The 72,089-nt window shown below is 32.9% G+C and overlaps 1 protein-coding gene across 2 annotated transcripts; it reads left to right on the plus strand.

Annotated features, from left to right (window-relative positions):
* The first annotated feature begins 3,014 nt into the window (after positions 1 to 3,014).
* LOC149547202 (dynamin-related protein 4C-like) lies at positions 3,015 to 26,323 on the plus strand. Of its 2 annotated transcripts, XR_016353846.1 has the most exons (4): positions 3,015 to 3,223; positions 20,880 to 22,861; positions 23,143 to 24,679; positions 25,921 to 26,323. XR_016353846.1 is itself a non-coding variant. In XM_089791547.1 (3 exons), exons 2-3 carry the CDS (start codon positions 20,881 to 20,883, stop codon positions 26,016 to 26,018), a joined length of 2,079 nt encoding a protein of 692 aa, XP_089647673.1. In that variant the 5' UTR covers positions 3,017 to 3,223; position 20,880; the 3' UTR covers positions 26,019 to 26,323. The 2 variants fall into 2 exon arrangements, 1 of the variants encoding a protein (XP_089647673.1); XM_089791547.1 differs by lacking the exon at positions 23,143 to 24,679 and having other exon boundaries at positions 3,017 to 3,223.
* The last annotated feature ends 45,766 nt before the right edge of the window (positions 26,324 to 72,089 follow it).

Below are 72,089 nucleotides of genomic sequence, written 5' to 3' on the forward strand. Positions count from 1 at the left end.
ATTTTGACATTGGCCCAAAAATCATCGGTTATGAAGAAAGAATTTTAAGGGACAAAAATAGAGGATGTGAATAAGAAGTTGGCTTTAGGTATTGGAATTGTAAAACTTTACAAACATTGATTTTAATTTTGATTGTTCAAAGGTGCTAAGGTTTCTCTTCTTTATACTTCTATGAAATGTAAAAGCTTTCCTAAACTATAACCAAATAGTTAATTTTTCCAATTTTACTCTCAGTATCTAAAGAAATTAATAAAAAAGGTGGAAGTTATAGCTAAATTATCATTCATAGTTCATCATATAAATAGTTCAATGTTCCCATAATTTGCAGTTCAAAAGAAGTAGGTGAGACCTCTTGTAGATGGCATAGAGGATTACTTTTCTTGAAATGATCTTTACCTCTTTTAAGTGCTAATATAGCAGGAAACTTGTTTTTCTCAATGCAAACACAAAAGAAATGAGGAGCGGAGTAGGGAAATGAGACTCATATAAGAATCAATAGTTGTTATATCCCTTTTGCAATTTTGAATCCAAATCCTTTTCCATTTTTTAAACTAGCTCTTTGTTTTGACCAATATACACAATTTTGGATGAAGAAATGACAAAGGGAAGCAATAGATTATTTAATGAAAATGAGATAGATAAATGCAAATTTATTTATAAGCTAGACTACTTATTTTGTGAATGTGTTTCTTTGATGGTTCATTGGTTGCCAGACTATTGAGTACAAGAGACATTGCTAATTATTGCATATTAATCAAATTTTACTAAGTGGGCACAAAATTTATATCTTTTGATTGATTGAAAACTAAAAATCATCACTAACAAGTACATATCACACTCATTATAATTCCAAACCATTCATATTAGTCAAAAATGTATAACAAATAAATCTTCCATTTTCTAGTTTTGTATAATCTTGACCTTATACCATGTAATCAATTGCACTCATTATACACTTGTACAGTACATCCTAACATATTGAGGGTTGGAAATAGTAATGTGAGTAGAGAGGAATACTGCTTGTATATTAGCAACAATGATGGTCATGGAACCCTAGCTGGCAATTGACATTGACATCCACTGTGAATAGATAGAAGCAATAATGATGGTTGTGAAACCCTAGCCATGTGAATGGACAAGAATTTTTCCCAAAAACAAGTTGTAAAATACCTATTCAAGCTATGAAAGAAAACAATGTAGAGGTGATATATGGAGTGCATACCTGTTTAGGGGCAAAAACAGAATGCTTCCCAAAATGTGTCAAAATGTCAATGTGAAAGAACCTCCAAGCAAATGATTTAAGGCAAACATCAAGGTAAAAGGTAAATGTACTCAATGGTCTCATAAAAATCAATGGTCTTAAAAAACACACTCACCTCAATTAGCTTTCATGTGTGCAGACTTCCAAACCTCCCACCCACAATACCCAAACAATGAAATGATCTCAATTTTTGAACTTTGTTTTGTTTATGAGCTTGATTTGGTCAAAATTTGGATCAAATCGGGCTCAAAACATAAAAAGCCAAATTTGGTCTAAATTTTGAACAAATCGGGCTCATAATTTTTTTTTTTTAACAAGGTAGAAAAGGCCTTGGTTGAAATTAAAGGTCAAAAATTGACCTCAAATGTATTAGTGCTTTGCAATATTAGTCCAAAGATTGTATGTTCTAAATTTATTTTTCACTTTTCTTATTATTAAGTTTTTAAAGATAGTTGCCATCTATCATTGGAAAATTATTTTTTTGGAATGATCATTGGGAAATAAGGTTTTTGGAATGATATGTGTTATGCAAATTTCATCCTAAGTGATTCTTCATCTGAATATAGGTGCTATCATTTGCATCTTTCTCATGTTTGTGCTCTCATATTTATAAGACAGTGCCAATTCTTTGGTAAATTTGTGATAAATATATACATTTTAATATTGTGACATTGAACAAATAAAATTTGTAACTAAGTTATTATGATTGTGATATTATTTTGTAGGTCAAGTCAAACTAATTCCATTATTGTTTTGAGTTTTTATTTGTTGATCTTAGCATGTACTACCTCTACACTTTTGAAACACTCACAACTACAACATATGTTGAATTTTCACATTTTTAGGAAGAATTAAATAAAAATAAATTGACTTAAAATTTACAACCTTATCCATAGTTCTTAAAAGGAAATTTTATAAGTAAATATTTTGATTCAAACTTTAATGAATATTTTGTGTTGCATGTATCACAAGAATTAGTATTATTTTGCATTTGTAACATTGTGGTAAATACATTCAATTTTAGTTTTTATCGAGTTTCTTAATAAATTTTTTAGATTCATATGCCAAATTATTTTCAAATTTTATATTGTCTTTCCTTAGAAGATTAAATGATATTTTTTGTTTCATTTATCATTTATTATGTTATATACTAGTAAAAATTTTGACATATATCTAATCAAATACAAAAATGTAAGAAAATTTATAAACTTAAGATTGTTAAACATATTTATAAAATCAAATCACTTATAGACTCATTATTGCATACTTTTCTAATGTCAAATAAAATTAGATACAAAACTTGTTAACATTTATTTTTATAAATAACACTCATCATTTAATAAAAAATAAAATCTATTTATGCACATCTATTTAAAGTTTAATTTATATTGTTATTTTCGAAAGAATTTCAACTTTGTTAGGAGGAAAGAAGCTTACCCATAGTTGTGATATTTCTCCCAAATATTGGGTTAGTTAACTGGATCAAAGTTAAAATCAAAGTTAAATTCTATGACAGACGTCATTGAAATTGCAGTGTTTCCCACATTATAAAGTTGGGTGGAAACCTCAGTTCTACTTTTTGAAAGAGGCGTTAAAAGCAAGCATTAAAGCATGAATAATGAAAGTAGCGAGAATATTGAGAGAAGCGTTCAAAACAAGCATCAACATTGCTTTAGATGTCCCCGCCTCACTTTAATCTCACATGGTGCTCATTATTATATTCTTCTTAGATCGTATACTTTACTTTAATCTGAGATGCTCCTCGTCATTATATTCTTCTTGCACCGCATACAAATGAATGTAGTCCGAACCAGAACAAACCAAATTCAGGATAGTTGTTGCATTTTATCTGTGCATCCCATAATTGCGGTTTTCACGGTACTCTCGTTCAACCATCTGAGCAAACATTTGGCGGTGCTATGCGAGCTTCACGCCAAGGATTTCAGCGCAGCAGTCATCAAGGTACACTACTCGTAACTAAATTTGCCTGTGAGTAGAGTTATGTTTCTGGTTGCAAATTATGTTTAATGTCACATTGCATTTATACTTCGCTCTCTTTCCTCGCTTCAAAGCAATCCTTCTCTTGAGGCCTCATGGCTTAAATTAGGGGAGGCATATTAGTCTCTGTCCATTTTATATTCTTATATCTTCTAACGGTATATTAGATTTGCATGAGTTTTTTTTATTCTTTAGAATTTAAGTTTCTTTTGAACATCAATGGAATTCTTTGTAGTGATGGTCAAACATCTAAGGGTCACAAAGTGGTTATTTCAAAGTATCATCAGATACTCCCTTAAAAATGTACAAATAGTCATTTAATCAAAAAATTAGTTTTGCACTAAAATGTTTAATACTTACGAGCAAATGTTCTAATAGATGTAGACAAATCTCCCAATACTAGTGCACAAAAGGACCAATTGCCAACCAAAATGACTAAAAAATGATTGACTATTAGTACATGTTTGATAATTTTTGAGGCTCCTTTGGGATTAGTAACTAGGGATTCATGTGCACAAAAACATAATGATTAGCCCCATATTAGTTTATGAGTGTTCTTCCCCTAATCAATACTCACGATTTTTTTAAGAGTCTTAGAATAGAAAGTGACCCTCAATCTCTCCTAAGCCAAAAGTTGGTCAAGACTTTGACTATACCCAAAACCAATTTAAATTTTTAATATAATTGTAGACTCTCTCTTCAATATTAGTGATTGGCCTAAGGAAAGAAGTAATTAAAGTTTTTGTCAAACTACCCTTTTACTAAGGAATGGAGTAATTAAGTACAAACATGTGTGTATGTGTGTGCATGCACACATACACATACACATGTACATAGGGAAACACTGCCCCTTAATTTATAAGTTTATTTTCTTATTGTTTTAGAATAGAATTCTAAATTATGAAAAAATATAATCATAATTTTTTTTATTTTTATTTTTGTATTAAGTATAGAAGGATAAAAAAAGTACAAAAAATGAATGGAATCAGTTCAGAGGAGGCCAAGCCTCACCAAAAGACGAAAGGAATTACATTTCAACCAAGCAAAAGAGAGAAGAGAAAGAGGGGCAAATAATGGAGAACATCAACATAAGTATCCATCCATGTTGTGCAACCTAGATTTCCTTCCATCCAAACTAGGTTTTTTTGATCTTGAATCTGTTTCAGCATATAAATCATGTCACTAGTGAAGCTTTGAGGTGTTCTCTTGATCTCCTTTCTAATGGCTTGAATGGTATGATTAAAGAGCTTGACATTATCCAAATGTGTCCATCCTTAAGCTCGTTTGCAAAGAAGGTAGCATATCCATCCTTAAGAAGCCTTTTGAACTTGGACTTATTGGTTCTCATCGTGATTTGGACCTATGAAATTTTTTTAAAACAAGTGAGACTTCGAAAAGACTCAGTAAGCAGCCTAGGTTTATTTTGGAACCTTTCTTTATTTCTGCATTTCCAAATTTTCCATAAAATGTTAGCTGAGAGAATATTCCAAAATATGTTAACATCCTTTTTAGCATTGCAGATAAAACCAGTAATAATCTCAAAAATAGTAAAGGAAGTAGGAATAGAGATACCAAACATAAGCCAAATTTCTTTAGGAAAAGTGCATTCAAATAAAATATGCCTACCTATTTCAGGGACCCTGCAAATGTTGCAGTAATCAACAGTAAAGAAATAGTTCCTAATAGGAAGCTTGTTAAGAATAAGCAACCATTTAAAACATTTGATTTTTGGATCAATAGAGCTTTTCCATAGATAATCAAACTTTTTCATCCAAGCATGTTTGTCTAAATCAGTATACCAAATCTTATTAATATGACTTAAGATGTCTTCATTATGATTAATAACTTTGTATATATCTTTAGCTTTGATATTAAGAAGAGCAATACCACTAGGCCATTTAATTTTCTAATAATTGTCGGAATCAACATAACATATAGTAGGGATATTTTTACTAGCTTCAGCAATCATATTGTAAGTCCTCTTATGAACATCTGGAAGGTTAAATTTGGCTTTTAACTCCTCCCACTTAATAAGAGAATCTTTCTCAAATATATCAACAAACTGTTTGATACCATTATTAGCCCAAATTTTGGCAGAACAACATTGAGTAAGAGCAAGGGGTTTATTTCCTAGATTAAGGTTCCACCAAATGGACCTTTCACCATGAAGGGTATTTTTACCAAAAAAATCCTTATTGGTGATAAGCTGCCTAACATAGTCCCAGGCTTTCCAAATAGACTTAAAAATAGTAGAGCCTTGAACTATGGTAGGGAACTCACCACAAATAAGGTCAGCAAGGGGGAGGTTCTTCCAAAACTTAGCCTTTTTAGGATAACCTCTTCCAATATTATTACGGATCAAAACCTTCCAAGGTTCCTCACCCTCCAAAGTATGAAAGATCCATTTGGAGGCCAAAGCTATGCCACTTAACTTAAGGTCCTTAAGACCTAGACCCCCAAGCAGCTTGTCAGTGTGGCACCAAGTCTAGTTTACGGAGTGAGTTTTTTTATTACCTTTTCCATCATACCAAAAATAATTTCTAATGGCTTTCTAAATTTCAAGAACTTGATAATCATTAAACATCCAGGTAGAGGCATAGTAAATATTATAGGAAGAAAGGATTTTTTGACACACTTGAATTCTGCCTACAAGCAAAAGGGATCTATTGTGCCATTTGTTAAGCTTGTTGTGGATTTTATCCTTGACCCATTTCCACATTTCTTTTAATGAAGGGTCAACTGAAAAGGGAATACCAAGGTACTTAATGATCTTCGAGGGGCTACCCCATTGAAAACCAAATTTCTCAAACCAAATTGGGGGGTGGGTATTCCACCCAAGACAAATAGATTTAGACTGGGATAATCGAGCTCCAGATATTTTGCAAAAGAAGTTGAGTTTGCTAATCATAGCATCAAAGTTTGACTCAGAGGCTTCAAAGAAGATGGCAGTATCATCAGCAAACTGACAGTTAATAAGGTCATTATTATTTGGGAGAGTGATACCTTTAACAATAGGGGAAAGGGTATTGTCTCTAAGAATATAATAAAGAGCCTCAGAGGAGATAAAAAATAGGGCCAGAGCTAGGGGACATCCTTGTCTAATCGATCTACCTAGGGGGAAGGGAGCTGATAGGGATCCATTGACATCAACCTGGGCATAAGCATCTTTGAGGAGCATTTTAACAACATTACAGAAAAGGGGGGAAATCCGAAAGCATCCAACATCATGATAATGAAGTTCCACTCAATTCTTTCATAGGCCTTTTCAAAATCTAAAAGGAACATAGCAGCATCTTGATTAGTATGATTAGCCCAGTTAAGAGCTTCCCAGCTAGTAATCAAATTTTCTAGAATAAACCTTCCTTTAACAAATCCAGATTGAGAGTGGCAAATGAACTTAGGAAGAATCTTCTCCAGCCTATGAGCCATAACCTTGGCAAGAATTTTATAGGAAAGATTTAGCAGGGTTATGGGACGCAAATTTTTAATGAGGGATTTATCCCCTTCTTTGGGGATAAGTTTAATAATGCTAGAATTAATGTTCCTACCCAATGTACCAATATCAATAGCTTCATTGTAAAAATCAACAAGAGCATTGCATATCCATTTGCTATTAGCCTTATAGAATTCAACAGGGAGCCCATCTGGACCAGGGGCCTTATCGTTCTTAAAAGAATTAATGGAAAGCTCAATTTCTTCAATAGTTAAGGGTTGCTCAAGGAGAGAGGCATCATTATTTGAGATCCTATTGGGGATAAGGCCTCTACACTGGTCACGAAGAATATTAGCTTCTTGCGAATCCTCAGAAGTGAAAAGATTAGCATAAAAGTGGGAAAATTCATTTTTAATGGAGTCTGCATCAGTGTTCATCTCATTATTAATTAATAATTGATCAATATTTTCCTTAGCATGCTTTTGTTTAATCAGATTAAAGAAAAACTTACTACCTCTATCCCCAAACTGGAGCCAGTGGGTTTTGGATTTAATCTTCGCCCCCATGGTCTTAAGTTGTTGATGCTTTTGGAGAGCATGTTTAGCATTAGCCAACTGAAGACAAAGATGGGGATCATCAACTTTATTTTGAATATCCATCTCAGCAGAATAGAGATTGCTATTTAACCAAGACTCGGTAGATCTAAAATCTTTGGCTTTCTTTTGACCCACAATCATGAGTAATTTTTGCCAAGAAGCCACATTCATCTTCCATCTATCGATGTGAGAGAGGGAGGGGTATTGCAAATTATTAATAAGCCTTATTATGGAAATAGCAGCAAGGATATCTTCATCTTTCAGAAGATTGGTGTTAAGCAAAAATTTATGGTAATCTTGTTTATTATAGGCCTGGAAGGAGCCAAGGCTAATAGAGATAGAGAAAGGATGATGGTCTGAAAGGGTAGAAGGGAAGATATTCACATTTCTATTATGCTCATTAGGAAGAATAGAGAAGAAGTTACTACTGAGATAAAAATGATCAAGCCTGGAATAGATCCTGGCTTGACCTTTTTGAAAGTTACACCACGTGAACCAGAGGCCTGAGTTAGAGTTTTTGTTTCCACTTAAAGGATCAAACAAGGATTTAGAGATCTTGAAGTTATACCAAGCCTTTCTTTCTTGTTCTTTCCAGGAGAAAAGAAGACCTCCCATTTTGTCCTCTTGGTTTTAAATCATATTAAAATCACCTCCAAAGACCCATGGTATATCAGGCAAAAAACTAAGCCAAGACCAGAAAGAAGCTCTTTCAGAATAATCATTAGAAGCATAAATAGCACATATACCAAAATTGCCTATTATTGATTTCCAAAATTAACCAAAGAGCTCTATTACAGGGAGAGATGCCATGGCATTTAATCCAAGGACCCCATTTTGGGCTAAGTAATATAACCACACCTCCTCTTCCATGAGGGTGGTTAGTGTGAAATTTCACCGCATCCTTCCAGATAAAATTAAGGTTGGATTCCAAACAAAATCCAATGGCTTTAACCTCTTGTAACATAATTAAATCTAAATTCTTCATACCACTAATAAAGTTTCTAACAACATATTTCCTATCGGGACATTCAAGTCCTCTGATATTCCATGTGATGCAATTCATTGAGAAAGATTTTTGGTAATGGTCGCTTCCAACTCCATGTTATCTTCCAAAGATGGAGTGTTAAAGGAATCAGCTTTACTATAAACTTTATTACTTATACCTTTGTTTTTGGAGCCAGGTGGTCTCCCTTTCTTCTTTGAAATGGGGATATCCTCACTTTTCGATAAGAGAGGGGAGATATTTTCCAGCATTGAAAGTTGGTTTTTAGCCCTAGTGGAAGTAGCTGGTATAACTTCCACATAATAATCATCAAAAATTTCCTAGAATCTTTTGACAGGGGGTTTCATCATAGAGAGGGAATTTAAAGCTAGAGATTCAGAGGTAGGAGGCTTGATAGACTCCTGCACATGAACAACTCTATTGTCTATAGAAGGAGGGCAACCTGGCTCCTTAGGAGGAGCATTGTTTTTACCTGACCGATTCTTCCTTTTCTTAGTAACAGTTTGAAACCCATCTGTATCCACAATGCAAGTAACAGAAGAAACATGCAAAGATGGGGATGGCTTAGTGATAGAGGGGGAAGAATGTGAATTAACAACTGGAGGAGGTGATGAGGTGGGATTCACGGTAGTGGAGTCGATGATAATGGGGGCGGAAGGGGTATTCGAGGGAACATCCGAAGTTTTAGGGTTTTGAGGAGGTTTATTCTTAATAATTGGGCACTCTCTTCTAAGATGCCCCTCTTTTTTGCAGAGGAAACATGCATTTAGTCCTCCCAAATTTTCAACGGGGCAAGAAAAAACTTCATCGATAATGCAAATGGTGACCTCTTTAGGAATATCATTGCCAGGTTTTAGAGCTAGAAGAATTTTGGCGTCTAGGTGAGGAACCAGTCTTGATGAATTATCCATGCGCAGGAATCTGCCTAGGGGTTCCACAAGTTGTGGGATGAATTTCCAAAGAAAAGGAGGAATGTTTTTTATAATGACCCATTTGGGGGCCGAAAGAGCAATAATTTCTTCAAGATTAGCTTCAGCACTCCAAGCCAAAGCTCGAAAAGTGGTATTACCCACATTCCATAACTCTTTTTTAAGAACCGCCAATTGAGAATCAGGGTTTTTGAAAAACAAGACAAATAGACCTCTTTGAATTTGATGGCAAAAAGAGATTTGGTAGCCAAGCTTAAGATTCCAAAAATTATAAAACCAGTCATCTAAAAATTTCCTTGCAGGAACTTTGTCTAATTCAATCACAGAGAAAAAGATGGCGGTATTTCTTAGACGTTCTTTTTCATTCTTAATCTCAGTCAACATTTCATGGTTAGGAAAAATATGAAACACAGAAGGGTCCCCAGGCTGCTTATCGTTCGCGAAGACTTCAGCATGGGGAGATTTGGTAAAACAAGCACCAAAGCCCACCGTAGGAGCCGAGCTTGAAACCGCCTCAAGGAAGGATTTAGGTTTACTACTGGCGGTTTTATTGCCACTAGTAGCATTGCTACCATTATTATTAGTGACTTTCGAACTAATTGTGGCATTAAAGGCAACATTCAGCACAGAAGAAATAAATGTAGAATTAAAACCAGATTCTTTGGGAGAGGAATGTTCACACCTTGGGCCATCCTTACTTGATAGCGAATGCTCAACCTTTCCTTCCATTTCTGCTACCTTACCATCTCCCCAATCACTGAGAAAGTAGGTGCCGCCAGCCAGCTTCTCCGTTTGATCTTGGTCAGACATATAGAGGAGTATTGGGATTCGTTCCCTCAAGATTTATCGGCATTCATTTTGAAGGGAAACAACAGGAACTATTAGGAAAAGCATACACTCGGCTATGAAACACACACTGCCAAAATTCGTCGTCTTCCTGCCAAAATTCGCACTAGTTCAGAATGCCGTCTTCCAGAATTATTTTTAGATTTAATGAATTAAAATTTAAAAGAGTGTTTTAAGGAAGGGAGGTAGGGAGAGAAACTAACCTCTAGGATAGTTCTTAGGTGAGTATTAAGTGATTCAAGATTATGATATATAAAAATTATGTACTAGGTTTTCTTTCAATTGGATCTCTACAAATTTTACCATATAAACAAATCATAAATATCATCATAATTTCTACCATAAAAAAGAGAACCACACATAATTATGACAAAAATTTTCAAATCCCTATAATTGAATTTAATCTAAGCAATTTTCATCCTTATGATATTCCATATATTTTCTCACAAATCCTTATATCATTAGATGTAATTGGTTCTCTCCTTCCACCTAATGATAATAATATGAGTAATATATGATTATAATTTTAATTGTGGTATAATTTCTTCTCCTAATTAATAATGATGGCATATGAACAAGATATTTATAATTATCACATTATTTTAAATCTCTATACAATATGTCTTATTGTGATCATGAATGTTTTCAACTAAAAGAAACAAAGGTGGACCATTTGATTGTACAAGTACTTAGTGATGCCTTTTCTTGCTATTTATCTTAACATTTTCTTTATCTTCTTTATCTCAAATTTTATTTTTTTAATGATTCCTATGAATTTATCTTTTTTCATATTATTTAATAAGATTTAAAATGAAATAGGTCTATGGTCTATTTAAATTGGAAAGAGCTTCTTTTGGTATGTACTAGTTCACATGGTCTAGTATGACCCCAATCCCACATGTACCATAGGACATGCCAAAGTAGAAGTTTATAAATAGTGCTCTATTGTGTAGATTTGTACAATATATATTTTTAAAAATGAAACATAAATGAGAATTATATTAATTTATAGAAATTAAGTTTTTTAAAAAGAAACCATAAAATAAATATTCAAAATATACTAAAATATAAATAATAGGTAGATCATGGAAAAAATGAAGAAGAGAGAATTAAAATAATACCCCCACTAAAAGAAATCTAATAAAAAATTGTTAATAGGTATATGTGCGATCGAAATAGGTATGTAGACTTGAATGATGAAGTGCCCACCATCAAATGTTGTGCAAGCTGCCACACAGTACATTGCCCTTTCGGGATGGCAAGTTTTATTTTCTTACTTAATTTTTAATTTTAAATACATCTATTATAAAGTATTTCATCTAAATGCTAATAAGTTTTTATTTTAATATTTAAAATTAAATATATTTTGTTAATAAGCATTAAAAAAATTATAATATCATTGATAAGTAGGAGGTATCTTTTTACCACAAGTTAAATTTTAATATTCTAATAACAAATTTAAAGCAAATTGAAGTTTTTAGTAATATACTAAAATAAAAATGTTGTCTCTTAATTTGCTTCTTAAATTGAAATTGAAATTGATTTAATGACGCTTAATGTTGTCTTTTAATTTAAACTTAGGAAGAACATTTTCATTTTAATATTTAAATTGGCTATTGAATAAATTTTTATTTTTAATTAAATTTGTCATATAATATTAAGAAATATTATAATCCTTTTTTACAAATTACAATTTTGTAATATCTTTTTCAATTTATCTATTGAGTGATTGAATTTTAATATAATTTTAAATGTTATTTTTTATAATATAATAGTTATTTTTAATATTTTATTTTATAAATATTTACAAGATTCTTTTATGAAAATCTATGTATAATTGAATTCTAAATTGTATTTATTAAATATATAAACCTAACTTTGCTCTATAATTTTTAAAACCTTATTGTATAAATTTATGTTTTAATATTATATAATAATGAATTTAAGTGAGAAACAAAAACTTATTATCAAATAGATTCTTAAATTAAATATTTTTAAAAAAGTATAACCTTTCTTAATTCTTGTAATAAAATTATAGACAATCATTTTAGTTCATTTCTTCTGATGGTGTTTCTTATTTATTCCAAATATACATACAAATATAGATAACATATTAATTTATTATTAAAAAAATGGGACTAAATTTGAACTGGCATTTTTTTAGGAAGTGATCTAAAACAAAAATATGATATAAAGATAAAAGATAAAAGAAAAAGAAAGAAATATTTAAAATGTAATATAGATAATAAATAAATGTATCCAATTGAACAATAATAAGTTTGGTTTTAATGGTTAGTAGAGCGCACTTGCAAAGTAGTAGTGGGGTGGTCTTAAATTTCACTCACCTACTTGAGCTTAACACATAATAATAATAATAATAATAATACACAATCTAGACTTCAACCTATTTTAACTACAAAGAAAGTGTTGTCATTATAATTATTTTTATTTCCACTTTCTTTCTAATCAAATTGTTAATAGCAATTTTTGTTTTTTAAATATAACTTTTACTTATATTTAAAATTTTATATCTTTATAAAATTTACATTATACTTTAAATATTTTTTAATTTTAAATTAGATTAGATTTATAAATATCGTCATTTAAAAAATAAATTATATTTTATATAAGTATTTCTATATCCTTTTAAAGTTTAAATTTTCAAAAAGAATAAATTAATAATTGTGAAAATGTTGTCACTACAATTATTTTTGTTTCTTCTTTTTCTCCAATCAAATTGTTAATAGCAATTTTTCTTTCTAAAATATAAATTTTTCTTATAATTAACATTTTATATCTGTAGACAATTTAAATTTTACTTTCCCCCCCCTTAAGTTGGATTATATTTATAAATCTAGTCATTTAAAAAAATCATATTATATTTTATATAAGTATTTATATATCCTTTTGTTATTCAATTAAAATTGAAACAAGAGTTGTTTATCTTTTATTGATTTCAATGACTTATTATTATTAAATTAGATTAGATTTATACATTTAAAATTACTTTTAATACTTATCATTTTTTATACATTTTAGTCAAATAAAAGTATATTTATTCATCCTATTTCTTTAAAGAATAAGATTTTTTTAGATAAAAGGTTCGATGACTTGTACTTCTATTAAACTAGATAGAGTTACAAATGTGATTACAAACTATAATAGTGAGTAAAGAGGGCATCCAAAAAGATGACCAAAAAACCAATCCACCCTCACACATTCTCAATCTAGATGACCAAAATGGGGAGAGAAAATAAAACATTGGTTATAAGATAAACACCCAAAACATATTGCATAAAAGAGACCAAAAAGAAGAGTGACTACAATGCAAAACTACCTTAGGATCTCCCATGGTTTGTTAACAATCAATTTACATAGATTGAGGGCTTGATAGACCATATCTACCAACCCACTCTTCCAAAGAAAAAGTGCATGATTAAGAGGAGTGTTACATAGAAAGAAATTGGAATAAGCCAAAACACATGAAGAAAATTAGGAAATAGCTGCACCAAAAACCCCACCATCATGAAAAAAGAGACACCTCCCAACCAATACACGGTCTAGTTTGGAATAGGCAAAAAGCTAAAGAAGAGATGGTATATCAAGAATGTGAAGCTCCTCATCTTAACTCAAATTTGAACCAAAATTGGTCAATCAATCAGCCAAATCATTACCCTCCCTATAGAAATGACCAATCAAAGCATTTGAAAACCTAGGAAGCAATCTCCATACCTCTCCCAAGAGATATTGAAGGTCCTAATACAATAGAGAAGTTCTAGATAGGGTTGATGTGATCAATTGTGAGTCCCTAATTTCAATGAAGATATGAGAAATACCTAGTTGTACAACCAATCTTTCCACTTCCAAAAGAGCTCTAACTTCATCCTAATTAGTAGAACCATCAGGACCTCTTGAAGAAAATTCTTTGAACACTACATCGTTACTATTCCTAATGACTCCATTGATCCTCAACCTTCCTAGATTACCCTTTGAGGCACCATTAAAGTTCAACTTGAAAAAATCATCCCTGGCAGGAGACCACTTAACTTCCTTCCGTATATCCTCTTTGGTCTTTTTCCCTACTAAAACCCCCTTACACATGATAGAAACCTTCTTCCACCTATTCATAACCTCATTATCATAATTGGATAACAGTGAAGAAAGAGTCCTTGTCCTATGTGTATAAGAAAATTCCCAATTTGAAACCAAACTTTATCGATTGATGATACTTCCATCCAGAAAATTCCTTTGTTGTGCTCCCATCACAAACCCTAGGCAATTAGAATTGGAATAATTATCCTTAATTTTGAGAAGAAAGAACCCTAATTTGGGAGAGGCCAACCCATGAGAAGTTTAGACAACGAGTCAAGAAGAGGTCCTTGCCACCCCAACTTTTGAAAAGCTATTGACTAGCAAAACTGAGCAAAATCATAGTGTAATAAAACATGATCAACCTCTATCCTATGAGAATTACAAAATAAACAAGGAAAATTATCAGAAATACCCAATTTTGTAAGTCTATCTGAAGTGAGGATTCTTTTATTCAAAGCCAACCATAAAAAATCTCCCCCGATAGGAAGTACAATAGAGTATCAAGTCTAATTTTACAATCTATCATGTCTTCCACCAAAGATTGGTAACCATATTTGAAAAAGTACCTCCCACTACTATGTTTAGTCTAGATTAGCCTATCATTCTTATCACTCCCATAAATCCTTCTAGATTGAAATTTAGATCTTAAGTATACCATTTCCACATTGTGAATTTGGAAATAAGAGAAATCCTTCCAAACAAAACACTGCATACCATTAACTAAGGTAGAGGTAAAATAATGAGACACCTTTGAACCCCAAAAAAGGTTCCAAAATCTCATGAGCCCTTGAAAAAAGTTCTTGAAAAAAGAGGAGGAAAAACATTCCAAGATTAGTTTAGAAGGAAACCCTCTCACCTAAATTCACCTCCCAACAAAAATGAGGCAGAATAAAACTTCTGGACTTCACCAAGAAATTCCACATTTCTTATCTAGATTGAGGATTTGACATAGAAAAGATTTTGCATGGATCATTAGAGTCAAGGTAAATTTAATTATGAGGATCTTAACCCATATAGCATCTGGGCATTCATAGGCCTTCTAGGCCAGCTTAGCACCATGGGCCAAATTCTTCTTAAGAGGATTATGAAGACTTGCACGACTAGACTCTTTAGAGAAAGATAAGTTATCCCAAGAGATAAGCGGGATCTTCTTGCTACTATCCATATTCCCAGACCAAGTAAATTTAGTAAGACATTGAACTTCAAGCAAACAATGAAAGCCGTAGGTGCCAATAAAATAGAATCACATGATTAGGAATAGTAATCAACACTAATGTGTTGATAAGGATCCTACCAACCAATGATAACCAACAAGCCTTCCATGAAGAAATTCACTCTTTGGTTGTTGATAAGATATCAGACCAGTAAGAAGATTTATGGTGCTCATGGAAAAAAAGAAATACACAAGTACTTGCAAGGAGTGTGTGCTGCTAAGAATCCAAAACAATGATGAATTGATCTCTTAACTAAATCTCTCATTTTTAAAAAGAATTTTTTTTTTGCTCCTCAAAGTTAAGTTTTTGACCAAATGACTCACAATATGAATATAATGTATTATTGATAACCATAAACTCTCTCAAAGATCCCTCCCCAAAGAGAACAGAATCATCTACAAAGAGGTTATGTGTTAAGGAAAAGTGGGAGATATGAAATGAAAATCCCTTCCACAAACCAACAGAATGATATAAATCTTCTCAAACCTTCAACAAGTAGAATACACAAAGGAGATAAAGAGTCACTTTTCTTAAGACCCAAGGAAGTAGAGAAGAAGCCATAAGGAGATCCATTAATAAGCATGGAGAACTTGGCTCCAATAACACAAGACATCACCCACTTGACCCACCCTTTATGAAAACCAAATCTAAGAAACATCAACCTCAAGAAATGTAAACTAACCCTATCATGTGCCTTTATAATATCTAATTTAAGAACCATAGTAGGACATCACTAAAGATGAATAGAATAAAGGACTTCATCAGCCACCATTGCATCCTCCATGGATTCCCTTCCAGGAACAAATCCACCTTGTTGGTTAGAAATGATAAGTGAAAAAATCTTGGCCAAACAAGATGCAATGGATTTTGTACAAAAAGTATAAATATTATTACACAGAGAAATTGGTTGGAAGTCCATAAAAGAGAGAGAGAGGATTAACTTTCTTTAGAATAAGGGTAATAAAAGTAGCATTGAATTACCTCAACATGTTATAGTGGATCATAGATTCCTCAATAGAAAGGAGAACATAATTCCCCATAAAGTCCCATTATTTCTAACAAAAAAGAGGAGTTGTCCCACCTACATCCAAAGTCTTATTAGGTGCCATGTCAAAAACAACCTATCAAATTTCCTTAAGGGAAAAGGGGTTGAATGGATTTTCATTATGCTGATACATAACTAGTTTAGGAATGCAATCAAGAATATCATGATGAGATTGAGTATAATACCCAACCCCATCCTTTAGTAAACATTCAAAAAAGGAGATTGCTTCCTTACGAATATCTTTCTCTTAATCCAATATATCCCCCAAAGAATCTATAATCTGAGAATTTGAACTTTTATGCCTTTGGAGTTTTGTATAAGCATGGATAAATCTGGTATTCCTATTACCTTCAGCCAACCAAAACACTCTATAATGTTGTCTCCAATACATTTCCCCCTCAATAATTCCATCTCCAACTTCTCCTATTGTTCCTTTTGAATTTCATATACATTACGGGTTAAACCATTTAAAGTTATAAACTCATTCTATTGTTGCAAAAAATTCTCTTTCTCTTGGAAGATGTTAATAGAGGTGGAGATATTCCAAGCCTAAATAGACCTATTTAAGTATCCCAATTTATTTGCTAGATGAAACATCCTAGAGCCCTCTATAAAAGGACATTCCTTCAACCATTTCACAAGAAGAGAGTAGAAGTCCTTATTAGAAAACCACATTGGTTCAATCTTAAAATATGACCTAGGCCTAGGGATGATCGGGCAAACTTCACAAACATATGAATCAGAGAATGGTCTGAACCTAAGAAGCGTAAGATAGAAGAGGAGTGACAACCCATCTCCAACACCCAAACTGAATTGAGAAGAAATCTATCCAAATGAACCCCCAAAAAATTACATCCCTTCTATCTATTTGACCTAGTCACCATTAGCAGGTTTACAATTCAAAAGAACATTACCATCAATGAAATTCAAAATATCATGTGTGACTTTCAGTGAAGGCATCATATCACCCACTTGATCGTCAATCCCAAAAGAAGCATAAAAGTCACCTCCCAAAATAACCTTAGAATCTTCGAACTCAAGAAGAAGCCGAGATAAAAAAAATCCACAATCTTTTCTTCCCCAATACTAAAGTTGGGGCATAAACATTAACTAAGTAAAAATGTAAGTAGAACTGCAAAACATAAAGCACCATCCAGTTAGGAGAATAATGTAATAACCTAAAGCTGACAACAAGAGGATTTCTAAATCACTTCCAAACCTCCACATGCACCCGCCAATGGAGAAAAAGAGTAACACAAACCTTTCCAGACCTTAAAAACCTTGTAACCCCTTCATTTGACAGTTTAGTTTCCTGCATTAAAACAATATCAACATGGGGTTGTAAATATCTGGTCTTCTAATATTCCATGACAAAAGCCTCATTGTTGGGTTGTAAATATCTGGTCTTCTAATATTCCACGACAAAAGCCTCATTGTTGCCTTAGAGATCCTGGTGCTCCCCTTCCCAAATGTTTTGTAATTAAGGTTGTTGCCTCTTCCTTGGGATTTTTGCCAAAATCAAGAGTACGTTGAACCCCAACTACAATTTCCTCAGATGTTTAACGAGACTAAGAGGGTCTCCCTCGAGGTGATAGAGCATGCCAAGTGGGAGGCAATAGTTTCAAGAAAACGAGGAACATCCATCCTCATACCTGAAGCAATTTCAAATTAGACTCCTTCCTCATTAGCGATACCGCGTTTAATTTCCTCATCTGCCACGTTATAAATAAGATTATCAACAAACTGCTCCAAATAATCCACATTAAGTCCTCTATATAAAAGGTTTTAAATGTCACCCTTCAAAAGTTTAACATTAGCCACTGTTCGTTCAAAATCATCTGAAGGGTTAGTAGGTTCTCCAACAACCCCAAGTTGTTGATCTACACAAAGAGGAGGCATTAGATTTTTATCGATGTCATGAGGAGCAGAAACATCAATAGCTCCAGGTTGCGGAACCCAGCTAATTGTAGGAAGAGCCTCCTGATCCAACAATTATTATTCTAGAATATTAGAATGAGGCATCGCTGACTGTACCACTCCAGTTTCTGAAATTGGAGGACCCAACAGTGAATCCATACCCTCCCCTGCCCTTGCCAATCCTAAGAAACCTAATTGCGAACATCCAAATCCACCAAAGATGATTCCCTGAACTGAATATTATTTTTTGTGTTTGGAAAAACTGTCAAATTATTTGTTAAATCAATCATCCTACCATCTGTGGGAATCCCAAACTGAGGATACTAGTTTAAATGACATCCATTGTTGGGAGAATTTACGGTATTATCCTTAGGAGAAAAAGAACCCATATTAGATCTTGCACTCCACTCAGGAGGTGACAACTAGTCAACAAAAACCCTTTCATCCTTGATACAAATATGCTAGTACTGGGAGGTAAGGTAACCCAACCTGAGTTGTCTTTCCTTAATCTTGACTGAATCGTCAATTCGAATCTCTTGATGAAAATCACCATAGGAGGATTTGAGAATGAGATATTTCGGCCACATCTTGTTATAGTCCATAAGAAACCCTACCCAATCCCCTTTGATCTATTTTTATGGGTTTCCTCCATGATTTCCTACGAAATCTGATGCTTTTGTCAGAACCTTGAAACCCCTGATTGTAAAAAGGACGATCAATCCTCCGTTTTCAAAAAGAAGGATTATATTTCCTCTATCCCCCTTATCACCATGAAAGAGTTGAAGTGAATCAGTGATAGTCAGATCGATCTCGCCATGAAGAATCGTTAAAAGACCTCCAAGCTTGGTCCACCCATCTTTTATTTTTTGGAAAACCCATTGTAGGCAATCGCCATTGCAACCCTTATTCAAATGATATAATTTCTTCTTGAAGTCACGAAGAGGGATGTCACGTTCAACTTCATCGCACCGCCTCCGTCAACCCTGAATAGTCAGAACAGAAACCGATCCCTGACCTGCATGAACATACTGCAAAAATTCTCCGCCCTTACCATGTTGAAAATCACCTCTCTGTGCCATATAATAATCACATAATGATTTACTAGCATTGATTTAGGGGTGTTCCCCATGACTCTTTTCAATTTGATTTTCTAGCATGTGGGCCAATGCTATTACCATGTTTTCTCAATCTTAAGTTGTGCATCTTCATGGTAATCAACAGTCATGGTTTCTTTCGCAATTAATTGTTCTCCTCAAGGTGAGGGGCAAAATGGTGAAGTCAGTGCAGCAATGCTTAGAGTGGGATAACACATCACATTATCCCTTTATGAAAAATAAACATTGCAAGGTAAAATTTGTCTTTCTACAAAATACTGATGGGGTTTTTAATGTCAGTACTGGTGGGCCTGTTGGCTACAAGCTTTCTTCTAATTGGTGGTGGGATAACACATGATATTATCCTTGTCCATTTCACTATTCCCTTTATACATAGGTATGAGATAGAAAAGTCAACCAGGTTCAACCACATGACTTCAAGCACTTTTAAGCATGTGGATGAGCTATTACTATATTTTTCAATCTTAAGGTCTGTATATTCATGTTAATCAATGATTCCAATTTCTTTTTCTATTTCACATTTTTATTCAAGGTGGTATGTGAAATGATGAAATCAGTGGGTCAATACCAAGGGTGCAATAACACGTTATGTTATGTCATGTTTCATTGTTTCATACAGTTTCATATGAATGACATGTATATTTGTAATTTTCAGTGTATTTTTAAATAATTTTCTACATATATAACTGTCCCGCCATCTCCTGCAGTCCCCATTCCTGAAATTCGGGGGAACATAGTTGAAAAGAGAATGTCCCAAAATGGCAGATGAATTCCTGTTTCCCTTTTGTATTTTTTTCTGACCTTAGTTGGCTTGTTTCAAACTACCAAACTTGAACTTCATGAAATTTCTCTGCAAAGCCAAAGTTTCTGGTTTAATTGTTTTAAGAACAAATATAATCAGAATGTATTTTCAAGAAGAAATGAGTTTTTCAATATTTTTTATACTTGTTTAGTTGCCCAATAATATAGTAACCAATGGCTGTTGTTTAACATTATAAAAAATTAAGGTTTTGCAAAACCTAATCTAACAAATCTAACAAGGAGGTTCATTCCTTTTAGATATCGAGAGCCTTGCATTCAACAAGATAAATATGTGAATTTTACAGATCGCACAAAAGCCTACTTTTAATTTGAAATGAAAACTACCGATAATAAGTGACCAATGAAAGGTGTCCAGCTTGCAGAAAATAAAAAACTGCAAGCCTTGAAACGCAAGAAAAAAGATCCTCACTGTGCATATGCCAAATTGCTTGTTTCAAATCGTTTCGTGACATTTACTGTTCTCTTATTTAAGCATTTCCCTGTGTTTCTTAATACCAAATATTGTATTATGTTTGTTGTTTGTATTTCAATACACCATAATGGAAATAATTGTAGCAGATTTTAAATCAAATGTTTTCTTATAAATTTTCTATTTGTTATGCACGCAGAATGACTAACCCATCGGTTGAAGAGCGAGGCATGAAGGCCGTTGTGCTTGACAATCCAAGTAATAAGCAAGGGGAAACCCGAACTCTTCCTGAGAGTTACAATGAACATATTCGTCCACTCCTAGACGCAGTTGACACTCTGCGTGATCTAGGAGTAATGAAAGAAGGTATTAATCTTCCGAGTATTGTTGTCGTTGGAGATCAATCATCAGGGAAGTCAAGTGTTCTTGAATCTCTCGCAGGCATTAGTCTTCCAAAAGGTCAGGGAATTTGTACGCGAGTGCCCCTCATTATGAGATTGCATAACTGCGAACCAAGGGAATCACGAATAAGCGTTGAATACAGCGGAAAGAAACAGATCATTTTTAATGAATCAGGCATTACGGAAACACTCAATTCCGTTACAGAGGAGATTGCTGGAAAGGGAAAGAGTATCAAAGACACCCCAATAACGCTTAATGTACGGAAGCCCAATGCTCCAGATCTCACCATGGTAGATCTTCCAGGAATCACAAGGGTGCCTGTGCATGGACAGCCCCAGGACATCTACGAGCAAGTATCAAGCATCATAAAGCGATACATAACTCCCAAGGAGAGCATAATATTGAATGTATTATCTGCTGCTGTGGATTTCTCCACGTGTGAGTCGATAAGAATGTCCCAACAAGTAGATGAAAAGGGTGAGAGAACATTGGCTGTAGTAACCAAGGTAGACAAAGCCCCCGAGGGTGTGCTTGAGAAAGTCACGGATAATGCAGTAAATATGCGTCTTGGGTATGTCTGTGTGAGAAACAGTGTAGGGAATGAAACTATTTCTGTAGCCAGGAAAAAAGAACGTGAACTCTTCACGACAGATCCCAACCTTTCTAAAATTGACAAGAATATGGTTGGAATCCCTGTATTGGCCGAAAAGCTTATGCGCATTCAAGAAATGACTATCAGAAAAAGCTTGCCGGATATAATCAGAGAAATTGACGCTGCACTCTCGAATAGGCAATCAGAACTGAATTCTTTGCCTCCCAGTGTTTCATCAAACTTTGCAGAAGCCATGACAGAGTTCACGAGAGTCGTGGGTTCCATCAAAGGTATGTTGAAGAAGCTTATTGTACAGGGGGATATTGAGCTGTTTCCTGACGAGCGTGACATGCATTGCATTGCCTGCCTCCGTAGAATGTTTGAGAGCTATTCACGAGATCTATCAATTGCAATTACAGAAAACACAGATAGATTTCTGGTTGAAGAAGTAAAATTAATAGATGAAGCTCAGGGGGTTAGTCTTTCAAACTTCCTGCCCCATTCCGTTCTAGCCATTCTCCTGGAAAGACGGATCACATCTGTTTCAAAGAAGAGCACAGATTTAGCCATAAAAGCTTGCCAGTATATAGACAAGATTGTACGTCGTGTCATTGATATGCAAACACAATACTATCCAAACCTTCATTCAGCCGCACGCAGAGCTTTTCAAAATCTCATTGATAGGAAAAGGGAGGAATGCATACGCTTTGTGCGGGATTACCTCGATATGCTAAAGACAATTATCTTTACCTTAAATCCAGTTTATTTGGAGTCCCAGCGAAACTGGGAGGGACGAAAGAAACTGTTTATTGAGGCAATAAAGAAGAGTCTAGTTACTGTTAAACTTGATGGGATTGGAGATGTCAATCTGAAAAGTGTGCCAAGAGGTAGTAATCAGCTGGATGCTGCATTCGACATGAAGACGAGAGCCATGGAATATTGGAGTGTGGTAAAGATTAGACTGGCTGATGAGATTCCTCTTCATCTTCGCTTTACTTTTCATAAAATGGTTGAAGATGATATTGAGAACCTGCTTGTTAAGGAGATCGTAGGAAGTGGCGGGTCAGAAAAGATGAGAGATATTCTTGAAGAAAGCCCAAAAACAGCCACGAAGAGGAGGGACCTCCTTAAGAGGATTGCTATGTTGAGAGAATCGAAATCTGCATTTTCGAAAGTCGTTGGTAATGGTAAGCTTGGAGAAGAATAGAATAGCTTCTGCTTGACATTTCTGAAAATATTTTGTTTTTGTAATCAGGCAAATAGTGTTTTTGGGTTATTGTATTGAATAAAAATCACACTTGTTAGATCTCTCTATATATATACGACTCTAATGTACTTATTCCATCCCAATCTGTTTGTTTTTGTTAGATGATCTGGTGAAATTCTGTGTTTTCAATCCATGAACTGTTTTGGGGCATGAAATTTCTCTTTAGAAATTATGTTGGAAATTAAACGTCAACGCCTGCAGGTTGTCCTACAGCCCCATGCCCATCTACCCTGTCAGGTCACCGCAGGCATCCATGGTCGGCAGGCATTTATTTTTGGTAGGTAAGTTTTGAAATTTCAACGTTGAGAGGGAAATAAAGATATGGAAAAAAGGAATGTTTTCTACATTCATTTAGTAGAGTAAGCAGATCAAGCAGATCAGAGAGAAGTTGCATCAAGGCAATGGTGAGCCCACTCTTTACATCAAGGTAGTAGATGGTAATGTATTGATTGTTGTCTTATATGTAGATGACTTGATTTTTACTGGTAATAACAAAGCTCTAATTGGTGAGTTTAAAGAGACCATGAAAAGTGAATTTGAAATGACAGACTTAGGTCTCTTGAAATACTTTCTAGGCATAGAAGTAAAACAAATGCATGATGGCATCTTCATCTCTAAGGAAAAGTATGCAGGGTAGATCTTGGAGAGATTTAAAAAGTAGAATAGTAAGGCAGCCCCCACACCAACACCAGTAGGTCTGAAGTTGAGCAAAGAAAACACCAGCAAGAGAGTGGATCCAACACTATACAAGAGTATGGTTGGAAGTCTAATGTATTTGACTGCAACTCGACCAGACCTAATGCATGCAGTAAGTTTGATTTCTAGATTTATGAAAACACCAAAAGATTCCCATTGGCAAGCGGAAAAAATGATCCTAAGGTATGTGAAAGGTACCAAGGGATTTGAGATTTTTTATAATGCAAATGATGATTTCAAGTTGGTTGGTTACACGAATAGTGATTGGGCTGGAAGTATAGATGATAGGAAGAGCACTTCCGGATACATGTTTCATATGAGATCAGGTGCAATTTCATGGGCATCCAAGAAGCAACCTATTGTTGCTCAATCTACAGCAGAGGCTGAATACATTACAGCAAATGCAACAGCATGTCAAGCAATTTGGCTAAGGAAGATCTTGACAGATTTGAATGAAAGGCAAGAGGATGGAACCACAATGTATTGTGACAACATCTCATCAATTGCATTGTCCAAGAATCCAGTCTTCCATGGGAGAAGCAAGCATATTGAGATCAGATATCACTTCATCAGAGAGTTGGTGGAGAATGGGGATATCAAAATGGATTTTTGTAAGTTTGAGCAGCAGCTAGCAGACATTTTCACAAAGCCATTAGGCATTGAAACTTTTGTACACTTAAGAGAGAGTCTTGGTGTAGTTGATTTGGATCAGTTGTGATCCTTGTTTGTTTTTCTCGAGACAAAGGGGGAGCGTTGGAAATTAAACGTCAATGCTTGCAGGTTGTCCTCGAGCCCCATGCCCATCTAGCCTGTCAGGTCATCGCAGGCATCCATGGTCGGCAGGCAATTATTTTTGGTAGGTAAGTTTTGAAATTTGAACGTTGAGAGGGAAAGAAAGATATGAAAAAAAGGAATGTTTTCTACATTCATTCAGTAGAGTAAGCAGATCAAGCAGATCAGAGAGAAGTTGCAGAGCTGAGTAGAGAAGGAAGAAAGAAAGAAGTTTGTGCCTGCAGTTGCATGTGTTTCCCTTGTTCACTCAGTAAGTTTTTTGTTGTTTGAATTTTTCCTGTTGAAGTAGTGATTGCTCCAGACACCATTGTATGCAGCCATTAGAGTTGCAGGTTTAAAAGTTTATTGAAGTTTGAAGTATTATCAGTTTAGGGTTATTTTAGGTTTTTCTGGTTGAAGCCGAATGCTCCCAAATTTTGTAATAGTTTAAATCTCAGTTGAATAGAAAAGAAAGTAGGCATACTTGAATCTATTGTTCTTCCTCTTCTATTCATTGCATTTGAGAAACTTGGTTGAAAGGTTAAAGCTTGGCTCTTTGGTTTTATTTGTGAAAGCATTCATGTTCTAGATTGTTTTTAAGTTATAAATTTTATTAGTTGGAGCCAACCTTACTCGGCATCCATTGTCTTCTTTGAGTGCCGAGCTAACTCGACATCTATTGCATTTTTCTTTGTGTGCCGAGCTCACTCAACACTTGTTCCCTGTCACTCAGCACCTTCAACTGCCAAGCAAGTGCTGAGCATAACTGGCACTCGACACCTTCATGTGCTGAGTAAAACTGACACTCGGCACCTTCCTATGCCGAGCATTTTTTTTAAGTGCTGAGTAAAGTTTTTTTTTGGAGTTAGGGTTGTGAGTATTAAATTTAATTTTTAATATATGTCTCACAAATTACACTCAATAGGCTCTTTGAGCACTGCGATTGTGATTGTTTATAATGAAATAAGTTTAATTTATAAAGTGAATAAAACGAATCAAATAATCTTGTGACAACGAGTATTAGATTAGTTTGTTGGTTTTTGCTCGATGATCGACTAATGGGAGTACTGTTATTTCAAGAATTGTTTTACAGTCAATTGGCTCTTTGCACACTGGGTTGTGCTTGTTTAAACCAATAAAATAATCTGGTTACAATGAATGCGAGACTGTAGAGAGTTCTAAGCGTCACCACTATGGGATTTTTTTTTCGCTTCAGTCGTTATGTGAAATGAAAATTCATATACAGTGACGAAACAAAATGAAAAATCTCTTTTGAAGTCTAGCTTGTATTAGAATAAGAAAATTTCTATATTTTCAAATAAGTCTCCAATAAGCGAAAATGTGACTTCAAATTATTTATATTTTATTTTGGCTCTATATACTGTCTTTTTTAAATGTTTATTTAAAGATCATTTTTTTCCATTTATTTTAGAGTTTAAATAGGGCGCATTTGTTTAATAATCATTATGTAACATTGGATGCATAAACAATAATAATGAGTCTCTCTTGCAGTGGCCGAGATGGTATTTCACCCATATAACAAGTTGGACAGAGAAATGCGTTGGATGGAAGGTCCATTCGGCTGGATAGCATGGGTAGAAAGAAAATGAGATGCACAGGGTGTGATGGCGATTCAATAATAACACATGCTGTCATTACATCATTTTGTCTAATGTTGTCTTGGATAGATATGCTGTCACTACATCATTTTGTGTAACGTTGTTTTCTATAAGTAGATGCAAAAGATATAATGTAAGTTATTTAATATAATCGATAGACAGATATGATGTCTATGAATATATGAATGCAAGTATTGTAAGTTATATTTATTCTATATAGCTGATAGGCAGCTTTGTACCAAGTAAAATAAATAATGTTTGGTTAAATATGTTTTTTATGTAATATGTTTGATTTAGTTGTGTCATTTTGATTTCTTGTTACACTCAGAATACAAATGCTTTTTGTAAAGAGGCATATGATATAGGCGGTCCTCCTCTTTTTTGTGTATCTTTCAAAAATGAAGGCAGATCAAAGAATTCCAGTTTGATGAAAACGGTTTACAGACCATGACATTGAATACCGTATCCTTCTCTTCCAATTACCTTTCTAAAATGAAAGTGAGTGACATGTTTTGATTCAATTTGATGTTGCATATTTTTAAAAATATGAAAAGATATAATGATATTTATAAAAGAAAATGTTGGGATTAGTTTAATCCACAAGAAATACGGATAGACAATCTGATTGCAAAAAATTAATAATGCCAAATCCTTTATCTGCACACGAGAACAAGCAATAATCACTTTTAATCCCAGCATTGATCACAGATGTATATTATTATTTACTATCAATGACACTACAGTATAAGAATATAAATCTTTAAAATAAATAAAAATTGGAAAACAAAATTTTAAATTAAAATTAGCAATTTCTAGATTTCTTCATGAACATCGCACACAGATAGACAATCTGATTGCAACAAATTAATAATGCCACATCCTTTATATGCACACAAGAACAAGCGATAATAAATTTTAATCCCAATATCTGAATTCTCACAAATTGGCTTATATTACATGCTATCATTCTTATGATCGACTGTAGTCAACCAAACAAAGGCATTGTACTTATAATTATTATAATTATTGGTCAAATTATGTTGACACCCTATATGTTGTGTAACAGAACAACAAAATTTACTCAAAAGCAATTTGAAATCAGACAAGGAGTCTAGTGTCTATACTAAAAATATAGAGAGTCAAAAGATATTCGCGCTCACAAGTATTGAGAGAATGTTCTGCCACCAGATTTGAACTTCTGTCAGCTCATTTAAAGAGTACCAAACTGAATTTATAGTGTGGTTTTAATTCAGATGGCAGAAGCATAAACGTGGCATATACTGTAGATAAATGGAATTAATTTACTGTGCAAAATATCGAGATGTGCACTTTTCATGGTGTAAGACAGCTGAATAATAAACATTGTTTAGACATGCTCGGATATCATTTATGGTGTCAGCTATCTCCTTCTCAAGCATCCGGCAATGTCGGAAACTCAGAAAATTCTGATGCAAGTCTCCTAAGGAAAAGGGTTATAAAATTCTGATGCAAGTCTCCTAAGGAAAAGGGTTATGCTGATAGTCTTATGGATTATTGAGAATTTGTTTGAGTATATATATTTTTATTTAACATTATCTATTATATTGCTTTTCACATTCAACATATAAACATTTTGTTTGAAGAGTCATCTGATCTAGGTGATTCTCTTCCTTTTTCTGTATAATTTGGGTCACTTTTCATTTTGAATTATCTTTCAAAAGTTAAAGCAGGTTGAATACAAATCTTGTCTATTGATTTTATTCTGGTAATGGCTGTAAATGCGAGGGCTTATCTCTCAATCACACTGATATCAACCATTATTGTTTGTAGCATGAGTGCTTCAGATTTGTGTATTGCGATAGCCCATGATATGGTGATTGGCAGTTGTCTTTGGTTACCTAATGCGATAGACACTATTGGCACAGATTTGGAATCCTCTTGGTTCCATGGTGGTCCATTATGATTTTTAAAACCTTTGACAACATACACGAGCACATTTGGTGGGTTACTACCCAGTATATTTGTAAGCTTGTCAGTAATTCCATTAACAAGTCCTTCTATCCAAATGTTTGTTGTCAGCATTACACATTTTCCTATACATAGAAGTGTATGTTTCTGGAAGTTTTAATCATATGTCTCTCTCAAATCCTTGCTTCTAGAATTTATTGTTGTACTTATCAACAACTGGGCGATTTAACGAATTTAGCATCTTTTTATTGTGTAGTTATTATTGCATCATCTATAGCAAATAAATGTATAGACCCATCAAATTCTTTTTTGTCGGATGTACTTAAGTGAATGTTGTATGACTCATTAGAAGCTCCCAATCATGTTGCGTAGGGTTTGCATCTTGTATATTGTATAAAATTTGATGGAATTCTAATTGTTTGCTAGTCCTCATTGCTGAAAAACTATTTGTAATGTGACAAGTGTAAACTGCTCCCAAAGTAGCTTAGCATTCAAATGTGGTGTATAGATTGGCCTTTCCATAACATGGGTAATTGTGCGTCTCCATAAAACAAATAATACACGACCAAAGTATACTTGCTAATTTTATAACAAGTTCAATTTTTTTAAACTCTTAGCATTATTAAAGGCATGTGTATATATTTGATTAATATAAAGATGTTTTTTTAACATCTAAGTAATTTGGTATATACTACAGATTACAATTTAGTTATATGATTACGTTAAGTGCAAGATTAGGACAGATATATTAGAATTCAATAGAATTATATATTGTATTATATGACTTAAAAAATAAAATGAGAAATTGGAAAATTAAATGTTTAATATGATAATTGTATGTAATATCAATTTTTTTTAAAATATAAAGATAACAAAGACAATGTGGGTGGACCCTTTCTTTTAAAAAATGATGTTGTAAACATGATGTATAGTTAATCTTTTTTAATAGTAGATTTGTAATGCCTAAGAATTATTTCTTCGCTGATTCTTCTAGTTGGATTTCCTTGTTCTCACTTTGTCTTAGAGCTCATTATAATTATTTTATTGGTGCTAGATTGACTTATAGTTCTAGGGTTTATGATCCCTAAATCCTCATCCTCTAACTCATTGGACTGGTCATTTGAAGCTAATATGATCTTCTCTTCCCATTTTATTCTCTTTTCTAAAGGGGATTCCACTACCTCAGTTCTCTCATGCAACAACCCGCATTCAACTTCCTTCAACTTTGAGATAAAATTGTATTTAAACATGAAAATCAGAACTATGAAGAAAGCACATCAAGACAAAATGAATGAATTGAACCCAAAAATAGCTTACCTGATGAACTCGTTCACAGTTGATCATAAAAAAATTATAACTAAATATGGAAACCAGAAAAAATGTGATTTTTTTCTTTTTCAATTCAATTATGCGCTCATCTTTTAACTTGTTTAGGCAAATCCTACTTGGATTTTATAACCTATTACATTCCCAACAAGATCGTCAACAACAACATTCTATATTTTTCTTCAGCAGATCGATCCCTCCTTAAAGGTTTTCATCGTTACAATAAAGATCGAACAAACATCTGGCCATGGAAACTTAGGATTTTAGAAGAAATTATGATGGCATTGCATCTCTTCTAGGGATTAATAAGATTGATTTTAGGCGAAATCATTATAATGGATGTTGTAGAGTTTCAGATCCCTATTTCCGTTGTCATAATGGATTTTATCTGGAGCAGGAAAATTCATGAGAAAATAGGATTCGGTGTACATAATATCTGAGTCAAACACCACTATGGACTCATGCGTCTCCTGCGAGAGACTGCATAAAAGATGTTTCAGATTTCTGAGAAAAATGAATGAAGATAGAAAGTAAGATACCCAAAGATTACGTCGATTGACTTCTCTTGCTTCTTGCGACAATAAAGAAGAGTTAAAAGGAGAAAAAAAAGGATCCAACTAGATCTGCGTTACACCACGTGGTTGCAGAGTGCAATGATGTTTAAGCCGTTCGCAATAGGAGAGTCAAAGGTGCAGAATATCGAGATGTGCACTTTTCACGGTGTAAGACAACGAAATAATAAACATTGTTTAGACATTCCCGGATATCATTTACGGTATCAGATATCTCCTTTTTAGGCATTCGACAACGTCCGAAACTCAGAAAATTCTGATGCGAGTCTCTTAGGGAAAAAGCCTATCGGCTTAATAATTTTATATTGGTATTTAAATATATTTATTAGACATTGAGGGTTATTTATTTATCGCTGTTTTTTTAAAAAGATGTAAAAAAATGATGTAAATATATTTTATATAGTTGATAGGAGGGATTTGTACTACGATATTAGAAAAGTCATTGAGTAAGAGGTGTTAAAATATGATACAAATATTTTATATAGTTTATAGGATGGATTTTTACTATGATATTAGATAAATAATCAAATATGAGATGTAAAAATATGATGGAAATGTATTTTATATAGTTGATAGGACGGATTTGTACTAGGATATTAGATAAGTAATTGAGTAAATAATTTCATATTGACATCTTATAACATTTCTCTATTTTTTACATTTTATTTATTCTTTTCTATTTATAAACATCTTATTAAATAGATAAAGAGGCAAAATCATAATTTCTTATTTTACATGTTATTTATAAACATCTCATTATCCCGTTAAAGAGGTAAACTCTAATTTATACAATAGATTGTAATAAAATACATAATAAGAGATAAATTACAAATGAAAAATAAAACCAATAAGGTACTTGTCCAATAAATAGACAACTAAGATTACTATTCGGAACCAACTCTAATAATTTATAATAAAATATATAATAAGGTACAAAAAATACAAATCAAATGATTAAACCAAAAAGATACTTGTTCAATAAATAGACATATACAACATTAATACTAACAACCAACTCTAATAGCGTTAATATCCGATCAACTAACTCTAATCAAGACCATCTAATTACATGCTCAAATGAAGACTAAGATTAATATTCACAAGCAAGTTTAATAAGTTATAACAAAATATTCAATAAGGTACAAAAAATAAAAATGAAAAGATTAAACCAAAAAGGTACTTGTGAAATAAATAGACATATAAGATTAATATTCACAACCCACTATAATGAAGAGCATCCAATCATAGCATCCAATCACAAGTTCAAATGAAGATTTCCAATAAAGAGACATGTAAGATTAATATTCACAACAAACTTTAATAAGGTTAATATCCGATTAACCAACTATAATCAGACCATCTAATCACAAGCTCAAATGAAGACTAAGATTAACATTCACAACCAACTCTAATAGGTTATAATAAAATATTTAATAAGGTAAAAAAATACAAATTAAAAGATTAAATCAATAAGATACTTGTCTAATAAATAGTAAAATAAGATTAATATTCACAACCAACTCTAATAAGGTCAATATCCAATCAATCAAGTCTAATGAAGACCATCCAATCAAAAGCTCAAATGAAGACCATCCAATAAGGTACTTGTCTGATAATATACTCATCCATAGACAAATAACATCAATATTCACCACCAACACCAATGTAGATTATTCAATCTCCAACTCTAATTAAGACCATTCATTTACTATATTTCTATACAATTGTATGGGATAGGAGAAAATTTTACTCTACATGTACTAACAAAGCATATACAAATAGATCAATAATATTCAATCACAAGCTCAAATGAGGACCATCTAATAAGGCACTTGTCTAATAATGTGTTCATCCAATATAATTAAACAAATAAGCCCTAATAATATTAGACTTAGATCAATCTTATAACTTAATAATATTAGACTTAGATCAATCTTATAAGAGTAGCATAATCAAGTCAAGATGCAAATGTGATTGTAACCCTAATGGAAACAAAATTGAAACTTGTTCACCAAATTTAAAAATAAGAAAATAAGCCTCTACATGGCACCAATCAAAGACCCTAACATGATTGGTTTCAATTTTTCAATTCTTATGATAAATCATGCACATCATCTTTAATTGTGTAAACCCTCAATAGTGTAGGAGCACCTAGGACTTAGGTCCTATAATTTTGGTGTGCAAACCCCAACTAGGGTTGAGAGAATTTATTAAGGTCTAGACTAGCCCTAGGGTGTGTTTTGAGTCTTTTAGATCATGTTATAGAAACAAAGCACAAGTTCTAGTGAGAAATTGTAAAGTTGCACAATATTGTCACAATGTTGCCAAATAGGGTCCAAGAAGCAACTATGGTTAAATTTGGATTGGAATGGGCTTAAATAAATTCAATACAACTTTTTTTATCTTCCTATCTTGGGGAGGAATCTAGGGAAATCAAATTCTAGAAGTTGTCTAAATATTGTAAAAGTGGTAAAGATGCAACTTTGCAACTTTGACAACTTTTGGAGAAATCTTTGCAAAAGTGGGATACCAAGTTGTAGGTGGTTAGCCACGGCCATCAGGTGGTCAATGAAGCTAGATTTTGGTTACAAAAGAGCTTCCAAATCAGGAGGCAAGGTGGTTGGTCAATTTTGAAGAAAGTTGCTTAATGGAAGTTCATAATATTGTTGTCTACACATAATAGTCAAGTACATTAGATGATGTATGGATTGTTTGCAAATTTTTTTGGCTTTGGTGTGTTATGTTAGACCATTTTACCATTTTTTACATAGTTGACAAGTTGTGTGGATTTATTAGTCGTATGATATAAAAATAACCAAGATCCATCAATTCAATGGTCCACATTGAGTGGTTTGAGGAAAATTGAGTCCTACTATAATTTCCACATTAAATTTTTTATGACCCTTTAGGAATCGCTAGTTTCCACAAGTCCATTCTAAGGAGGTTGAAATCCATTCTTTCACAATTGGTTCTAGAATGTTGTTTAACCCTAGAAACCCTCAAATTTGGGTTGGGGTAAAAGTTAAGAACTTGAAGTTCCAAAACCATAGGAATCTTGAAGTACTCTAGAAAGGGTGTCCTACAACCCTAAGGAAGTAGGGGGGTTGTTAAGACCATAAAGGAGAAAATCCCAAAATACTAAGTTTGGAGGGCTAATTGATGTCCTGATAGGCCTAGTAGTCTTTTAAAGCCAAATTGTGAGATCAAGTAGGAAGATTGAATACAATGAGCTGAAGATTGATAAAATCCATCCTCATTGACTAGGATAACTACCTTCACACCCCTATAAAATTCCTTGTGTTATGGAGGCTAGAAGCATGGCTAGTTTTTTCAAAATCACGATGCTATTGAAGAATTAATGGTAGGAGGTCTAGCAAGTAACTTTGCTTGACATTGCATCAAAGGATAGAATATTTCCTTAAGCATGGTTAGTTGATTTCTTGGGTGAAAACATTAGACCCATCTAGACTCTTTCTATCAAAGTGGTATTAGAATAGATTGACTTGGGAAGAGTAAGGTCAAATTCCAAAAATTGAATGCATTGGGAAATCCATGATGGTGACAAATGTAGAGTTGGCAAAGGAAGTGCAGGGTTAGGAGGATGAGAAGCAAGAGTTGAGGGACAAGTTGGGAGCCTTGGAAGTAGAACTTGGGGAAGTAGTCCTCAAGACTAAGGAAGTGATAAGCAAGGTCAGTAAGAAGGAAGAGCTAGAAAAACTCAAGAAGGTATCAAAAGAAGATGAGATACCTACCCTTGATCCAATTCTAACTGAGAGAACCTTTCCTTAGAGCAATCAAGGCCTTCATTGGAGAAACCTTGGAAGGTGTGCCATTGTTTACTAGAAAGATGAACGTAGAACATAGACCATGGAGTGGATAGAAGGCATGTATAATTACTTTGAGTGTGAGAACATCATAGAGGCCCAAAAGGTAAAGGTAGAAAAAGAAAGGATGCTAGGACTTTATTTGACATGGTGGAAGTTTATCCAATAGGAGAGGACTAAGCAGGGTAGGAAACCTCAAGAAAGTTGGAAAGGCATGATGGTGAAGATTAGAGAAACCTATCTTCCTGAGAACTTTGAAGCCCAATTACATATAAAGAGGTAAAATTTGAAGAAAAAGGAAAATTATGTAACCACATATACATAGGAGGTAGATAAGTTACATTTGGGATCCAATGTGAAAGATGTTGCAAGCATCAAGATGGCCAATGGGTTAAGATGGAAAATTTAAGAAGAAATTAAACTATGGAGTCCTAATATTGTCCACAAGTTCTATTATTTAGCCCTTAAGTTGGAAGAGAAGCTTAAGAAAAGGAAAGAATATAACTCTAGAGGTAGAGGCAGGGGAAGATATGGTAAAAGCTAGAGAGACATGTTTAGTGGAAAAACCCCAAAGACTAGGGTACAGGGAGAAGCTAAACTAACTAGACAATGTGAGTCCACTAGTTCAAGGGGTGGTCTTGACATGGGTAGAGGACCAAACAATAGTTAAAGATGGAGGTCAAGCAACTAGGAAGGAGGACCTTCCTACTTTGCCACAATGAGGTGTTATACTTGTAATTAGTATGTGCAACCTTCCTATAGATGTCTAGAGACGAGGTCAAGCTAATTAGTGGGAGAGAAGAGGGTAGCATATGTTGAAGAAGACATCTATAGTGTCACATCAAGTGAATTAACTTTGACCTTAGAAGAAGGTGAAAATATGATGACCAGATGGACTCTCATCAAGGAACTTGTTAAGGAGGAGCCAAGCGAAAGAAGATCATTATTCAGAATCAAATGCAAGGTGCAACACAAGGTATGTAAAGTTATCATTGATCCAGGTTCCACTGATTACAAAATGTATGTAAAGTTATCATTTGAATAAATCTAGGATATAGTTAAAAATTATGACACAATTATATCCTATATGATTACATAGATAAAAAAAGTGATTCCATTACTGCCAGTTCTCCTAGAAATAACTTCCAAAGGAGAAAGGGTTCTTGATTCTTTGACAATATGTATTATTGTTATTTGTCTTTCTCTCCTTCTCCTTATAGATATTAGATTCCTTTTTCTTACAAAGATGCAAATATATGTACCATAAAATGGATCTATAACATTTGAGATTTTGAAAATGGTCCTTATCCATGGGGACAATGTTTTCTCCCTAACAAGACTAAAGAGTTACTCTACATTGTCGAATCCTATTGGATGAGTCATTTATCTTTGTATTTTGTGTAGAGGAGTCAATATATATATTCATATATTTGGCGACTACAACCTCTAAGTGAACACAACCTTTGGTAAAAATATATCATTCTTTTTCAATTGATGAGTCACAAATGCATATGATGTTAGGATGTTCTCTAATGGTGACCAATTGTTGAAGACATTGATGGCTCAAATAAATCTTTGAATTTGAAATGAGAGTTTGTTCTTAGTGGTGTAATCTTTTTAGACCCAGGGTTGAAGGGTATCTATTGTAGAGAAGTTGAACATGTGGTGATTAGATAGATATTATGTGAGGACCACCCTTTTTCTTTGAGAGGTCTCCCATGAGTGGGATATGCCTTGGGGTCAACTAGTACAATACTCTAATAGTGAGAACTTATAGAAAGAAGGGGGCATGGATTGACCTGGTAGGGATGGTTGGTCAATAATAGGAAAGGTGTGCATAAATCATTTTCCACAAAAAAAAATGTCATCTATAACTCTAATGTTATCCATCAACAAAGGTTCTTGTGAAGGAAATGTCTTTGGCAGGAAGCTACATACTTCATGAAGGTGTAAATTGAAGTTACCCCTACAATCTAGCACAAAGTGGAGTCATGGGTAATAGATCCATACATGATCACAATTTTTTTTCCTTTCTAAAATATAATTTACTTGAATCATATACTACATAAGGAATGCTATATTATTATTCTCACTAAATTCATCAAGAACATCTTTGCAATGAAAATATTCATTCATTAGTAGGTCTTATTTATGTTAGAGAAAAGGATTAGTTTAATGAAATTAAACTAACCTTTTTCTCTAACACCCCCCTTAAGATGAGCAACAATGTAGTTACAAACAATGTAGAAAGAGCAAGGAAACTACAATGCAATGCTAAAAGCAAGCTTGGATCTCAATAACAAAGTCTAATAAGGTACCCAATCACAATCAAATCTATATGAAATAGAGAAACAGAGAAAACCAAGTGAGAAAAACTCTACTCCAAAAAGAGATAGTTGAAAACCTAGTGAAGAACTGCAGAAGCCTCCAACTAGAGGAATGTTCTAGAAAATAGGGACAAAGAGCAATCATGAAGAAACATCACTGAAACATTAAGAAGATGCAAACTCTGTAAAAATGAAACTGCTAATCTGTAGAACCTCCTTTGAAATGGAACTTGACTAGGTAGAGAAGACTGTAATCTGCATTGAATTAGGAGGCAAAAAAAGGCAAATAACTAAACTCAAAAATATAGATGGCATAAAACACCAAAGCTTGAGAGCTGATCAATTAGATCAAGGAATCATGAGAAACAACAAAAGAATCCCAGCTAATGTAGCAAAGGGTATGGTGATTGGCAACTAAGAAAGTTGGCCAATATATCATGTGCAAAATAGAAAGAACCAAGAACATCGAGCATGAGGAAGAGATAAAAACACCTATAAAGGCACACGTAATCAACTCATCATGGGGCTAATGTCATGGAAGGAACACTCACTTGAAAAAGGAAGAGGATACTGAAAGGCAAACAACTATCCACCCATGGCACTTTATAATGTAGTGCAAGTACAATAAGTCACAATGAAGAAAAAGATCATGAAAATGCAAGAAGTGGCACTTTATCTTAGTTCATTTCCATAAACATGCTTACAAATGGTATCAAAGCCAAATTTGTTGTAGCTTGTTCAGTAGTTGGATAAAAAAGAGAATAAGGGTTTGACAAACCAAATCTAGAGTTTTTTAAGGTATTTATTGAGAAAATAGGGTGGTCATTAATTTTCAAAGTAGCTTGAGGCCAAACAAACCTCACAAATGGATTTAGAAGGTGTCAAAACCCCTGTTTCCATATAAAGTTCATCTGATTTGGACAACTTTGATCTGAGAGGAATTTTTTTTTTCCCAGAAGGCCATATGACATCTTGCATGGACTCTGAAGTAGCTTTTTGTGCAAAATCAATTTTTTGGCTTTTTTGGTCACCGTGGTTTAAAAAAGCCACTAGCAGTCACCAAGACTGCTAGCAGTTAGCGGTAACCACTAGCGACAATTTTCGACGGTCCTGTTAACTGCAACAGCTCTCGACAACCGCCGCTGCACAACTGGCCACCAACCAATGATGGGTACCTTTTCTCCCTTATTAAGATTTCACTTCATGTGCTTTTTTCTTTCTCTATTTAATAATTGATTAGTAAATATTAAATAGATTTTACCTTTTAGATTACCCTTTGTAACTTTTTAGGTTACCATTTTTGGGTTTTGATCTCCTTTTATAAGGATTGATCTCTTTGTAAACAACATCTTTTCTTTTTCTAAGAATGCAATTTGTATAATTTTCAAAGAAAACCTTTGCCTCCTCTTGTCTTTTTCTTCTTTGTAGTAGGTTTTCTACATGCAGGTATTCAAGAGCTTCATAGATTTGATTTGCTTATTTGCTCAAAGCCTTCAATTTATGTTCAAATATATTACATCCAACTTAGACACTTGCATCATCTATAAATTTACTATTTAGTTTTGTGCCTAATTTGAGACTTTCTATTAAAGTATTTATTTAGCTAAAAATGACATAATGTTATGTCTATTCTCTACTCTATTTTGTCCTTGATTATTTTTATGACAATAACTATGTGAGCACAATATCAATCTAATTAGGTTATTAATTTTATTATGATTAATAATCATATTCCAAATTGAATGATCCAATTTCACTAAATAAAAGTAGAACTAAATTATTGGACTTTAATCTAAATCATGGATGTCTAGTGAACCATGCAATAATGATCTTGGACCATTCAAATTTACAAATCAAAACCCAAATATTTAGTACATTTCAACCCTTGTCTAACTTTACCATTTTGTTATCATACTAATCTTAATTCAATCTACATCATCCTAGAATGAATGTTTAAGACTAGAATATTCAACTTTCATTGACTTCAAACAAAAATATATGGCTTCAAAAAATTATTTTTTAAAAGAAAATAATATATATTATATAATATGATTTTAAAAAAGATTTTTTTAATAAAAGATTATTATTGTTACATGAAATTTCTAACAAAATTCAATTGATATGTAGTACCAGGTCTAGAATTTGATGGTCACCTCTAATTGTCATGTGATAAATAAATATTAATTAGTACAATATGAAAAAGTCTTAATAAATAGTTTATAATTATAAATTTGTAAGTTTTCATAAGTTATTTTAAAATATTCCAAAATTCATTATATTATGTTTTAACAAGATTATAAATTAATATAAATATATAAACATTTAAATAGAAATACATCTAAACATAATTAATAAAAAAGAAATATATATATATATATATATATATATATATATATAATAAAAACAATAATAATAATAATAAATTGTAATAAATATACAATATAAAACATTTACTTGTTGTATTGTATTGATGTTTGCTAAAATGGTCTATTATTTTTCAGCCAAGAAAAAAAATGACCAATACAACCATCAAATTCCATATGTGTAGTACTAAAATATCTAAACTAAAATCTTCTAAAAATGCTCCATGAAGTAATTTTGACAAACTAATAAATATCCCAATGTACTATATCCAATGGACTCCAATAAAGAAAGATTAAACAAGCTCACCCTAAGATCTATGTCAATCATCATACATCGTGGGGATAGAAGAAGATTTAACAACAAAGGGCTTTGAAAAATATAATATAATAATTATAACAAGAGCTTTGGTGGAGCTAGAGTCCCTATGTATTGGAAAAGAGAAGTTGATGACTTGTTTTCCTAAATATGCCATCTTACTTTGCAAATCATGGTGGATTTAGTTTTTAAGTGTGTGGATTGAGTCTTTGTTGGATTAGATAGATGTGTTAAGTTAGAGTTTTGATAACTATAGAAATACAATATAGTTCTACAAACTAGAATTTTTACATTCTATGACATTTTGATAGTAAATGAGTTGAGTCATCTCATCGCCCGATATTAAGAATTTAATTTGTAGGAGTAGCCTTGTGACTTATACAACAAAAACTAGTTCATGAGATGGTTAACAAAAATTTTTATGTCACTATAAATTTTTGTAGATAAGTAAATTTATTATTTAAAAAAAAAAATCTAATACATCTATTTTAAAGGCATATATATTTATTGATAAGATTTAATTTAACATATATAATTTTAAGTTAGGTATAAGATACAAAACTAATTTTTTTCTAAATAATATAAAATATTAATTTACTAATTTTAATTTAGTGTTAAATATAAAAATAATACTAGTTTTCAATAAGTTCGCAACTAATTATTTTGAAGAAAATATTAGAATTTGAAACCAACAAAATAAAATTTACAAAATATAAATTTTGATTTAAAAAAAAAGCATCCTTCTAACAATAGAAATATATGAAATATAAGAATTCAAAAAAAAAAAAACATAAATAATAATACAATTTTAGAGAAATATAAAATGAAATAGTAAGTAGTAAAAAAAAGAGTATTTATAATATCTAAACAAAAAATTATTTAAAATGACAATTAAAAACCACATATATAAGAATTGCTTTATGTTTTAGTTTATATAAGAATGGCTTTATATCTTGTATTGTCCCTATGAAAATATTTATATTTCTTTAAATACTTCATTTGATACAAGAAGAAAAACTTTTCATTTATAATTTGTGATATTTAAGATTTTCATGTAATTATCTTTATGTAAAATAAATTTAAATAAATAAATATTTTGAAAATTGTAAAGTATTAGTACTCATTGAACTTAAATGCATGTAACATATTCAAAATTTAAATTAGAAACTTAAGCAAATTTATTAATTTTCTTTTAAAAAATAATAATTGTGAAGTTGAAATTTATAAAGGAACAATAATATTTTAAACTATTTTATCTGGAGCCTTTCTCGGCAAAGACTATTTTTTCAACACATTGAAATCAAATTTTGAAAAAATCATCACCACCTCAAAAGCTAGTGAAGACTCGTGCCATGAAAGACATCCTTAGACCTTCTCTACTACTTGCAAAATTGACTAAACCTCTTAGCAAATGCCATGTTGTTGTTACCGTTGTTATGTGGATTATTCTTTGAGCTACAAATGAGGTTGCAATTGCTTCAATAATAAGTGTTTCAATAATGAATCAACACCAACAAGAAGCCACAAGCTGGAGTTGGAGCTTGAAGATGGAGCATATGAATCAAGCCAAAGAGTTCATCTAGAGATAGATGAAGGAGAAGAGGGAAAGTATTTACATGCAGTCTATTGGCTCCCATTATCCTGGAGAAAGTTTTAGTGATTCATATGTTGGAAATATTCAGGACTAACAAGGTTACTGAGAGGGGAGGGGTGAATCAGTAAGCTTTAAAATTTAAACCAATTCAGCATAATAACAAATTCACCATTCATTCATCTAGTTTACTGTATGCATGAAAATATTAACACACTGATTTGGTGACCCAGAAACCTTTCAAATTGAAAGTAAAACTGGGGTGGGGATGATGCCCACGAAACTTCAATACTGCAGTATAAAGTTGGCCGGTTAAGGCTTACAGTGATCACTTCTGGTGATCTTCCCTGTTAGGAGCAAGTAGGACTGCTAGATCCACCTTGTTAGAGGATTTACAAACATACAATGAAGTATGCACTCTGTTAGGATATTTACAAAAGACTATTAAGTCTACCCTATTAAAGGATTTACAAAACTGATTCACTTGTTAGGATGAAGTAGTAGATCTGCTTGCAATTGGTTTGCTGATTAGATCTTATGTACTGATCACTTGATGTGATGGATATATCTTTGCTACTCCTTGATAACCTTGTTGAATACTCCACTGCTGATTCTCTTTCAATTCGCTCTTACTTCACTGTTACTTCTCTTCATCATATCTCTTTTTTATTATTTTTCATTATATTTGCAAATGGTATAATACATTACATATATACCATTCCAATATTTACAGCAACAAGGTCGCCCAAACATAAGTGGACAAAACCTTACTGAGTCGGCTAGATAGTAGAAAACTCAGGTTCCTCAAACTCACTCGGTGACCTTCTGACACTCGGCATCCACTACATTACACGGCATCATCATGCACTCAGTAGAGGTAGGGGCTCGGTCCATACTAATCACCCTGAGTAGCTTGGAACTTGGTAACCACTGGTGACTCAGTAAACATTGTGTCACTCGGTAGAAACTAACTCCTTCGATTCACTTGGTAAGCACTGAATACTTCTTTTACCTTTCTATCTTGGTAATCACTGAAACCTTCATTTACCTTCCTGACTCGGTAAATACTAAATCCTTCGTTTACCTTCTTGACTCGGTAAACATTAAATCCTTCGTTTACCTTCCTGACTCGGTAAACATTAAAACCTTTGTTTAGCTTCCTGACTCGGTAAACACTGCTGAACATACTTGGTAACCAACGAATGCTCGGTATGAACTGTAAACTGAGTGATGAACTCGGTAAGCATTCAGAATCAAATAAGTGTTGTAACTAATGACAAATGTATCATTATTCCAACAATCTCCCCCTTTGGCATTAGTAACAAAAACACTTATGAGCCAAAATTTATATACAAGATCTGACAAAATTGATTTGATTCTGCTGTGCTGAATATACATGGGCTACCTTACATATAACTCCCCCATACAATATACACAAGGTTTTTACATGAGTTATATGACTTTATTCTTTATTACTTTATTACCTTCTCCCCTTTTGTGTCTGATTTTCTTCTAAATATAACTCCCCCATACAATATACACAAGGTTTTTACATGAGTTATATGACTTTATTCTTTATTACTTTATTACCTTCTCCCCTTTTGTGTTTGATTTTCTTCTATATATTACTTTCTCCCCCTTTTTGACAATAATGCCAAAGAATAAAGAATGTATTTACACGGAGACACAAAAATGTGTGATAAACTCAGAATGTACCTGAAGAATTAGTTGCAGAGTTTTATCCCAATTATCTTGCAGGATTTTACATGTGGAGAGAGCTACTTGAACTTCTGCAGAAAGTTCAATCATATGGTCTGCAACAGAGAAATTATTGTCATGGATCAATGTTTTTGAATATGCAATGTGCTTCTGCATTGTGTTCATGACAGGAAGGATCATATTCTGGATGTCAATTAGAGTAGACCCGATCCTTGCTTCCTCTCTCAGCAATTCTGCCTGTTTCTCTGACAAAAATCTTATTTTATGATGATGGGATGAACTTGCACTGTGGTCAGATTGCAGCATTTGGGCACTGACCTTCATGTCCTCATCAATTTTATTCAACTTTTCTTTGATTTCTTTGGTATACTCGGTAACATCACAAAGTTTGCCAAAAAGTGAAGTTACATTATTAAAAGAATTCTCAAAATTTCTCAGAATTGTAGACAATTCTACCTGTTTTAATGCAATATGCTGAGCAATGTGCTCAAGCACCTTATTGTCAAATTTCTTCTCTGCCTTTTCAATCAATTTTTCTTGGCCGGAGGTATCCTCATTGAATTTATATACAGCCTCTTCCAACTGAATCAAAATGTGTTGAGTAGAATCTACTTCAACACCTATTGCCTCTGTTATTATATTTTTAGCACTTTCAATAATGCTATATTCCTGGTCTCTTTCATGCCTGAGCTGTTTTTGCCTAGCCTTTTGCTCTAATAGCTGACTGATCATTCTCATTTCATCAACTGATGCAGTATCTAGATCTATCTTAGGAATGAAAATGTCCTTATCTAGATCTATTTCTTCATCTACTGCCTTACTGGAAAACATGTATCTCTTCGATTTTTCTGCAGTGACTGCACCTTTGCCCTTTGAAATTGAAATAATAGTTGATGATGCTAGACTGGTTGTCAAAAATGGAATGGGACCAACTAAAGGCAAACTAAGAGAAGTGCTAGCTGTATCAAAACTTGATATACTTCCCAAAAATGATGTACATACTGGTATTTTTACAATTGGAGAACTGACTGGAGTAAAAATTGGGGCCAATGTGGCTGAGGAAGATAAAATTGATATGAAACTTGGAAGACTTACTATACAAGCTGCAGGTGGAAGAGATACACTCGGTGAAGTAGATGCTGCAGTGGATGAATCGGTGGCTGATGATGTGCTTGGAAGCTCGGTAATTGAAGAAGTGACTGCCAGCTTTGTAGATGAAGTGCTTGGCACTTGTATTGCAGAAACCTGGAGCTGAGAGGAGACTGGAGGAATTTGAGCAATGGATGTCTCTGTTATGCTCACAATCTTGCTTGAAGATCCTATCTCCATAGTAGATTTTACAGTCTTTGGTGGAGAGTGAGGAAGGGAGGCAATGACATTAGCTGCAATTTTTACTGGATCTTCTTCCTCTTTGTCTTGTTCATCTTCTTCTTCTTCCTCCATTTCTATTTCAGCTTCTTCTTCCTCAATTTCTTTTCTAGCTTCTTCTTCCACTTCTAACATTATTGAATGGAGATCCCCTGGAATATCTTCAATATCATCATCATCATTATCATCACTGCTGTCATTGTCCGTGATTTCAACAGTATCCTCACTGGGTTTGTGTAGATGATAAATGTTTTTCCACATGTTTGTAGCATCATTTACCACATGCTCAATATCTTTGACAAGTATCAAACAAGTGTGGAATCTAATCATCATATTACCTTCGTGATCTTTCAGTGATTTCTTCACTTCAGCATTAGAGAGATTTGGCAGGAGATTCCTTAGGGTCTGCTCATAAATGTCTTTGACAGTTTTGGTTGTAGCTTCCCATCTTGGTTGCAATCTTTCCAATAGCTCTTTGGAGATCTGAGAGGCTATCTGGTCCGGGGAGTATTTCCATTTTTCCATTTTTTTCAGTACCAGATCCTCAATTTGCATTTTCTCCTATTCTGTTCTGGTTTTGAACTTTAATGCTTTGAAGTTTGTGAAGCTACCTCCTTCATCTAATTTCTTTAGTCTTGCTTCAAAGGTGAGTGGAGGCTTAACAAATACAGGTTCCTTCTTTCCTTGTCTTATTCTCCTAGAGAATACTGCAGTGGTTTGCTTTGTAGGTTTGGTGACAGTCACCTTACCTTTCTTTCGTTGAGGCTCTTCTTCTTCTTCTTCCTTTTCTTCATCTCCTCCTCTTCCTTCTGTTATCATGAGAGGTCCAGTGTTAGCTTTTAGCTTTTCTATCTTTCTTCTGCCTTTAGAGATTGCTTGAGGAAGCTTGATTTCAAGCTCTATTCTAACCTTAGCCTCTTCATATGCAGGCAACTTGGGATCCACTGGTTCATTTACCAGTGCCTCAATGATATCTTTGGCATCATCAATATTTAGCTCACAGGGCAATGGTTTTACCCATGCCACTCGGGGTTTGACTACCTGGATGTAGACTCTGTCACAGTCAACCATGAAATAGACATCATCCTTATACTCTTCAACAAGTTTTGGAGGTATCCTAAACCTGTTGCTCATCCTTTCCTTGAAATCTTCAAAATAATTATCCATTACCTTATCAAAATTCATACCCATTTCTGCTATGAATTCGTTTATTTGATACAAAATTGGAGTATCTTTCCTCCATACAACTGCACTCTTAGATGGAAAGAATTTTTGTACATAGAAAAATAAACAAACTAGCAAAGAACCAAATTTACAAGGGTTTGTCTTTGCAGTCCTTATGCTATCCATGTTTTTATTGAACTGTTTTAATAGCACATCAGCTACTTTGGGCTAGTAGAAGAAGAGCTTTTGGGAGAGATTTGAAGGAAAGGCTTAGTCCTAAGGATGTGTTCTTCAGCTGTTGTAGGCCTATGTTTCTATCACTACTTGGCATGAAGGCTAGGGTTCGCATGACATAAGGCTCCAAGGCTCCTATTGACATCTATTGTAAGGAGGAGACTGGAGAGTTCTAGAACTTTGAATATTCCAAATATTTTATTTTAATGATTTTTTCAAGTCAAAAATTCAATTTTACCCCTGAAAAAATTGCTATTGACCAATCATTAAATAGGAATTACTGATTAAAAATTAATTAATTAATAAAATGATTTTTAACTTTTCAAAGTTCATATATTTTGATTATAAAAATTATTTGGGAGGAGCCACCTTGCCTATACATAGGAATGTTGTAAAATATACAAGCAATTAATTTTGCAAATTGAAGAATCAAAAATTACTTTCTGGGGTGGTCCCTAATGGCTCCTCCTACTGCTCTTGCTTTCGGTTGGCCCTGTGCACACTCAGATCCCAAGTGGGTGTTTCCCTGGCTAGACTTAAAATTCTCCTCATAGGTTGGAGGAAGAGAAATATGAAGATAATGCTGGTGCTAACGATAGATGGGCTCCACCTGAGACATCTACTCAGCCCTCCCTTGGGTGGGGCTCTAATGACAAGGATCCTCCTCCCTTAGTTGACATTGTACTGGTAGCTTGAGGATTTTTGTGTTTTCTATAATTTTTTTTGATGATTAGCTAATTTTCGGCATGTGGCCGTCTAAACTTGCGGGGTGATCTTGCTTCCCCTAGCCCCTTCTTTTGTGAATACGTAACTCTTTTGTATTTAATATAAGAAAGGGACTATTCATAAAAAAATTACTTTCTAAGTGCTATGAAATTATGATCAGTAGGTAAGTTTTTGTCAATCAACAAACATATAATTTTTCCGTTTACATGAGTACCAACATTTTAAACTTAGTGAAATGGTGACATATTATTTGGGCATACTATAAATTATTACCATCAAGACCTATTTAATTCATTATTACATGAATACCAACAATATAATATCGCTAGTCTTTTGCAAAATATAGTTTACGATCATGTTACATACCCAAAAAATTGCTGCACTAAAAACTAGAGGCGTTATGCTCCATTACAGACAAATCTTTGTTGAGATGGTTGAAGAAAAATACCAAGCAAACTGCAACAAGTGAAAATTATTAGTACACACTTGGCCTGCACTAACTTGGGTGGGTTAGATTTTACATGCATATTAATTATGTGATGAGACTAAAGTGAAAATTATGATGTCAGCTATCTGACATTAAAGTAAGAGTGGAACCAGATAAAACAAGTTTGACGTTGATGTATGACCAAAGGGCTGTACTTGATGCCCCCACTATGATTTTTTACACTTCTTTTTGTCGATAATTTTACCCAAGAATAATTTCACCCAAACTTTGTAGACGTTGTTTTCCTCATACTTAGCAAATGAAAGATTTAAAATGTTTTATATTTAAAAAAATTACGTTATATATATATATATATATATATAATTTTTAAAAGTATAAATATATTTTTTACAATAAAGTCTATGAAGACACATACTAATAGATGAGAGTAAAAAGGAAGATTTCTCATATGGAAGTCATTCCATCTAGAGATTTCCACAATCCATGAAATATACATTTGTATTTTTCGGTCAAGATTGTGTGTAAATTTTTAATCATCAACATTTCGGATCATACTTCATGATCTATCAAGTATGATTTGAAATGTTGATGGTTAAAAATTTACACACAATATTGACCCATAAATACAAGTGCATATTTGATGTGAATTATTTGCCGCATTTATATATAAAGAAACAAGAGCTCTTTTTTGAGCTTGATCCCTGCTTCTTGTGAAGAGTGAAAGGTATATTTTGAAAGAAATAAATAATATATTGAAAGAAAAATAATGTTAGATATGGTGATAAAATCCATTCTATGATTTTTTCTTTTCCAAATCAATTTATTATATTAAATGGTGAAATTCGTGAAATTAACAGTTTTTTTCAACATCATTTTCTCTTTCCTTTACCATGATAAAGATGAAAATTTTCTTCAAAAATATACTGCTGGGAATTTTAAAAATCCATTGACATAAAGGTAGTTAGTTGCCTCATTCTTGACCATTATCTTTTAAATTTCTTCCTTGAACATTATCTTTTAAATTTCTTTGCTGAACATTATCCTTTGGATTGCTTTTTGCAACCTTCTATTTTGTTTCCATCTAGCATAGCAATGGCAGCTATATGATGGATAAGTTTAAAATGCCATTAAAAATATCAACAAGATAGTTTATACCTAAAAACTTAAAAAAAGACTACGAATCCGAACAAAACAAATGTTTAGACATAACATGTGGAGTAAAATCTCACTGCCATAAAAATATGAGAATTAGTTTTTGCTATGTCAAGATAGGGAAGAGTCAAAGGATATAAGAAAATCTTTATTACAAAAATATTAAATATTTTATAACATTTCAATTCCAATATGAATAGCTTTAAACTCATTTAATCATGTAAAACACAAATAGACAAATATGATTTACATGTTGCTCAACAACTATTGCTCCAGCCAAAACCTTTTTTGGCCTCATGAGGCAATTTATTAAGTTATTCTATATAATCTTTGAAAGATAGGATTTGTAATAGTTGTGACATTGTTTATGATGAGAATTAACTTGAAAGAGACATATTAAGACCTCCAATGGAGAGAGACACACTACACATTTTAGAGAATCATTCATATTTTGTGATTTATATTCAGTTGTCGAGGGAGCATGTAGAGACTCTTTATCCAAACCCATGTTTTTGATAGTTAGTTTAAACCATTATCTCAATAATCTAATCCACTGTGCTTTCTTGATTGACCATTGCATGATTGGATACATAAAGTGCTCAACATAATTAGAAGCATGATACAAGGGCTATGATTACTAACACTAGTGCATGGTTTAGCATAGATTCAATCTAGAAAGCAAGTAAAGAAGACATTGATATAACAAATCAATAACTTCACAAAAATATATTTAGTAGATCTATTTGATCAAATCAAGTTAAATATCAACTATTTCCTCTTGAAATCTAACTGTTATTGATATTAGTACCAGCCATATATATATAAAAAGAAGAGGATCATAGTAATATTATGAATCATTGTGATGAAAGAGAATCTTGTACTAGATATTCTTCCTACCATGTTGAGTGGCTAAAAGGAACACTAGCTAGAGATGTTATTAAATACCAAGAACTAAAATGTTTGGTTAAATACAATTCTAATGTTCAAAATGACTTCACAACAATGATCAATTCAACTTTCCCAAATTGACTACTAGATTAAAGTTATTAAGCTTCTCCACTTTTCCATTGGCTTCTACCATGAGGAAAACATTCAAATGAAGATCATATAACTTCTTTCCTAGTGCCTTCTTTCCAATATCATAAAATAGTCCAGGTTCTTTTCCAATATCTACTTTCTATTATGAATGCAATACATTCTCAGATGCACAAGAAAATCCAAAAGAAAACATAAGAGGAATGGAAATTGTAAGCCTTATCACATTAGACATTTTGGATATAATAATGAAAATTGCCAAGCATTGAAAAGAATGGAAGGGAAAATCATATTAAAGAGAAATGCAAGGAACAATTCTTTACCTAACTAAAATGTGAGTATGATGGGCAGCTCCAACATTAGATTGATCTCTGAACCACACAAAACACACAATAATAGAGAAACACTTGTTAAATACATATGCTAAGTTTTAATACAATCCATGGCATGCAAGAAGCCATGTTTCTGAGCATGTAGCTTCATGCAACAAGCCACGTTTCTAAGCACTTCTCTTATTTTCCTTTTTATTTTCAAATTAAAAAGAAAAATACTACCAAGAATAATGCTTTTAGCCAATAAAAAAAGAAAGTAAATATAATAAAATTTAGTTTAATAGAAAAATTCTTCAAACCATAGGATAAATGAAACAAGCACAATGTATGGAAAACAAACTAATTCAAAAAAGTGATTCGAAAACTATAGTCTCCTGCCTTACGGTAGAGACTAATAAAATCACAACATCAAGCATTGATATCATAAAATAAAATAATTTACACTTAAATAGAAGAATAAACTAAACAAGAGCTCTGTTGAGCTATAATCCAACCTTCTATAAAAATAGATAGAGATGTATGAAACATTGGAATAATTATTTGGATGAAAGAAAATTCAATTAAAAATGTTTGTCTCTATAATAAAATGATTACAATTTGTCTCTATTATAAAATCAAATGTGGCATTACAAAATTCTAATTAAAAATGTTTGTCCGTATAATAAAATTAAAATGATTACAAATTGTCTCTAAAAGTAAAATAAAATGCAGTACTATAAATTTAATATTGAATATTGTAGTTCATACATCGTAGGATGCAAATCTTGATTAGAGTCAACTTATGTGTCCTTTAAAATAAAATCAAACCTAAAACTATCACAAACAAGTCGAAAAATGTGCAACCATAGAGGGGCAATCCATCAACTGTCCAATTGAAAGGAACATTTTTATTTCAGGTAATTCTATTTATTTAACTAATACAATTACATTGTTTTAATTAAATACACAATCTAAAATAATTTTATTTTAATCATTAAAAAAGTAGACATTGTCTTAGAGAATAATTATTGATGAAATGTAAGTGTTATGTAAAATGAAAATACTATATATAATAAAATATAAAAAATAATAGTTGAAATATAATATAATGAGAAATAGCTAATCTAAATAATCTACATATATTATTTCACATATAATGAAATTATTTCAAATTAGATATTAAACAAATTATAAATAAATATTTTTTTGTTTATAACAATACTTAATTAATTGATTTAAGTCTCCATTTCAAAAGAAACTGTTTTAGCTTGTTGAGTATAATAATTTAAATTGTTTTTAATGTTATTTTAGTGAAAATAAGTAAATTAATAAAATTGTAAATTTTAGTTCTTAGTAATAAATTTTAAATATAATAATTTTTATAAAGTAATATTTATTTTAAATTGACTCAGTTGTCAATGGTCATAGATATGAACCTTATAGATAATTTTGTATAAAGCTACATGCAAATGCTACAAGACTAGTAGTTAATGAGTGTCTGACAAAGTATGGTTGGGCTATACAATGGATTATGCATCGTAATTGGGCTAGAGAAATCCGTTGGTTGCATTAGCTAGCTCCATCTCTATATATGTTTTGTTTTGCACATCTATTAATGAGTTGATAGATTGTTTTTTCTAGTGCTTCTCAAATATTTTAGGAGAAGAGATGGTTTCATTGAAACAATTACAATGACCCATCCAATAAAATAAATAAAGAAAGTTGAACAAATGATAGGAATGGTCTCATTTTATTGATTTTTACTAATACACAATGCATTGAGTAAGGAAACATTGCCAAACAAATTTGGTATGCTTTAATTAAATTGGTTGTTACTAAATTCAATTTTAGTTAAAAATGAAAGTTTGCCAAGACAAAAAATTATGCTTGGTATGCTTACATTTTTAGGAAGATGGAGAAGTCTAAGGCCGATAAAGAAAAAATAGGAGGAATCATTCCATTGGAGCTTTTAAAAAATATATATGAAGATTTCATATAAGGGAGATGTCCCATATATCACACCTTGACTGAAGTAAACTGAATCAGAGACAATGATGTGCCATAGCTACCCCTAATCCCCTGTTGGTCCTGCTACCGCTGGTGCTAGATCAACCGCCTCCACTCCTCTTGTGGATATGTCAATGGTGCTATCCCAACCATTGGTGTTGATTGATGAGAAGGAGAATACTATGTAATTCTTACCCCACAATTCAAGGATTTTCTTACTCAAGGATTCAACATCAACTAACAAGTAATTCATGGGAAATAATCTATGTTCTTGTTTTTGTCCCTCCAAATCTGTAGGACTCATGTAATTTAATGGCGATCATAATCATGAAAGAATTGCAATTAAGAAGAGAATTAAAGTTACAGAGGTGATGATGGACAATCCCAACCAATTAATTTGCAATTTGTGTGATCTTCAAGGAGGGCTCATATATTTCAACTAGCTGTGACACAATAATATCTGAGGAAAGGAAATACATATGTTCTTTTTCATGGTGTTCTCAGAAGAATGTAAGTTCCAATTCAAAAGTGCATCAATTGGCTGAGAAAGGCTTGGAAAATAGGGTATTGCTCAAGTTTGAAATGGATGATATTTCCTTAAAATAATCAAGGCATGGCTCTTTCTAATTGTCATTGGATGGTCCTTCTCTCTGTAGCCAAATGAATCCTCCTACTTACTTGTAGGCTGAGAATCCTATTTCATGTTGATTGCAGACAATGAAAGTATCACTCAAAATTTGCAAACACAAATTTCAGAGAATTGTAATGAAAATTTTATTCTAGTATAACAAAACCACAACAACCAGTTTGAGGAAAAGGGAAAAATATGTTTTTTTGGGAAAAAAATGAATTGTTAAAAATTAGAACTGATAATTCTTCCTCATTCATTGCTCATTACCATGAGTGACTTATAGATCTAAACAAAAAATACTAGGATAGGAAAATAAAATGTTAGAAGAGGAAAATGAATATCACTCTCCTATGGCTACCATCTTGTTAGGCGCTTATAATGACATAAGAGCAGACATAGGTGGAACTTTCTAAACAATACATTTATTACCTAATACACTTGGCTTTTGGAAATAGGCATAATGTAACATGCTAATGATAATGCTTGCATGTAGAAGGCCACGTGAAGACAACTTGCCACCACTTCACCTATTGCCATAATTAATGAGCTCAATTTTATGCAAAATTTCTAGAACAAAAAATTAAAAAGATCACCAAGAAAAAACACCTTAGCCAATGATAAATTAGAAATTTATCTTACAACCATAATGTATACCAAATGTTTAATTCTTTTCACAGAAACTAAGGAATGAACTATTGAATAGGAAAGACTTGAAAACTATAGTCCCTGCCTATAGATAGGTGAGACTAATAACATGTCAACGTGGTTATACTTTTACTAACCCATTATCATCATTGTTTTTGTACTGGGAACATTATTCTTTTTTTAAACCTATGAAGATGATTACCTTTATGCTTTGTCCAGGGAAAACAAATTTATACATTTTCCAAAGAGTGAAAGAGTTAAAAGGGAGCATGATAAAATGTACTTTAACCTCATGGAATGGATAAAATTTGTCTACCCAATAACAAAGAGTGCTTAAGAGGCTTCAATTAGAAATGAAATGGACATGGTAAAGTTGTGGAAGATAAATGGATGAAAATTTTAGTGCTTTAGGGGTTTAAAATTGCATTTTAGTGTGTAAAGAGTATGTTAAAGTTGTGGAAGGTAAATTAATGAAAATTTTGATCTATATTTTTTGTCCATTTCAATATAATTATACATAAAAAATAAACAATAGAAATATGTTTTAAATATAGACATTTTAAAGAAATTTTTTTGTTTTCAATATTGGAGGTAATTTTGCAATTTATGCAAATTTAAAATTTGGATTTTTTTTTCTAGTTTGTACATTATTGTTTAAGAATATTTTGAATCATCTTTAGTCTAACAACTTATTTCCTAGAGATTTAATGTTCATGCCTTAATTTTTAGTGGAACATAATAACCCAAATGAGAGTAAACTCCTTTATAATCTTTAAAAGGTTTTTAGAGAGGTCATTGAAGAGTATACAATTCAATTTTTTTAGAAATTAGAGTAGAAATGGTGAAGTATTAAAAATAATAATTTTTAATAACTTCACTCCTACGGTTACAAACTATTTTTTTTCTAGCAGGTTTTTTTGGGATAGTGATATTTACGGTTTGGAAAGCTATATAAAAAATAGCTCATTTTGATATCAATTATGCTATGATCCAAGAGAATAATGGGTAGATGAGCCATTGACATCAACCAATATACTATTGAGATTAAGGTCAAATCATTTGTCAATTAGTGACTTGACACTTAGTCAGTTGATTACATTGCTACCGAGCACCATATAAAGAAATAAGAGTCTCCTGAGCATAGCAAAATCTATCAAGATCTAGATGAAGATATCAGTTGCTACAGAGTTCATTAGTGTAATTGATGAAAGTTTTAGTGTTAATCGAGCTCTAGTGTGTCTATCGAGTCTATCAATGACTATCGAGCTACAATGTGTTAATGAAGAAGAATGAAGGTAGTGTTGATCGAGCTTTAGTGTCAACCAAGTCTACTGAGTTCTTTAGTATTCATTGAGTCACCCAATGCTAACTGAGTTCCTAGTACTCTAAAGTGATCAATGTGGATCGAGCACCATTGTCAAATGAATGCTATAGTTTTATGAGTTGACAATGTTGTCGAGTGTTAGAATATCACTCAAGTGGTCTTTAGAACTTGAGTTACAACAATAAGACAACTTAGTGAAGATTATTTTAATTAGGTGTTATAGTTAACTCTAGAACGTAATTTATTTGGTTGGTATATATGTAATACATCTTATCATATCCAAAGCATCAAAGTGCATCAAGCAAGAAGTAGTATGAATGCAAATTAAGAAGGTTACAAGAAGTATAAGGAAAAACATAGTCTTATCTATCACAATCAAGTGATCATTGTATTTCAAAGAAATCTCTTTCAACAAACTAAATTGTAGATTATATATCAGCCACTGATTCATCCTAAAAGGTGCATCAATCAAATTCTCTAACAAGGTGGACTTAATAGTCTTTTCCAAATCTCCTAACAAAGTACATACTTCATTGTATATTGTAAATCCTTTCACATGGTGGACCTAATAGTCCTTATTGCACCTAATAGGGAAGATCACCAAAAGTGATGAATTGTAAGCTTTATAGGACAACTTTATATTGCAGCAATAAAGCTTCTAGGTGTCATCCCCATCCCAATTTTACTTTCTATTTGGAAGGTTTCCAGGTTACCAAAAATTGTGTTAAGTGTTATGAATGTTTTATTGCTTTTAGTGGTTCATTCATGCAATTAGATAGGATTATACTGTGAAGGTTTAATTCGTGAATTAAAATATAAGTTTTATTGGTTCCTGATTCACCCCCTCTTTCAATCACCTAGTCTATAGTACATTTCAAACAATTGGTATGAGAGTATTGGTTCTCATGCAGAAGTTTAGCAACTTGAGAAAAGATTAGAGGCAATGGAAGTATATAGACTAGAGAAAGATGTTAAAAATGAAAAGTTGGATCTACAATTGGCCATGGGGCAATTCAAGAAAATGAAGGAGCAACTCTCTAAATCTATGAAAAGAAGAAAAGACCTTGCATAATAGATGAATGACAATATCTACATTGAAGAAAGAATTAAAGACATTTGTCAAGAAAGAAGTTCAGATGAAGTTAATGTAGTAATCAAAGATCTACTTGAGAATAATCTTACTCTTCATAAAGAAGTTAGAAAGCTGAAAAGAAAACAAGAAATTCAATTAGTCAGAATGTGTGAAGTAATGGAACAAAAAGACAACACCGAAGAAGAAATAGAAGAAAAGTACAATGAAATTTATCAACTATCTCTTCAACAAATAGATCTAATTGATCAATTCAATGATGCAAATTAAGAGCTTATCAACTTGAGGATGGAGAATTAAAGATTGCAAAATGATCTCAGTATAGAAAATAAAACCAATGGGAGGATAATGAAATCTCAAGAAAGCATTAATCAGTTGAATGAGAAAACTCAATTTAGACACAAATGCAAAGCTAGATTAGGCTACACATAAGAAGGTCAATCGTCTCAGCAAGGGGCTCAAAAGAACAAAAGGCCTACTTGTAATCATTGTGGAAAGATAAGGCATAAATAAAACAAGTGTTGGAGAAATGGAAAATCAAAATTCAATGGAAATTGTTACAGTTGCAACAAACCAGGACATAGAGCAAGTGAATTTACATAGAAATCTAAGTTTGAAAGAAACTATTTCAATTGCAATAAACAAGGGCACAAATCCTCAGAATGCAAGACAAGGAAATGGAATCCAACATAATAAATTGTTAAATCTATATTTTGTTGGAATTACAACACATGGTACAGATGTCACTATTGTGGTATGGGCACATTGGAGCAAATTGCATAAAACATCACACGAGAAAGAGAGATACTAATAGATTCTTTGTATGTACATAACTTGGATATTTGTCCAAGAACTATATGAATCATGGAAGAGTTTTAAATGAAAAGAAAGAAAAGGATGACAACATTAGAAGTCAAATGAGGCAGCAATGGGTAAAGAAGTCTCTAGAGAATTCAAGCCAAAGTAATGGAAGCATTGACACCCAAGTCAATGAGTTGGGTGACTCAACCATTTCAAACTAGCTATTTATGGAGATTACTAGAACTATGATTCAGAAGAAAATATCTCACATCAATTCTAGTCAGCATGAAGAAGATCAATATCAACATTTGAAATGCACTAGGATCATCGAGTTGGAATGATAGCTAAAGTAATGTCTAAGATCTCATTGAGCATGGTTGGGTTCCAAGACCTAACCAAGCTTGGATGTAGATGGTGAGATCAAAGTTCTTATCGAGTTGAAGACACTACCGATTTCAAAGTTCTTACCTAGTTGAAGTTCCTTCCAACTTTAGAGAGCTTATTGAGTTGAAGGTATCTCTGAGTGTTGAAGACTTAGCCGAGTTGGACAACCTATCAGAGAGCTAACTATTGTATGACACATTAATGATGATTTTAAAAAGGAGAAATCAAAAGTTATTATTTCAATGCAATTTTTTAGAGCTAAGAGTGAAGAGTTTTCTAGAGCCCCTGAGTGATTTAGAGCAATTTCATCAAAATTTATTCCTTCATTTGAAATACTACCAAGCATTATGACATCTTCTAGTAGCAAAGTAAAGAAAGTTTTAGAAATGTTGGTCTGAGGTATCGATTGCAAAGCCCTAGAATTCAAATTAAGTCTAGCAATTGCAGAAGAACTTGACCCAATTGGAGCTCAATCACAGATTCCTCCAAGGTTACTTATAATTCATGGTATTCTGCCACATTATCATTGCTCTATCCAAGAATTAGGAACCATAGAAATGAACCAAAAATATAATGAGTTGTGTATGGATAGGAATTTGAAACCTAAGCACAAGCATTTAGAAATGAAGGGTTTGACAGGTATCCTACATATGCCAAGAGATTTTCAAGGAAAGTGGGTTAGATTTATTCTAAGCTAAGTTCATGACATGCATTTATGGTTGTATAAACCAATTCAGATCACCAAGAAGATGATTCTTAGAATTACAAAGTTTCCTATTCCTAACAAAACAAAATAGCTAAAACCCTAGCTTGGGTCAAACTAGCTAAAAGGACTCTTGTTGAGTGGGATGGCACAGAGATGAAATTGAATGGTGTAATTGACATGGAGATAAAATTTGACATCCATGTTACTAGCCAAAAGATTTATAACTCGAGCCATCTAAAAAATGTTTTGTACGAAGCTGTTGACCTAGCATACAAAGTGGTGAAGAAAAACTTCTCTTTTGACCTTGCTGAGTTGTTGTTGAACCAACTGAGAAAAAGCATGAAGAGCATCCAAGTTTCAAAGAATAACCCATGTAAGTTTGGATCTCTTTTGACCTACTTGTTCTTTTATGTAAAAAAGGTTTTCCCTTCCAAAGGAAATGTGGCATGGAAGAAGGATACACCCATTATATATTAGATTAATGGGTTCATAGAAGAAATGGAAGAGAATTTTGAAGGCATAATGGATGCATACTTTGAGACTTTTAAGGAGAAAATGAAAAGTAGATACAAAATTCCCAAGAAGCTAGTGGAAGACTATGAGAAAGATATATTTTTTCCTTGTGGATTCTGACAAAGTACATATCTAGGTAGTAAAGCCAAGAGTGGTATGGCTTAAGCCTCTTAGATATGAGGTTAACATTGATGATACACATGATATAACTAAGGTTCTTATGAATGAGCTAGTGGACCCCAAGGCACCATATTTTGGTACCTATAAAGAAGCCAAGGCTAGGATTTCATCAAAGATCAAAATTCCTCAAGCCTTGAAGAGAGGAAGAATGAAAGTTCAAAAAATCTTGAAGGAAACCAAGAAGACTAGTTCTCCTCTTTTACTGATAGAAGGAAAAGGAGATGACATTTAAGAAGATGAAGGAGATGAAGAGCATGTAGAGGAAGAAGAACCTAAAGAGGAGGAACCTCCCAAGAAAAAAGGGGAAGATCATCATAACCAAACCTATCAAAATCTCTCATGTAGTGTTCATAAGGAGATCTGAAAAATATAGGAATAAATTGAAATTATAGGATGAAGATGAAGAAGAGGAAGTAGTCTTCATGATGTATGCCCCTACCTTCAAAGAAAGACTAAAAATATTGCAAAATGGAGAAGGAATGGTAGATCTTAAATGCCTCAAATATGAAACAAGGACTAAGGAAGAGAAGAAACTAGTTGAAGAAGCCTTAGTGGCTAAGATGGCAAAGTGGAAGTACTCTCTTGAGGAACTAATCAAGCAAGTTCCTGATGTCTTATTGAAGACAATTGCACCACAATAGAATAATGTAGTAAACGTTGCCAAAAACATTGAGAGAACAAACCCTAAGACAACTAATGTTGAGTCTATCTGATAAGGAAGTGAAGGAATCATTGAAGAAAAATGAACAAAAGTTGACCCCTAAGTTCAATGCATCCCTCATCCTATCAAAAGACATTGAATTTGTTGTGAAATCTAACACAATTGCATGGAAAAAAATCTATGGTCTACACAAGCCTACAGAGGAGGTTATGAAAATAGATGATGAAGAAGATGTTGAGAAAGATGGTGAGGAGATAAATGATGATGAAATTGATAATGTGGATGAAGATGCTAGTGATGAAGATGATGAAGAGGATCAGACAAGAGGAGGAGATCTTCCTAAAATTCAAAGTATTGAAGACTTAGATATAGAGAAGATAGCAACATCTAGGTAATGGCCTCCCTTCCACTCTCACTGAGTAAAGCCTTAGTGTAATCTAGCTCAAAGAAGACCATTACTAAGTCAATTGTGGTAAACACTATTTCGTCAAGCACCCAATTGATAGTTGGAACCATGCTACCAAGTGTTATGCTGACAACTTGATTTACTAAGCAACATGTTCTAGTTCTTACAACAATCGATCAAATTGAGTCAAACCTAGCGTCACTAAGTTTTCCTATTATAAATAACATTTTTCATTAAGAAACATTATTTCTTTGTCAAGTGCATATACAATAATTGCAATTATAGTTGAGGTTAAGCCACAACTAAGAATAGAGGAATTTAGAAAATGAAAAGAGATTATTGCATCTGCTGAAAAGGGTAAAGAGGTGGGAGCCTCTAATGAGGAAATTGATCTAGAGAAAGATATTGTAATGAGGAAATTGATCTTCAGAAAGATATTGTAATGCTAGATTGGGATATTTCTAATCTAACCCCTAATCAAATGGATACCCTAGGTGAGCTATGGAGGAAAAGGGTTAGACAACAAAAGCTCAAAGAAGAGAAGAAAAAGGAAAATCAAATTCTTGAAGATATCAAGGGCATATTTATTGATGCACTGAACATAGAGGAGGTTCATGAAAAACAACCAATTCTGGATCAACTTGTTGATGTTGTTCACACATATAATGAGAAAGTGAATGGACAAAAAAAAATTCTATAGAGGGAAGAACGAAAATTTGAAAATAAAGTTTTGGAGAAAGTGGCTCAGAAAATAGCCATTGATCAAGTAGAATTATCTACCATTCTTGCTATATTTGAAGATTATGTAAATAATGTTGGGTGAAAGTACAGATCTATGTCACCTTTGCTGCTAACTTTTAAGTTTCGATGGAACTGGATCTAGCCAAATGAGTTTCGAGGGGACCAAATTTGGCTGAGACAACATGGAACCGACTGTACGCCAAGTGGTGTGGACACATCTGTAGGGTCCAGATAGATCCCTTCTGGCCAAAATGACAAAAATAATATAAGCCACAAAAAGACAAGTCTACCTGTCATTTTCATCATATGAGCTTGTGGGAATTGCAAAATGGGAACAACTAGAGGAGACATTTAGTTGGATCAAGCATGTCAACAATTCCCCCTAATTTTTTTAATATGTTTTAAGTTTTAGTTTATGTTTTCTTAGGTAGAAATATGGTTTTTAATGTGTTTTTATAATGTAGATTGTTTTAAAGAGTTGAAAATTTATTATATTATTATACGTTTATATTTTTAAGTACTTTAATATTAGATGAAGTTTAGAAAATATATTGAAATTTAGTAAAACTTAGAAATTAGTAGAGAAATTGTAAAATAGTATTTATAGAAAATAGTAGAAAATTATATAAAAAATATTATACACAATTTAGAAAAGATTATATCAGTTAGAAAATTTTGAAACTTTATAAAATATTAGAAAATATAGAAAATATTAGAACAATTAGAACTTTTTGCAAATATTAGAAAATTTAGAAAATACTACAACAATTAGAAACTTTTGAAACTTTAGAAAACAATAGAAAAAAATTATTAAATATAGAAGTAAAGGTTTAGAAACAACTATAAACTAGTAACTAAAACAATCAAATTGAACTAAATCAAGCTTTACTTCTTACTATGAGCACAAATAAATTCTAATTGAAACCTTAACAAAGAACCTTAAGTAGGAGCAAAACTTAAAATTAAATGTAATTAAATCACAACATTAAACCTAACAAAATTCGAACTAAAACTCTCACATTAAATTAGATTAGACTTTAACTCCTTTATTAAACTTTAAATCCAAATATGTTGACCTAAACTTCTCTCTAAACCCAAAATTGTTCTATAAACCCTAGATGACTCTCTAAACATATAATCTTAAAACCTCTCTCCCCCCCCCTCTCTCTCTAAACCTCATAACCCTTAACATAACTTCATCTCTCCCACTCCTAAACCCCATCTCTCTAAACCCTAAACTGCTCTCTAACCCCAAAATACTATCTCTCTAAATACTAAATCACTCTATAAAACCTAAACCCCATCTTTCTAAACCCTAAACCATTCTCTAACTCCTAAACCCTAAACTACTCTCTAAACCCTAAATAACTCTCTAACCCCTAAACCCCATCCCTCTAAACCTTAAACTTCTCTCTAATCCCTAAACCCCGTCCCTCTAAATAAAAAATCTCTTTGTAACACCTAAACCACCGTCTAACTCCTAAACCCCATCTCTCTAAACCCTAAACCACTCTCTAACCCCATTTAGTCCCTAACGTAACTTCATCTCTCCCATCTCATCTATCTCTCTCTTACATAACTCTCTCTCTCTCTCTCTCTGACTCACACACACACAAACACACACACTCTCATAACCTCATCTATCCCAACCCTAATCCACAATCCCTAAAATAACTTCATCTCTCCCCTCTATCTCTCTCTAACTCCTAAACCCCATCTTTTAAAACCCTAGACCATTATCTCTCCCATCTCATCTATCTCTCTCTATCTCTTACATAACTTCATATATCTCTCTCTCATAACCTCATCAATCCCAACCCTAACCCATAATCCCTAAAATAACTTCATCTCTCCCCTCTTTCTCTCCCTAACTCCTAAACCCCATCTTTGTAAACCCTAAACCACTATCTAATTCCTAAACCCCATCTCTCTAAACCCTAAATCGCTCTCTAACCCCATTTAATGCCTAACGTAACTTCATCTCTCCCATCTGATCCATCTCTCTCTCTCTTACATAACTTCATATCTATCTCTCTCTCTCTCATAATCTCATCTATCCCAACCGTAACCCATAATAACTAACATAACTTCATGTCTCCCCTCTATCTCTCTCTAACTCCTAAACCCCATCTTTCCAAACCCTAAACCACTATCTAACTCCTAAACCCCATCTCTCTAAACCCCAAACTACTCTCTAACCCCATTTAATCCCTAATGTAACTTCATCTCTCTCATCTCATCTATCTCTCTACCTTACATAACTTCATATCTCTCTCTCTCTCTCTCATAACCTCATCTATCCCAACCCTAACCCATAATCCCTAAAATAACTTCATCTCTCCTCTCTATCTCTCTCTAACTCCTAAGCCCCATCTTTTTAAACCCTAAACCACTATCTAACTCCAAAACCCCATCTCTCTAGACCCTAAACCACTCTCGAACAACATTTAATCCCTAACATGACTTCATCTCTCCCATCTCATTTATCTCTCTCTTACATAACTCTCTCTCTCTCTCTCTCTCACACACACACACACACACACACACATAACCTCATCTATCTTAGTGCTAACCCATAATCCCTAACTTCATCTCTCCCCTCTATCTCTCTCTAACTCCTAAACCCCATCTTTGTAAACCCTAAATGACTCTCTAACTCCTAAAACCTATCTCTCTAAACCCTAAACCACTCTCTAACCCCATTTAATCCCTAGCATAACTTCATCTCTCCCATCCCATCCATATATATATATCTCTCTCTCTCATACACACACACACACACACACACACACACACACACACACACACACACACACACACACACATACATCACTTCATCTCTCTCTCTCTCTCTCACACACACACACACACACAAACACACGCACACACACACACACACACACACACACACACACACACAACCTCATCTATCCCAACCTTAATGCAAAATCCCTAACATAACTTCATCTCTCCCCTCTATCTCTCTCTAACTCCTAAACCCCATTTCTTTAAACCCTAAAGTGATCTCTAACTCCTAAACTCTATTTCTCTAAACCCTAAACCACTCACTAACTCCTAAACCCCATCTTTCTAAACCCTAACTTCATCTCTCTTTCTCTCTCTCTCTCTCTCAACCTCATCTATCCCAACCATAAATCACTCTCCAACTCCTAAACCCCATCTCTTTAAACCCTAAACTACTCTCTAACTCTTAATCCCCATCTCTCTAAACCCTAAACCACTCTCTAACCCCATAATCCCTAAACTTGTTATGTAAATTTCATTTGTACCTATTACTAAAAAAATGTAATGTAGTTAACATTTCTTTATATGTTTTACAATAAGTTTGTTTAGCAAGATTCACTTAGTGTGTTTTAATTCAATTAGTTTATACAATAATCTATGTATATATGTATATGTATGCATGTGCATATCTCTATTATCATCTATCTAGTTTTGTTTGTTTATATCTTTTATCATTATGGCATCGAGGAGTAGTGATTCTAGAAATGACAGTGTGCATGGTCATCCTCGTAGTAGTTCATCCCATAGATCAACTACTAGTACCAAAAAATTGGGAGACATTATTTAGTGATACTATTCAATGCTTACAGAGCACACTTGATACTATTGATCAGATTCTATAGGATTCACCTACCCTACAACATAGGGATAATGTGATTTCTATTAGAGATGAGCTTATTAGCATGATGCACACTATTGAGGGTTTTAACCCTTATGATAGTGTTAGTTTGGATACTTTTTATAGTGCTCTATCTTGTACTATTAGTGGTGGTTTGTGATGGAGGGAGATAGATGAGATGGTCTCATTGGAGAGTGTGAAGAACATGTTCCCACATTATTGACCTTTGAAAAAGGTTAGAGGGTACAATATTATGAGGTGTATTGATCCATTGGCAGCACCTTTCATGTATCAGGTCATTGGTTGGCCACAGATCACATGTGGCCCCAAAAGGATGAGTTCCCCTTATATTTCTGCAAATAATTGTTTGTAGAATTTTATCTACATCAAGAAGTTGATTACACTAATATCCTTGGGCATGCTGGGTAAGGTCAGGGTAGGTTCTCAAATAAATTTAGACACCCAGAGTCTTTTGCACCCATTAATAAATAGGCATTGATTGGTCCAAACCTTTTGGTGATGCCAAAACATTTGAAGTTAGCTACAACTAGAGATAGAGTGGTAGATGATACACATAGAGATGCGTATGAGAGTATTGCCACTATTGCTACCTAGTTGCATGAGATGTCTTTTAACTGAGTGCATAGATACATGACATGATCATGATTTGCATCTACAGGTGGTCACACTCCTACATCATCTTTAGGTGATGATATGTATCATGAGGTTGACATCCCATCTTTAGTAGATGTCTCCATTGACTCTTTAGTAGACTGCTTGAGGGCTATGAGTACATGTTTGTCCACTGATCTACTTTGAGCCTATCAAGCTATATAGTTGTTGAAAAGATAACCACTTAGTGTGGTGCCATCATATGTGACTAGTTTCATCAGAGGTACATTAGAGGCACATGGTGTTCAGGAGTAGGAGGACATATATGTTGCAGCTATAGCTCCACCATAGACCATAGTTGAGGAGGATATAGTCCCCCCTACTGAGGCAGGTTCTCACCCACCATGACATTCATTGTTCATAGATATGCTCATGGATCCTACACTTGACATTGAAGTTTTGACCTTTAGTGATATAGACATGAGTGAGATAGGTAGGCATATATTTGTGATGATGATGGTATATGGGGACTTGCAGGCACCTATGCATCTTGTACAGTAGGAGACACAAATAAAACTTTACAAACATGTCTATTTAGTTGGACCTATAAATCTTATATTTAAAACTTTAGTAAAGTATAACTTGTGATATATTTATTTCTTCTATTACATATAGACTGCATTTGCAACTTGTGAGGGTGGAGATGGACAAACAACTGTTGACCCTAGTCATCCTAAGTTGTAGGATAAATTTAATTGTACTTATGTTATTATTTAAATTGAATTTATACACATGCTTATGATACATTTTCTCTTATATTGGACATAGGGCTTGTGATCTCATCTTAGTCGATCACATTGTGGACCATGGCATGATCATGTGTGATAAGATGATATCATTTCTAGATTTACAACTATGGGACATTTTACATTTACAACACACTCATATTTGACATATTTCATATTAGCATGAGTTATCTGACCATTTGCATTTATAATAGGCATATATGATATTTTGATGAGTTATGTGACCATTTACATTTATAGTTGACATATTTGATATTTTCATAAGTTATGTGAATGTTTACATTTATAGTTGACATATATGATTTTTTTCATGAGTTATGTGACCATGTTTATAGGTAGTTGATATATTTGATATTTACATTTATAGAATATTTTTTACGTAAATGTGGAAACATATTTTTGAAACATCTCCTACATTTTTATTTAGATAATTGTTAATGTGTAATAAATCTATGTGTTGTATAAATTAATGAAAATATGTTATATAATTTTCTAGGTGTGTTGTAAAAGTGTATAACAAATGTACATGTAAATTTAGAAATAAATACATTATTTTTTAGATAATTGTTAATGTGTACAATAAATTTATGTGTTCTATAAATTGATTAAAATATGTGTTACATAATTTTCTAGGTGTGTTGTAAAAGTGTAAGTTTTATAGCAAATGTACATGTAAATTTAGAAATAAATATATTATTTTTTAGATAATTGTTAATGTGTAACAAATTTCCATGTTCTATAAATTAATGAAAATAAATCTTACATCATTTTCTAGGTGTTTTATAAAAGTGTATAAATATTGAAAAAACAAAAACATGTATAACTATTGATGGGTGACCTCCTGGGAAGTCCCGGTGCTTCACCCTTGTGAGCATCACCTAGATCTAATGAGTGCTAAGTGTTCCATTTATTCTCATGAGAGATGGATTTATGTTGAATCACTACTCATGAAACATGGGTCATTGAGTTTGACTCAAAATCACATAGTTAAATCCTGATATTCATATCACAATTTGAGTAGCTATGGAAATTATCTCCTACTTATCAATTGATGAGCTTAAGGGGCTTTCTAATGAATGGTTCATAAGGCACAACACTTGGTGAAGGTTTTGCAAATAGGGTTGCAAGCTTTGGGTTTAACTATGGAGGAAACTCTGTAGTTAAGCGTGCTCAGGCTAGAGTAGTACTGGGATGGGTGACCTCCCGGGAAGTCCCGGTGCTTCACCCTTGTGAGCATCACCTAGATCCAATGAGTGCTAAGTGTTCCATTTATTCTCATGAGAGATGAATTCATGTTGAATCACTACTCATGAAACATGGGTCATCGAGTTTGATTTAAAATCACACAGTTAAGTCCTGATATTCATATCACAATTTGACTAGCTATGGAAATTATCTCCTACTTATCTATTGAAAAATAATTTATGTATTTATAAATTTGAAATATCAATCAAGAAATTGCTGATACATATGGTCTGGTTCCTCTTTATCTTTAATAATCTCCAAAAACTTTTCATGGTTCTCCATATCTAACCTCCACTTTCTCCATATCTAACCTCCACTTTGGTTTGCTACATCCTTTTTTTGGCATAATGTCAAACTAAATCTTTGTGGCTAAAACCAGGTGGCTGTAATGCAAAACATTTTGGCCAGGCATGTATTCAATAAATTGAACATCATTGTGGTCAATTTTTGTTTGTTGATAATAGGTGCCTACAAAATAAGATTTATACTTCATTTATTATTCTTAATAATATACAAAAGAAATAATTGTTTACAATTAATCTATCACTCTCTGATTAGTTGTATACATCTCATAAGAGGATAACCTATACATTCTATATCAACCGAACCAGTTGGATAATACTAATTGCCATAATCTGTACATGGTTTAGTCAACTTGATTTTCACTTTTGTGCATCTAAGTAAATAATAATCCACACCTTCCACATTTTGAGGATCCACATTGACAGTAAAGATGTCATCTAAATTGTACAAAAATAATGGAAACTGTAACTAAATAAATATGAATACAAATTAATATTAAAATGAAACATGTTTGTAAATGCTCACCTGGAACAACTAAATCAAAAACACGTTCATAATCAGTTGAGTACATAGGATTATGAATGTCTATGTCATTGTCATCTTCTTCATAAGGGTACTTCTGATTATGTTTGTCCATATCCATTCAGAGACATAGCCAGTCACAATATTCTTGCATTGACCCATTGCATTGTTTTGAATGCCGACATTACAAAAGTATGATTTTTTTCTTACTTGAATTGCTAGAGGTTTGTGTTTTCTAGTAGTCATCAGTTGATGCAATCTTCTAATTCCAACAATGGGTTGACAATTGTAAGGATTTGATCAATCAATATCTATAACACATTAAATTGGCAAGTGTTAGAATTCTTTAGAATAATTGAGAGTGGGGGTGAATCAGTTATTCAAGGTCTAGATGTACCAATAAAACTTTTCACTTAGCTTAGTGAACCCATTAAACATTGATAACTATAGATACATCCAAGCTTGTCACTAAAACTTGCAGGTTATTGTTAAATCAAAATGTAGCAATAAAAACATGAAAATTCATCCACACACTTGACATAGTGGTTTAATGTGAAAACTCAATTTGGAAAAAACCACTAGAACATGCTACTCCTTTTTCACTCTTCTAAAGTGACACCCTATGAAAGGCCAACCTTGTTAAAGGTTACAACACACATTGTTAAATGTGACCTAGTTAAGGGATTTCAATCACCTTGTTAGAAGTGAGCCTGGTTAAAGGAATTCAGGTCATTCAATTGGAATTCCACCCTATTAAAGGATTTTCTAATGACTATTAAGTCAAACTTAGTCCAAATGATTTTATCCTAACCAATACAATTGTTAGAGAGTAATAGTAGAGCTTTGATCTGATACAACTTACAACTTCTCTTGTAGATTTTAGATCACAATTCAGTCCTCAATTTGCTTTTCTTTCATTCTTTGCAGCTCTAACAATTTTTTCACCCTTCAAGCATATATCTCCTTAAGCCTTCTTTCTTAGTATGCCAATTTAGTCACTTTAGTGGTCACTAGACTAAGAAAAGTCCTTGACTCTCTATCTATGTTCTTTCTTGGTCTTCTCTAACCTTCTCAATATCTCCCATTTTTCTCTTCTTCCTCTAAAACCATTTGCTTCATGACCAAACATTCCTTAAATAGGGAATTAGAATACTTTGCTTCTTTTTTCTCCATCATCCATTTTATGGTTAGGATAGATTAGGCAGGATACAACATATCTACCCCATATCTTATCTCTTCTAGAAACTTCTCCTAGAATCCATTTGAATTTTCCTAATAACAGTTTACCTCAAATTTTGTATCACTAGCTTATCATCCCTATCTTCCACCTAGTTCACAAACTTCAAGAAAATAAACTTGTTAGCTCAGATTTGGTGAATCTTTGACTTTTTAATAATGCACTAGCTTGGCATTATTAATCTTCTAATGCTCAGTACACACTATGTTGTTTGGCATCAAATTTGAGTTTAGTCGACATCAACTACATTTTACTGATGCTCAACACCTATTTTATTTACTCAACACCAACTGTGTTACTCGACACATGCTAGATTTTACTTTTACTTGGCTCCAACTAATTTTTTGCTCATCTTGAACTAACTTTTCTTGGCACCTACTATAAACTTTGGTCAAGCTTTGTAGATAGTCTTTGTATTACTAGTTCTTCTAAAGTTTCTAAGTGTAGCCAACCTTTGCAACTTTAAGTAGATTATCAATACATCATTTCACCATTGTCTTGACTAATCCTTGTACTTCATTACATACGCACAACTCAACCTTTCCTCTAGGTGTTATTGTTACATATTATTGATTAAATCCTATTCATCAATCAACTAAGTGATAGTACTTGGGTCTTATAAGAAATTGTCTTACTAAAAAATAGCAGGTTTGACATTAGTGACAAAACAATGATTGAAACATATGTTTTGCTTCAACAATCTCCCTTTTTCAACAATGATCTTTTTAATCAAATCTCAACAATCTTCCTCTTTGGCATTTATGGCAAACCAAATTGATCAACCAAGTTACCTAAAATGGTAAAACATTTATTTGACCAAACTAACTAAGCTAAAATAGTAAGACAATGCCAAAAAGAAAAACTTATCTCATCAGCAACTTCTAATTAGGTTGCAAAACTCTTTCTTATGACTCCCTTTGACAAGGTAGATTAGGATATCTCCCTCATGGTTTTACCTCTGATCAGAAACATCAATAATTGTCTCCTTATGTAGTACACTTTTTCTTTTCTCTCTCTCTTTTATCTGTCATCCTGATTAGTTTCTACTATGTTTCCTTGTGCTTCCTTTTTAGTTTTTGATCATTTTCTACTATTTATCCCTCTTTGATAACAATTCCAAATACATATAATCTTTACATTTAGATATAGAATTTGTAGTATCTCTAGTTTCTCCCTCTATCACCTTGCTTGTGACTAATTTGGAATTTCAACAATTTGATTAATTTAGACAGTACCTAAAGTAAGATCCTTTGCATCACTTTGTGACATTTGGGAATCAATTTACATCAATTTTTGACATTTGGGAATCAACCTATTTGATGTAGGGCAGTCCCGTTGTTACTTAAATAACCTTTGATAGTGGTATCACCCCTAACTTACCTCTTAGATATTCATATGCATCCTTAGGTAATGGTATTGTGAAGATGTGAGAAATTTTTTCCTTTGAATTGACATACTCCATCTTTACTTCTTTGTCTTCAACTAGCTCTCTTAAGTAATGATACTTGATTGCAATGTACTTTGTCTTGGTGTGCATCACTGGATTCTTTGATATATTTATAGCACTGGTGTTATCACAATAAAGTATCATAGGTTCTATTATTTCTTCCCTCATTCTTTTGAGTAGATTCTTGATCTATACAATGTTTGTGCAATTTATAGTAGTAGCAACATATTTAGCTTTAGCTATGGATTGTGAGGTACAACTTTATTTCTTACTATTCCATGTAACTAGTCTCTTGCCTAAGAAAAGTGTTCCTCCACTGGTGCTCTTTCTGTCATCTATATTGTCTCCCCAGTCAGCATTAGTGTAGGCTTTTAAATCAAACTTTTCATTCTTCTTGTAGTATAGTCCAAACTCTTATATTCATTTTAAGTATCTCATTATTCTTTTCACTGCCATTAAATGATTTTCTCTAGGATTTGCAGAGAATCTTGTAACTATCCCAATAGATAATGCAATATCATCTCTGCTATGTACAACATATTTCAACTTACCAAACATTAACCTATATAGTGTTTAATTGACTTCGGAAAAATTATCATTCTTTGATAGTTTGTGCCTATTATCATGAGTGTACTTATTGGTTTTGAATCTTCTAGTCCATTTTTTTTAATATTTCCTTTATGTACTTTGACTGGGTGACAAATATGGCACACTTTAGTTGATAAACTTGCAGTCCCACAAATAATTTGATATCACTAAACATTGACATTTCAAATTCATGTTTCATCTAATTAGAAAAATCCTTGCATAAAGCATCTTGTCCTCCAAATATTATATCATCAAAAAAAAATTTTAGATAACAAAATGTCTTTACCTTTTTTTGTCTTTATATATAGATTATTGTTATCATCATTTTTTTCAAATCCAATCTTCACAAGATACTCATGAAGTCTTTCACACCATGCTCTTGGTGCTTGTTTCAAACCATAAAGAGCTTTGTGTAGTTTACATACCACATCCTTGTTGTTGTCATCAACAAATCCTTTTGGCTATTCTATGTAGACTTCTTCTTCTAGTATGCTATTTAGAAATGCAAGCTTAACACTCATCTGATAAACTTTGAATCCTTTGTAGGTAGCATATACAAGTAGAGTTCTTACTCCTTCCATTCTTGCAATAGGGGAAAATGTCTCCCCATAGTCTATTCCTTCCTCTTGTGCATATCTTTTGCAAACCAATCTTGCTTTGTTCCTTGTGATTTCACCATTTTCGTCTAACTTATTCCTAAATACCCACTTTGTGCCAATCACATTTTTGTCATCTGGTTTTGGAACTAAACTCCAAGTTTTATTTTTCTCTATCTTCTCAATTTCTTCTGCCATGTCTTTGCACCTATCATCATCTTCTAGTGTATCTTTTACTGTTTTGGGTTCTTTTTTTCTTAGAAAGCATGATTCATTCTTCAGTATATTCCTTGTCATTGGTATATCATCTTTGTTTCCAATGATTTGATTAGTATGATGATGTCTTTTAACATATTTGGATAGTCTTGGCTCAACTCTTATTTCTTCATTTTTTCTTTCAGCTTCAGAGTCACTATGTATATTTTTATCAGGCATCTCAACATCTCTTTCATGTATACTAACTTTAGAATTAGAATGTGTAATTTCTTCATTTTGTAACTAGGCATCTGAGTACAACTCAATTCTTGAATTCAATTTAGCATTCATTGAATGTGACTCGGCAGTTACTAAAACTTGTTGTTGGTTCCTAACTTCATTGGCAACTTCTTCTTCAACAGGCATTCCTTGATAGAAGTATACAAATGTTTAGTATTCTTTTGTCCTTTTTATGGGTTCAACATCATGAACTTCTATGTATTCATCAAAATTTACATTTGCACTTTCCACAATTTTGTTAGTGTTAGTATTTAAACACTTGTATGCTTTACTTGTTGTGGCGTAGCCAAGGAATATGCCTTCATTACTTTTTGCATCAAACTTACCATTTCTTACATCTTTAAGAATATAACATTTCCTCCCAAACACCTTGAAATGTTTTACATTAGGTGAGTAACCCTACCATAATTCAAAAGGTGTTGAATTTGTACCTTTCTTGATTTGCACTCAGTTCAGGGTATAGAAAGCTGTACTTAAAACTTCTTTGTAGTATTTTAGAGCAACATTCTTCTCCATCATAAGTGTCCTAGTATAGTCCATTATACACCTATTTCTTCTTTCAACAAGTCCATTCTATGGAGGGGTTTTAAGTATAAATTTTTGTCCTTTGATTCCTTAATCATTACAAAACTTTTCAAATTCTTTTGATGTGAATTCTCATCCTCTATCTGATCTCAAAAATTTTAGACTTTTATCTATCTCTTTTTTAGCTCTTTCCATGAACCACTTAAACTTTTGAAAGGCATTAGAATTTTTCTTTAGAAACATAACTGTCATCATTCTAGAGTAATCATCTGCAAATAATATTATGTACTTGTCTCCGTTGTAACTCTATATTTCTATAGGTTCACACAAGTCAGTATGAACAATCTCTAGTATCTCTATAGAGGTATAAGTTTTACTTTTGAAACTTGACTTTGCCATTTTACCTAGCTGAAATTGTTTGCATGTTACATTATCATGCTTTTTCAGCATGGAGAAACCTCGAACTTTCTTCATGTTATTGATACTAATCAAGTTATCAAAGTTAACATGACATAACCTTTTATATTTTCACAACAAGACAATTAGCATCCTTTATATCAAGGTAAAATAAATTGTTACTAGTTTGATCTCTTTTTCCTATCAATTTCCCATTTGTGTCATATATCTTGGCAGTCTTGTTTCCAAATTCAACTTTGTATCCTGCATTGCTTATTTGTGACACACTCAACGAATTATAATTCAATCCTTCAACATAGTAAGCATCATCACATGAGATCTTGTCTGTGAGTTTAGTAAAACCTTTTCCTTTTATCAGACAAGGAGAATCATTACCAAATCTAACACTTTTTCCATCATAATAGTTTAAGGTAATGAACTTACTTTTATCTCCTATCATGTGATGTGAGCATCCAATATCAATGATCCATCTATCATTTTTTTTACACAGGTCACAAGTGCATTTGCATCATCTTGATTAGACTCGTCCTTCATTGCAACATAAACTACTTCTTCATCGTGTTCATCAAAATCATCTTCTTCAACAACGTAGCACTTCTTGCCTTTGTCTTTGTAACCTTTGCTATCTTTATTTCTTCTACCATTGTATTTTTCATTTCCTTTGTAGTTTTTCTTCTCTAGACACCCAGAAACAACATGACCAATTTCATTGCAATTAAAACAAATGATGCATAAATTACCTTTGAACTTGCCATTTCTTCTGTGAAATCTTCTTGCCAACAGTTCTTCAGTTGATCAACATCTTCTTTATTAGTATCACTATCACTAGACACATGTTTTATTTTATTTTCTTCTTCTACTTCTTCTCATCAAAATCTTTCAATAGCAACTTAGCCATGAAAGCATATTCAAGACTCTCTAGTTTGTAATTGTCAAAGTTGAATAACTCAAAAGAAGTGAGTCTACCTACCAAACCTTCAAGAGTTAGATTGTTTCCTAGAATACATCTGAATTCTTGGATTGCTAAAACTCTAATAGCATAAATAGGTAGTAATGTCCTGAAGACTTTACTTAAAATATTATCATCATCTATATGACTAGTAGCACCTTTTAT

This window comes from Cupressus sempervirens, chromosome 7 (genome assembly GCF_028749045.1).
Source record: "Cupressus sempervirens isolate cs-2001-9-10 chromosome 7, ASM2874904v1, whole genome shotgun sequence".
NCBI lineage: Eukaryota > Viridiplantae > Streptophyta > Pinopsida > Cupressales > Cupressaceae > Cupressus > Cupressus sempervirens.

What these genes read in the sequence shown, in the direction of transcription:
- LOC149547202 (XM_089791547.1), top strand. Translation starts at nt 20,881, where the DNA reads ATGACTAACCCATCGGTTGAAGAGCGAGGCATGAAGGCCGTTGTGCTT. An exon ending in TTCGAAAGTCGTTGGTAATG is followed by an intron (nt 22,862 to 25,920) that starts GTAAGCTTGGAG and finishes TCTCTCTTGCAG; the next exon opens with TGGCCGAGATGGTATTTCAC.